The sequence below is a fragment of the Ostrinia furnacalis genome, unplaced genomic scaffold, assembly GCF_004193835.3.
Source record: "Ostrinia furnacalis isolate ACB-3 unplaced genomic scaffold, ASM419383v2 OfSCF0433, whole genome shotgun sequence".
NCBI lineage: Eukaryota > Metazoa > Arthropoda > Insecta > Lepidoptera > Crambidae > Ostrinia > Ostrinia furnacalis.
The window spans coordinates 1-65198 of record NW_021130672.1 but is presented as its reverse complement, the minus strand read 5'-3'; the positions used below and the strand labels follow the sequence as shown (position 1 = coordinate 65198).

Sequence of the window (65198 nt, the reverse complement as noted above, 5' to 3'; positions counted from 1 at the left end):
TATCCAGTGTCCGTGTTAAGTTCCCAGCATGCGAATGGTCTTAAAATAATCCGTGTAGTTAAGGTAGAATATTGGGAAGAGAACAAAAACGAAAAAAAAGAAAACTCGCAGCTTTTTGAATTTCTCAGACTGACATGTATATTTAATACTAGTTTTCGCCCTGCGGCTTCGCCTGCGTGGAATTTTTTCTGTCACAGAAAAACCATATCGCGCGCGTCCCTGTTTCAAAAACTGGAATAAAAACTATTCTATGTCCTTTCCCGGGACTCAAACTATCTATGCCAAATTTCATCAAAATCGCTTCAGTCGTTTAGGCGTGAAAGCGTGTCAGACAGACAGACAGATAGAGTTACTTTCGCATTTTTTATATTATTATTAGTATAGATAAATGCAAGTTTATAATAATATGCTATATAAAAATGGCTATGTAGAGTCCTACTATTTACCTACCATACATACCTACTTGTAGCGGTATTGTTTTAGAAGACCATGAACGAATTATTTTTAATCAATGGATTAAACCGAAAGAAATATGCTTCAGTTAAGTATGGCAAGCCAGACTTCATGGCTCGTAGCTTTGTATAATAAAATGTGAAGTGAACTTCTTACCTTAATTGTATTTTAATGAATTGCCAAGTAGTTAATGCGAAGTTTCTCGCTACATCATTGGTGTGTTGACTCATTAAATAGGTGGCGTGATGTGCTTCGAACTGTTATTATGAGTAATTCCTATCAATGGAATAAGTACTTCTATAGTTATTCCAACAATAAACGTAAGTAGGTAAGTACCTATCTCTTTGACAAATAATTATACCTAAGTGTAGTTATAATTGCGTAGCTAATTTTACACAGTAGATTAAAAGGGTTACTTATTAGTTAATGCAAAAACATCTACCTACATGTTCATTTCGTTTGATAAAGGAGTACTTAGGAATAAATATTGCGCATTATGTAATTCATTGTATGTAGATAGTCAGATTTCGGGAGCGGGGTGGAAGCTTTTTAAAAAGGATTATATTTAATTAAACTAAGTGATCACGTCCTCGCCGAGTTGGAGGCGATTTAATAATGATTTAATATTGTGGCCGATCGCAGTCGTCCAGTACGGTGTTTACAATTTAGTTCTGCTGACACATCTCTTATGTGAATAACAATTCTACGAATGCTTACACTGTAGAGTGGAAAGTGATGACTTATCTTGTTTAGTCTAGAGCAGAGGGAGCTGACGGATGCATAACTCCTCCCTCCCTAAGTGAGAAATTATCGGAAGTTTCATTTTTATGAGTATTCCGATAATTTCGTTTACATAAAATTTTTACATGTTTGCGGAAGGCAATTAACACAATTAACATAAAAAGAATCAAAACTAATACAAATGTAAAGTATGTAAAATAAGAAGTGTCTGTTTCATTTTCACTAGCACTGATTGCTGCACTGTGTTTCAGGGCGTACGACATGTATTTGATTTCATCCAAATTGATTCCATGCATATTGAGTGCGCGTGCACCGGATAGCGTTGCGTTTACAGGTAGCTCGGGTAGGTGAATCACCGGTAAGTCAGATTTCGGAAGCGGGGTGGAAGCTTTTTAAAAAGGATTATATTTAATTAAACTAAGTGATCACGTCCTCGCCGAGTTGGAGGCGATTTAATAATGATTTAATATTGTGGCCGATCGCAGTCGTCCAGTACGGTGTTTACAATTTAGTTCTGCTGACACATCTCTTATGTGAATAACAATTCTACGAATGCTTACACTGTAGAGCGGAAAGTGATGACTTATCTTGTTTAGTCTAGAGCAGAGGGAGCTGACGGATGCATAACTAGATAGTATGACAATCTGATTGGGTATATAATCTTAAATAATAAATAAAGCAAGTAGTGAATTGCTAATATTGTAGAATAATAAACAAAACAAGTAGTGAATTGCTAATATGGAATAATAAACAAAGCAGGTAGTGAATTGCTAATATGGAATAATAAACAAACTTCATTTTAACACCAATTTCACATAGGTACGTGTGAGGGCGCGTGTTCGATTCCCGCCCACACTGAAATTAAGTATTTAGTGATAAATAATGAACTCGGAGATTATTAATAACACCAAGTAATAATATTGGTAAAATGTGAGTACCATAAATTATATTTTGTAATAATTGTAACACCTATGTCAACCACATTTTAAGCAAATAAATTTTATTATTATTATTATTATGTTTGTACGCTTTGGAGCTCACGGGTCAAAAGTGGCCCGGTCCTTTATAAGGCTTGCGTGGGGATACAGATCCAACACGTAGAGGCCGTTTTAAGCGCAAAATAATCGACAAAAGTGAAAGTGGTGCACATGCTGGATCTAGTCTCTGACTATATCATGGGATGTAGCCAGAGACCATCCCCAGCCTGTGCACAGGAGCTATTGCAGTTATTGGAGAATGGACTAGGGTTATGGATGAAGGATGGATGGACTGGTTACTGGGCTATGGATGGAGACTACGGGTCACCTGCCTGGTTCATAGTCTCGGACTGAAAAAATGGCAGGCGGTGACTAGCCAGCGACTAAATGGGCCCCCCCTGGCGTCATGAGTCGTATAGACCGGACTGAGGGGCAACATTGGCGTCTACCAGCTCAGGGGTGTAGAGAGGTGTGCTGCGCTTTCTCCGATTTACTTTATTTCAATTTATTTACTTTATTTCAATTTATTTTCTTTACTTTGTTTCAATATTTAATTCACTTAAATCTAAACGAAAAGTGTTAACGATAAAGTTTTATGACGAAAACACAAAATGCGATACCCTGGGAGAAGTTCTATCCCGGAGTAGCAATATTTCCCTACGATTTAAAAAGCATGAAAAATACACAGAGGATAAGGAGTGGAAGGATTGGCGAAAAGTTCTACTCACCAACCGACCGTTCTCTGCATACTCGTTCCACCCGTACTTCGATGACAAATTTATTTGGTTCGGCGGATTTATTAGTTTCCCGTAGTATCACGAATTTAAACGGCGGATTTTGACACCAATCGCGTAAACTTTAGGAAAACTTGCAGCAATAAATCCGAACGGCTGCGCCAGTCAGATTTCGGGAGCGGGGTGGAAGCTTTTTAAAAAGGATTATATTTAATTAAACTAAGTGATCACGTCCTCGCCGAGTTGGAGGCGATTTAATAATGATTTAATATTGTGGCCGATCGCAGTCGTCCAGTACGGTGTTTACAATTTAGTTCTGCTGACACATCTCTTATGTGAATAACAATTCTACGAATGCTTACACTGTAGAGCGGAAAGTGATGACTTATCTTGTTTAGTCTAGAGCAGAGGGAGCTGACGGATGCATAACTAGATTTTGCAACGGCTGCCGAAGATAAACTGCATTGGTCCACCGCTATATCGGGAACATGGACATCGAGACACAAAGCCAGTTCAAATGTTTGTTTGCAGGACAGAGGAGCGCGGAGCGATGCGGCCCAGACGAAGCGGCGCGGAGCCGGCCGACTGCGCCTGCGCCGCCAGACCGTTCGGCGCCTGCGCTCACAAAGGATTCATTGTTTGGTCGCGGTCCAATTCTATGGGCCCCTTAGCTTCAACGGTTTTTTTATCTCAAAATTCTTTCTACCAGGTTGACATTCAAACAATGGGTTTCCGTCCCTTTATTGGCACCTTATTTTTTGTAGCGCCTTTGAATGGACCTACCTTCGTTTTGAACAGAATCACAACCTGTTCCGATCGGCAAAGTTTCGGCAAAGAGTGTGTCCGACGAATTATTTAGTATTTGTGTAAAGCGTACCATTCACAATTTGTGAGACATGAAAAAAAATTTTTAGGCACTAATAACGACTTGTAAATGTTCAGTGTCGTGTAGGTAGGTCGGATGTTACTTAGATAATTGCAGTAGGTACCTGCCTACCTAAGTGTGATTTCGCAAATTCTGATCTGACGACTGCGTGAGTTTCTTTTTTTGCGAAGTACCTAATCCGATAAACTGACGGCATTAATCTATTTTAACGCTATCTTGGTAAAATAGGAAAGACTCGTGCGCGCCGCGAGACGCAAACAAGAGTGCGCATACGCATGAGCTGCGCCGCAATAAATTCAGATTGATCAGAGATCATAACAATCACAAAATTAAAAAGTAATCAAACTGGAATATGATGTAAAATGTGTTTACCTAAAGATAGGGGTTTGTTTGTATCAACTCTACATTTAACCATCTAGTGGAAGATCGAAATAACTAACATTTTATGTGAATATGATGATAGATATTTTGGGACAAACGTAATAATATGTAGATGTAATATGTATGGCCAGCGCGTAGGCAGTCCCGCGCAAAGTGTGGCAGACGCCTACGACAAGCGGCGCTGTACCAAACTGGTTTCCTCTCACCGGCCACCAGCCCACACCGACCACTTACACCATCGCCATGGGTGCGTGTGAAACGCCTTGCTAACCGGCTATCGGCGACCATGCTATCCTGTGGTAATAATAAAGTATTCACTCTTAAAACTGTCGTAGGTACCTTGAGTAGTTAGTTTATCGTTATCATTCGTTTATTAGTTGCGTTGCAACTTACTTGGTCTGCAAAAGTTAAAATCCTCAATAATCGCAGATTTTAGAAAAAAAGTTGTATTAGGTAGAGTCACAAACATGATACCAACCATTGGTCCAGTAATCGATGTACCTATAGGTACTGCAACAGTTCAGTAGAAAAATGGAAATGAACAAGAAGAAAGATGGAAAAGTCTATGAGCAAATTAGAAGATACTCGTAGGTAAAGCCTTTATTTGTCTACGACTTGTTTTCTTTATATCCATTGCCTGTGCGAACAAATTAATGATCCTATGATTTTGTTTTAACTAACCATATTAGTTTAGTTCCTAACATTAGCCACTTAGGTATTTATTAGTGAATCATTGGTGAGTGAGGAATTTTCCCACGTTATGTATTTATCGTGACGTTGCTGTAAGCAGTTAGCGTCGTCGGTATCCGCTGCAAGTTTATTCGTGCGATGTGAACGAAGCGAAATGTTATCTACATCCGCATGTGGGGTCCTCTACTCCTGATTGAGTGACGCAAGCGCTGGTACTGCGAGCGAGCGTACGTGCTTTCTTGCACCCGCACAGTTTGCATTGTGGAATTCTTCGAGGTTTTCTGATAAGATTAGATTAATACTATTGACGTGAAGGACGTTCGATGTACGCCCGACAATGATGAAATCGTTATTCAACGTATCAATACTATTTTAGTATTTAAATCAAATAAAAGGTGTAAAGGAGTGAAGGTAATTAGGTGGTCCGGTAGACCACCTTATTTTTTACTGTCACTTAATATTTCATTAACATTTGGTCAGGAGATGAGAAAGAGGCACATTTTAAAGGTCAAATTCGATCTTAAAACAGATTTTACAGGAAAAAAGATACCACCACAACATTTATTTTCTATACTACGTAAGTACTAAGTATTTATACTTACTCGTACGTAGTACGCATTCATAAAATTAATAAGTTAGAATTAGATACATAATGGCATAGAAAAATTAGCAAAAGAATATCAGAATGATGTAAAAAATAATAGCAGCAAAAGAATACCTAACTTTAAAGCAAAACTTTTTCAATCTGTACTAATATTATAAAGAGGTAAAGTTTGTGTGTTTGTATATGTATTTGTTAAATTGTAAGGGGTAATCTCGGGATCTACTGAACCGATTTTAAAATTCTTTCACCAATAGAAAGACCAATAGAAAGCCACATTATTGCTGAGTGTATTTCGGTTTTTTATATGCATAGCATAGGTTATATAAAAAAAATCCGAAAAATTCCACGCGGGCGATGCCGCGGGCGGAATGCTAGTATTCAATAAAGAGAAAATCTGTTAACCTACAACTTGTAACTAATTGCATTACAAGTTTCTAAGAACATTCGAGGTAGCAAAGACGAAGACGTAGACGGCCAGATTTAGATATTGCAGTGGACTGCACTTGTGCGGCCGTGGAGCCGGGCTGGCTAGGCGCCACGCGCGCTATCTCTTGCACAACGCTGCGTGGGCACATCAATGTGGCGCTAACCTATCAGCAGCCGCACTGTTTCTATTTCGATCGCTTTGTGTATGTTCAACCAACAATCGATCTACCATCACTAAATATAGTGCTCAGCCGATTCAGCGAATTCGAATAAATGGTAACATTTTAAAAGGGACAATATTATTTGATCCTCTAAAAACTAATTGATCTTTTTTGTATGTGCACTTTTAAAAATAAATGATGTATTTTATTATATTTTATCTTTATATTAATTATTGGGTCTATATTAGTTGATCTACGGATAAATTATGAATGATCTTCATTTAAGGTAACTTAATATTTATGATTAACATACTCTTTTAATATTTGGTAATCAAAAATAATATTTGATCCTCTTTTTTAGTTATTGATCTTTAATTTTGTTAATTTGATGATTTTTATATCAAGTTTGCCTTTTAATATTGATCATCTAATAAATACATTTCGATCTATGTATAACTTAACTTTAAAATATATTTGATCTAACTAAAAATATTATTGGTTTATATTTTTAATTAAAAAATATCTTTTAATTTACTCGATACTTTGTGGTTGAGTGACAATCGTCCGTTATTGGTCGTTTACTGAGTTGGCCAAGGGCTTAGCGGCCAATAAGCAAGTAGAATGGTACATTGCCATGTTTGTTTAAATTACAAGCTTTGCTTAGTTTGGGACTAGAGGCGCTATGTAAAATAATTTTATACTTCTGGCATCCCTGAACCTGACATCATAATTTTTACCTCATTTTTTTTCAAATCGCAAGGTTGATTTTCTCTTAGTATACCGATCTCGACCGTGATCAGTGACCATAGAGTCATCTGTCAACGGGTCGAATCGATACCCGATAAAAGCACTAAACGATATTTTTTTACTTTTAGTGCGACATCGGGTAGTAAGGACCTGATAAGTTTTTTTTCCAAATATTTACTGTGTTTGACGAAACAATTGCAAAACAATATTTATCTTTCGTACTACTGAAAAGACCGAATATATCTGTCGCAGTCGGATTGTATAATCCGCCGTTTTACATTACCACTAGGCATTTTACATTACAGCTCTGTTTTGTAATACGGCGGTTCAACGTTTAGGCGGATTGTCATTGCGATACGTTCTTCAATACGGCGGCCCACGTTTAGCCGCATCGTACTACCAGGCCTGGCTCACTCCGCGCGGTACATCCGATAATTACCTACAGCGGAGCGCCCCGCCGGCGGGTATTATATCAGTCGAGTGTCACGCGCACGCCCGCGCGCCCGTCGGGACTTGATGTTTTGCCTTTAATAAATAATTTCTTTTGAATACAATTTATGATGTTTTAAGAATTTTATCGTTAAAATATTAACTATTACCTTTCCGTGTAGGTAAATGAAACGGAAGAGTAACATCGATACACCAAATTACGACAAGCTAGTTCTTTTACGATAATGCATAGGTACCCCAACAATATTCAGTAAAAAATAAATTGTTGCCAAAGTACTACAGCGAGTAACATTAGATTAAGTTTGTGCAAACTGCAAAGCCAAATACAAATATGATTTTCGGAGAACGAGAGGCATCACGCCTCTCGTTCTATGATGTAGCCGTTTCGTGTTTGCGTAGTAAGTAGGTAGGTATGATGTCATTCTTTCTTCTGTGATAGTAGGTATGTTTAATTTATTTGTCTTATGTTAAAATAGGTATGAATGAAGACATTGTATTAAAATAAGTACTTTTTTATCCTAAGTAGGTATATTTAAAATGTTATTTTTACAAAGGTAAAATAACACTAATACTTACCTACATACGTACCTCATTACAAATACCTAAGTAGATTAATTCTATTTTTTCACTAGACAGCATAGCAACCCTAGCAGCGTAAGAAGAGTTCAGAGGCACGCGATAGAAAGAGACAAAACTTGTAGGTGAATAAAATTCCTTACTGGGCTCATAAAAACCTTCCCTGTTTAGTTTTAAGTTACCGTAAATTTATATCTTTTCAAGCTCCGACTCACAGAACTCCAAAATTTCCCATATTTTCTGCTAGTTTTGAGTCTTTAGTTCTTTCTCCTGAAATAATATATGATTTAGATATCCCTAAAAATTCTCTTGACGCTAAATATAAATTTAACTTAATTATTGAAGATAATTGGGCCGATTGGCATCATATATATAGCGATGCATCCAAACACTCCAACGATGGTGTGGTCGGAGTAGGGCTTTTCCATCATCAGTATGGTATTCATGAAAAGGTCAGATTACCTCCTGAAACATCAGTTTTTACCGGGGAGTGCTGTGGAATTTATAAAGCCATAGAATATGTCCAAATTATGAAACTGAAAAAAACAGTAATTTTTGTAGATTCTAAAAGCGCTTTACAAGCCTTAGGAAAATTTCCCTTTAAATGCAATAGTCAATACCCAATTGTAATCCAATGCAGAGAGTTGCTTCATAGATGTTCTATTTTGGGGTACAAAATAATCTTCGCCTGGATTCCGAGTCATAGCCACATTTTCGGTAATGAAAAGGCTGATAAATTTGCCAATGAAGCTGTTGTGAATGGTGATATGATTAGTTATAAAAATTACTGCCATGACCTTTTGTCCCTCCCTAAGTCCTACTTGCGTGAATCATGGGAATTGGATTGGGCGCACAGCAGTGCAACCAAAGGAAAATGGTACAAGCTCATTCAACCTACCATTCCTATAAAACCATGGTTTTTTAAAATGAAACTGGGAAAGATTTCTACCTCTAATATTATCCGTATGAGAATTGGCCATGCTTGTATACCTACGCATCTTTTTAGACTTAAAATTGTGAATTCTGATTTGTGTGAGTGTGGTACTGGCACAGGTGACTTAAATCATCTGTTTTTCACTTGTCCATTATATGACCGATCCTCTTTCATCGAATCCCTTAAATCTTTAAAAGTACCATTTCCTACTTCCATAGCCTGCCTCCTAAANCAAAACAATAAAGTTTTAGTCATTTTTTCTGGTTTATTTTTCTTTAAGATAAAATTATCTTCACCGGCCACAGCCATGATTTCATATTTTTACACTATTAATATTGTGTAGGATTCCGCCGAACACCAGAATCCATAGCCACTTTGTCCGGCAGCGCCACGGTATTGAAAATAGGAACTAAAAACTGTCAAAGCGGCGGGTAATGACACGCTGTTTTACATTACGGCTAGCCGTATTGAAGAACGTTTGGCGCCGAATACATTCCGGCGGATTTTCATTCAGCCGTATTCAATCCGGCTAAACGTTAATCCGCCGTATTACAAAACAGAGCTGTAATGCAAAATGCCTAGCTGTAATGTAAAACGGCGGATTATACAATCTGACTGCGACATATCCATCCCGCACCAACGCATGCAGCTAAGGTCAATTCGACCCGATAACGCAGTATGAACGTGTTTTAAGTATGCTTTTTAATAAAAAATAAATCTTTAAACATTAAGTGCCTTTAAATAGTTTCCATACTTTGACGACAATTTAATAAAAATAAGTACCATAACATAATTATTTTGAAGATTATTTGATATAGACAAAAAATAATTTATACAAATCAAATTATTTAAAAAAGTATCACGATATTGAATATTTGGTGCTCATTTCTCTTATTTTTGAGGACCAAAAAGTAACGATCAGATATAATTTTTACATCTCAAAATGTTTTTGCGTAGTTCAAAAGAGGTTAAAATATCGATCGATTTCATTTATTTTATGTCTCAAAGGAAGAGGATCAATCATTAAAATAGATGACCATTTAGATTTTTTTATATGCCGTTTTAGCTAATTTAAAAAGATCATTTAAATACATGCCATTTTAAAATAGAGTCTAGGTTTGCGAGCGCTACGAGCTACGAGCATGTTTGCTACGACCTACGACCCTACGAATTATGAAAATGTATTAAATTAATATTTTGTGCTTTCATCGTAGCTGTCCACGCCTCAAAGTGAAATCACATAAAAATCCAGTAGCATAAAACGAATGACTCCTTTTCTTTTTCACGATTTCAGGTACCTACCTGCTACATATATGTATACCTAAGTAATATGAGTAATTCGCCCGTGAATGACACGCGCGTTATCACCTTGCCGTTGTTTTTTACAAACTTGTTTTCAAATGGATGGGCAAGTTAATAATAATAACAAACTTTATATTATTTTGTTATTGGACACATAGATAGATATGTGACACATACATAGATATATTATTATACAGATTAGTAGGTACCCTCGTCGATATTTAACATCCTTTGATGCAAAGTTCAAGGTAGAAAATTGCGCCATTAAAGAGAATTTGAATTTGTCAATTGATAGGTATTAAAGTTCCATCGTTTGTTTTGTTGCAATGTAGAGTCCGGCGCGGCGCGGCGCCACCAGGCGAGCATCGCGTGCTTCGTGCGGTCGATGACGCGCCCGCTCTTCGCATCGTTCCACAACCACGCAATCTTCAACGGGCCATTTATACCATGAAAACATATCTCACTTTTTATGTTGAGCTATACACACCATCTCTATCATACAGAGAACAAAGCAAAAACTAGAAGAACGAACAAGGCGTTTTATAAGCCATGTAACGCTCACTGGTGCATGCGATGCGATTCCAGTCCTGCATGGCTAGAGCGCGTGATGATAAACTCGATTAACATCTGTAGTTTTTCTATACCATTTGTTAACATCACCGCATAGCTATTTTCCCATTTTAGGATCTGCTGTAATTGGCATGACGCGCCAACTAAGCACGGAATACATTTATCTGTAATTTACTCCTATTCCTATCACATTTCCGCAATACTTCAAATTGCACATTATTTTACCTTTCCATGCATTTTAATAAAGCAAAGTATATTATATGTATGTATGTGTGTGTATACGTCGGTGTATAGTATAGTTCCAAAATAATGGACTGTCCTGTCGATGACATTGACAGTGGGGCGCCACCGTCAATACCGGATCGCTGGTTCAGATTTTTGCCATGTTGGAAACCATATAGTTGAACGATGGTAGCGCCCCCCTGTCATTGAGTTTGGTGGGACAGTTCAGCGTGGGTCATCTATATAATATAGTTCGATGAGTAAGTTATTGATACCTATTTGACTATTATAAACTAGTTAAGTAGGTATTTGACAATAATGCAATTTATAATAATTTGTCGAGTTCAGAAACGCGCGTTGGCGCACGTAGGCGCCGCCAGGTAGGTATGTACCCACTTACCACCTACTCGCACATGGCAACACGAAGAGATACGGAATAAATAATATGCTACTAAGAGACGAGGATAAATAAATTATTGACGTATGTATATACGTATTTGTCTGAGGATAATTAGCTGTACGTTTGAGATAATTTCTGATCATTATTTTATAAAAGTTAAAATTAAATTAATTTCAAGTAGATAGGTATGTGTGATGATCGTACACTTTTCACTAATATCACTCACTATACCTTATTATACGATAGTATCATAGAGTAAGTATCTCTCTGGCCCAGAAATCGTGTTCCACCCACCTAGGGGTATGAAAAGTATTTTACATCCTAGGCTATTCTCAGACCCATTGGCGTATCTAGGGTAATTTTCCAGGGGGGGCCTGGCCCCTGTCTTGCCATGGCCGATGAAACCAGGTGGGATGCGATCAGATGTTACTTAGTTATTTTTGTGTGAAGTTATCTTTGAAGCCTACCATCCTGGGGAGGGCACTAGCCCATTCTGGGGTGGGCACAATATACAGACTTTACAGACAAAGTTTCAAAGGTTGAAATCTAATTTTACATTAACCGCAAATACAAAAGTTTTACACATACATAACCCATAGCGCCCCTGGTAGCGCCATCTACGAAAAGTTTTGCATGTGGAACCCCATTAGAAGTAAGAAAAACATCATAATACCTACAGAAACTATTGTAGAGTTGTTACTTGTTGACTGTATGTTTCAGTAGAGTAGCAAATAGATAGGTAATCATAGTGTAGTACATAATTCAATTCCGTTTGACGACAATGATAGATGCGCGACTCGAGTAATGAGTGCGATCGCTGATTATTATTGTGTACACTCGCGCTATATTTGGCAATGATGTAATCGCCCGCTCCAACGTTTGTCGGTGAATGACTGCGAAATGATACGCAAACATTATTGTCATTTATAGGTATCAATGATGAAGTGGCTACACTACAACATCTATCACCACTCCTTTGCAGCACGAAAATGTACCTATTTTATAATTTACTACGTAATATTTGTTCCTAATTACACAATATTCATCATTAATATCCATACTACAGTGAATACTTTACCTCATATATCATCAATAAGGTAAAATTCAAATAAATATTTCTTCGATGATGTCTTTGAATAACAAACATAATTAAAGGTTTTGGTGTTATGTGACGGGCTGGCTTAGGTGTGTCTGTTCGGCGTCGAATTTATGTAATGTTTTTCCTCTTTCGTCGTAGAAAGCTAATGTGGTCGTGAATGAGGCGAGCGGGCGAGAGATAAATATCGCCGGCGCGCGCGGGCGCAGCGGGCGCGGATGACCAGTTCACCAGAAACCGGTTGCCAGCGACCGGACGTCTCACCACCTCGTACGTTTGCCTCCGTTTCAACTTTGCTTTATATTATTAACTATAATTTGAAGTATAATTTTATGCGCCAATAAACTTGAACAGCGCAGTAGAAAACAAGTAATCTAAAATACATAGAAGTTTTATCGGAACCTGTTCTATTCTTGTGTCAGATGGACTGGATGATAATATACCTACTTTATTGTTTTTCTGATGGCAAAATTAAGAACCAATCTATGTTTAATCTACTTCAATTTACCCAAAAGCCAATGCTCATACGTAATCGACAAGATTTGGTAATCACCTAATCTAATCTTATATTAAATATATTATAGATAGATTATAGATTATCAAATCTGCTAGTCCTACCTACCTATTATTGAATTGAATTGAATTGAAAAAATTTATTGTCAGACCGGGGTCCATAATAGTGTTAGTAAGTAGTAATTATAGCTATAAGTATTTTTTTAAAGTAATGAATTTACTCGATTGCACAGTAAGTTATTGTAGAGCTGTTAAAACATTTAAAATCCTGCTAGTGATTCATGGCAAGTCACAAACTTAACTGCGCAATAGATTAAACTAGTAAGTTTGTGGTGAAATGGTGTTTTAAAATAGGTACCTACATCTTGTTGGTATAGGTGTGGTATAGGTACCTACTTACTTAGATAAAAATCATACAGTCAATAAAATTGTCATGAATCTATTAATGTTATACGTATCCTGACTAGACGTACATTTAGTAGACGTGGACGGGACGAGGATACAAGAAATAACTATAATATTTTACTAAGAGTCCTTGGGTTTTGAGAGGCCCCGAGAATTATAGCCCTTAACAAAGCAACTAAACACATTAAGATCAGTTAGAAGCCATATTATTGATACAGTTATCAAAGCTACGATCTCTAGAGATATGTTCCGAGTTCGAACTGGTCCTCATTTGGGTGACGCTTGGTACGCACGTGTGCCGAGCTCTTCAACCTCCATCCTGTGTCCACGCGGCTTTACTATTTAATTTTGACCTTATTCTGATGGCAATATAAATCAAACTTATCTGTTAGATAGGGTGACATAAGTCGTTGTGATTGTGCGATGTTTCGGCCACTGAAGTGTTTTATAGCTGGTAGAGGATTTCTTTAGTAGATAGAGACTTATATCTTGCGTTATAAGGTATATAGTACGAAAGAACGACATCAGTCGTAAGTCGTTCTGCTTTAGAATGTATCATTGGTATGGCAAACAGCCCNAAAAAAAAAAAAAAAGCAAGTTCGCTTGCTATCTGGGAGGCATCGGCGTCGATGTGTCTGTAGGTCCTATTAACTCGCTTTATAAGCGGCCGCTCGTCTGTTATACTCTACACAAAGGTATTATTACTTCGCTGGACCTAAAGGCCAACAGCAACACGTGACACGGACTTTGATGAACCATTCGCTTGTAAAATATGAGTATACTGTCTGTACCATCTAACCTTACAAAATTGTATGTTTCGACGTATTTTAAAGATACCTAGTAAAGATCGGCTCTTTAGGAAAAGATAAAGAGACAGTACCTAGTACCACATACATATAACGTAGTCTACCTATCACACGAACGAATTAGGTACCTAATTCGACATTTCACAGTAAGTACCTACAATAAATGATAGCGAGAATTAAAAACATTCCAATTACTCGGACAGTCAGTTTACCTTGAAACGAGTGATCATGTTGCACTGATAAAAACATGACAGAAAAACTGTAGTGAACAGCAAAATATGAGTCGCAAACAGCCCGCGATGTAACTAACGCGGGCCGCTGCAAAAACTGGCCACCACCACTGATGGAATATTTTGTGAACGCCATGATGTCATGGTGGATTAAATTACTGGGTACTATGACCTTGCTTGTCAGTTACTACAGGAATACAGTTGCAATTAGCTCGTAACGACGAAATATAATACAATTTTAAAGTAGCTATTGGACTGATCGATACTTAAATTACACTTCTATGGCAAAATATTATTCATTACACATTCACAGACAAAACTTTACCAACAACACGAAAGCTTAGCTATGCTTAAATTCTGTCACGTTTATTTGATTGTAAATACACGCAAGACAGAAACAAAACAAACCAAATCATTTTTTAATCACTTAACTATCATGCCAAACGTGTAAACCTCATAAAATCCTAGTAAAAATACACAGGTTTTAAGTGTGTTCAAACAACATTTAGGTTCAAAAAATAATCCTGTTAATTTATACGTGTTAAAAAATCATAAATCGTATCCCTCCGGCTACAGAATTACTACACTAGTACTACGCCCCTGCTCCGACGCTGACCTTCGTAGCACCTGCGTTACGTAACCTATCGCTTAATTGCAAAAAAAAGACATCAACGAATTAGGGTCCTTTGAAAATAATACCCCTAACTTCTATTACATGTAAATCATGTAAATACGTGTTTTGTGATTTATATTGACATTACTACTAAGTATTTAGAATAGCACTATTATGTAACAAGATAATTACAGCATTTAGTAATAAATATCTAGGCGTTAATGTCATGTCCTGTACGGAAAAATCTAATAAGTTTTCCTGTATGAGCGAGCTTATACGATACTTGAAGAAGGTATTTTATTTATTTGCCTGTTTAATAGGAAGGAACTCTGTCATAATAGACGTGTTTATATTGAATTTATACATAATTTGTTTTGGAAATCATTGTGTGTAACTAGTGTTGCCGTCTCTAAAATTTAGCAACTAGGACAAGACGCATGAAAACCTCGGATTTTGAAGCCCAGAACCCGGATATGTCAACAGGTGTTTATAAAACTTAGTCACGTCGCCCGGCATTGGCCTAAAACTTAATTTTTTTATACCCGGACAACGAATAAAAGCTCCTCGGACTCCCTCTAAACTAGGACAAATCCGGGGACACCTTATATGTGACTCTACAATTTGATTGTTTGAGACTGATCGAATAACTGCAAGTTTTATAAAAAAAAGTTATTACATTTTATTAGTGGAGTATTTCCGAGTTAGTTTTTAGAGAAAACAAACAACAGTTTCGGCAATCAAATGTAATTCACTGTTAATTAACTTAACGGTGCATGTATACTAATGTATAGGTATACTAACCGTGCAAAATACTCAATCAAATACCGAAAAATGAATTAGCACTGTGACCACACACTAGTTACGAATAAATTAAAAAATAATGATGAAAACCGAAAATTATTATAGGTATATTAATTAAGATTATTAATAGATGAATCCTAACTGGCTAGTGGATAGTTAGTGGTAGTGTGGTATGAGCAATTAATTTTATACTCGCCCACTGAAGTGAAAAATTTACAGTTTTTTTTAATTATCGCTAAGTACTTTTACAAAACTAAACTTGGAATTCTCTCAAATATACATTTAGATGTTTCTTTCAGTCTAGTCAACTATTGTAGGTGGGTAACTCGTACCTAAGGTAATTCTACGTACGGGACGCAGGTTTTGTATCCAAATAACTAATAAGTAGGTACCTAAGTATTCCTTTAAAAAACATGAAATAATAAGTTAACAAAGTAAACTGTTCTCCCCAAGGACAATAATCCTGTTAACCTGTTTAGGGCAGCTAATTATTTAAAAACTTTTCAATATTTTAATATTGGCTAAATCAAGATAATATGTTTTGTTGTTCCTCGACTCTGCTTTCTTTCAAAATATTTAAACACAGACTGAAATCTATTTCAATTAATTTTATGAAAATTATTTCATAGGGTGCGTTGGATTGGATTGCTGTTTTCACGGTCGCCGGACGCGAGGTAGGCGCGGCAGGCGGCCGCGCGCTCTACAAAAAAACAACTTTCCTCGAAACGGCGATGGCGCTAAGTCGACTGCTCAGAGCAAGAACGCAGTAACTGCACAGAGTTACCGTGCCACTTGCGATCTTTTCGTCGCACGCTGTGCTGAGCCGAAATAACTTGTTGATGTTCGATGCGGGCAGCGCGGGTGTGAGCGGGTGCCGAAGGGGGCTAGCGCCGCCGAGCGACGGCCTGTCTACGGCGGCGAGCCGGCGACACCCTGTCTGCCACGGTCGGCCACGTTGTCGCTCTGTGCACATTCTTGTCCGCCCGCGCCCCCCTCCAAACTCATGAACCACCCGCGCGCACTGAACGGCAACGTCGCATGCAAACTTGTTTCGTAAACGGATGTGGCAGCGACCTAGGCAGTAATAATGCTGTCTCGCTTCAACATTTAACTTTATAAGAGTATGAGCAAGATAGCAATGGTGGCGCTACAAGCTATCGGCTCCCACTTGCGGCATTTTTTCACGCCGAGAATGAGGCGAGATTACTGAAATAGGATGTGTTCACCATTGACTTAAATTTTTTCTTTGCTCAATTTTTTTATTACATTTTATGTAGTAATTATTCGCAGAATCACAATTATATTGACTTGTGTCCAAGCTCAAGATAAAAAAATGAATGTTTAATGTTAGTGATATAATAATAAACTTGCAATGCTAGAATAAAAAGTACTATAAGAATGAAGAATTGGGGAAAAAGAAAATGAAAGGAAATAATTACAAATTACTATTAAAAAAAATTAAAAGAACAACAATAGTGTAACAAGCTAAAATCAGCGTAAGTTACACACTTAAAATAAATAGATAAAAAAGCTGATAAAAGATATATAATTAATTTAAGAAATAAAAAACAGTGGAAGTCAATTAAAAAAAAATTAATGAATTTGACCATTTAAATTTCCTAAAATTTTGCATGTAAGGGTGTAGAACTGTAGAGCCATTTATAATATCACTAAATAGTTATATCTATAAATGGCTTTACACAGTAAAGATTAGATATAGAGGCGACTGACACCACACCACTAATACTAAAAAAAACAGTTTCCTGACGAAATTGGCAAGCATTGTGAACACCGGCTTACTGGTATACGAGTCTCGCGTCGCACACTCATGTCGGGTGGGCAGCGGTGCGCCGCCAACATCCTCGCCGCCCGAGCGAGTAGTCAGTTCGGCGCCGACAGCCGCCACGCGCACACGTTCCCCTAGTAAAATGGCCGCTGCTCACACTCACTCGGCCCCCGCGCCCTCCGACCGCCGTCCTGAGGGTCGCGCTGGTTCCCGTCGTATCTTCCCACCACAATTCAAGCTACAAGTTCTAGAAGCGTACAGGCGCGACGCTCAATGTCGCGGCAATCAACGAGCTACTGCCAGAAAGTTTGGCATACACCGTCGACAGATCCAAAAGTGGCTTCAAGCTGAACCTACATTGCGAGCGGCGCTTTTAAGGCGAGCTCCTCAACCGGCGCCCTCACCACCGCCGTACGCGGCTGGATCTCCAGAAAGTGCAAGACTGCCATCGCCGCCGCCTGCCGTGGTCCCGACGCCGATACAGGTGCCCACTCCGCTGCCGGCGTCCTTGCCGCCTGCGATGCCCGTGCCGATACCCACCGCCGCCGAGCCTATAGACTTGTCCGTGCGTCGACCATCACCGCCGCCCACGCTGCATGCCAGCATCACACAAACTGTGCCTTCCGCTCCAGAGCCGCCGCGGAAACCCTACACGCTGTTCAGGCCTTACCTGCTGGACGACGAGAAGAGGCCCGCGGTGGCGGCGCTGCCGGTGTCCAGCGGCGCGCACGTGTCGGCGTTCGTGCCCGTGCAGAGCGCGGCCGGATGCGCGCTGGCCGCGTGCCCCGCGCCGCGCTGGTGCGCCGCCATGCCCTCGTTCCCGGCGCCGCTCAGATGAGAGGACGCCGCCGGGGCTGAGCCCCACAACTTCTGTGATCTAGTCGCTGACGCCCGCCTGGCGCCGCCCGGGGCGTAGCCCTCTATCAACGTGCCTTAACGTACACGCCGCCATAGTGCATTATGCCGTCATCTCGAGGTGACCGCTTATTTTTGTGTATAAGATTATAAAAAAATGTATTTTTATATGTGGGCTTTATGAAGCGTACCCACATTTATGAAGATTGATTATTATAATGATTATTATTATATTGAAATAAATAAAGAGAGTTGTTTACTAAATAGTTATTTTTATTATAAGATACGTTCTCTCCCCTCGAAACAGGTAGCGCCGGCGCCATCCCATTCCCGACCGTTTTCTACCTGTTTTAATCCTAAATGTAATCCTCATTTCCTTGAATTTTTAAATTCATTCAAACACTTTTTGCTCCTACCTACATTAGTTACTTATCTTTACAAACACATTAAGAAAACATTAAGTTTTATAGTAGTTAGGTAGATAAGTACTCTACATTTTTACTTTTAGTCAGTTTTTTCATTGCAATTACTGCTATTCTTTGAAATTAAATTTATATATTATTTATTATATATTATATGGTTAAAAATATATTTTGAAATACCAAAGCCCAAAAATTATACATTTACCGCATTCCCCAATTGAAGAGAGAACTAAGTAGGTAAATAGTTAATATATTTCCGCAGATAAAGTGTTAAAATCATAATAAAATATGCATGATGTTAAAAAAATTAATGTACTTTCATTATTCTTAAAAATGGTTATGTATGGTAAGATAAAGTATTTGATTTCACCAAAGATGCTGTTGTAGTCTTATTGGAAATGCAAAAAATACGAAACCCTTTTATAGAAAATGGCATGAATGCAGGATCTATTTACGAGGACAGATTGATAAGTTTCCGAAACGATAAAAAAAAACTATAAAATAAATGTACTTATTTCTCGACACATTTAGTCCAGCGCTTCTTCAAAAAAATGTTTTCCGAAACCCCTTAAAATACTCGTCTACGGCAACAGTGTGACTTCACTATTTGATGGAAAACCCTGACCATCTAACCATTTCTTCAGGTTTCGGAATAAGTGGAAGTCGCAAGAGGCCAGATCTGGAGAATAGGGTAGATGCAGTAGGAATTCGAACCGCAATTCATAGAGTTTGGCTGTTTGATCTGGATATTGTTTTTGGTAACAGCGAGCAAACGCGGCACCCATCGCGCGAAAATTTCATATCCAAATGTTGGTGTAAAATATTATAAACGCGTTCAAACTCGCAGCTCTGTCTTCAACGATAAAAATCAGTTATGCAGATATATATTATATGTACTTAATGCAAGAGCAGCACTATCTCTAACATTGTCTAGCTTAGTTTTAATCTGGGTTGCTGGTAGTTCTTTCAAAACTTTAACTTTATCACGGCATCAATTGTTAAGAAAATTCATGACAAAAAAAGTTCTAGGTCCTCTCATGGTACTAATTCCATCAGTGTGCTTACCATGAGTTTACGTTAGGTGTGCTTGCTAGCGACTGCGTAAAAAAATGACATTAATTGTATGACATATTGTGCAGCGCCCCTAGCGGCTACTTTCAAGAAACAAAATCTTCATAGAGATTTTTGACGTATTCGCTAGCGAGCACACCTAACGTAAACTCATGGTAGGTACACAGTTCTAAATTCGGCGTTCTGTTTTCGAAAAGATGTCAGAATTTAATGTAGGTAATTTTTTTGCGTATATTTTTTTATGTTTTTCGTGTTTCGGAAACTTATTAATCAGCCTAGGCTTATGTAAATATGTACTAACTACTACATAATAAGTACTACAAACTGGAGTTAGTACCTACCTACGTAAGTAGGTGATAATTATGATGTAATCAATGTTGTTTACTTCAGAGTGTCAATAAGTTTGCTAACAAATTCATTAATGCCAAAAATAACTTTTAACGATTTCAAACATTAGTATTTGCGTAGTGCACCTCCTAATTAAGGCATTATTACTCGTCAACAAATTGGATTTAACGGAGACATAGTACAAATTTCCACGAAATAATGCTATTTATATAAGTCAATAGCTTTTTAATGTTATTATCTTGTTGTAGTTAATTACCAACCAGACCAGACCGAAAAATTCTGAATTTTAAGAAATTAAGACCTTATGTTTTAAGATTATTTTTATCCATCGACCTATCAAAGATTGAAAGTATCTCTCTTTAGGTACATACTCGTATTAAGTTTATTAGATACCAATACCAGAGGAAGTTATCTGGTTAAATATCTTTCTCTAATTTTTGGAAATCTAGTTCTACAAACTTACTATATTTATTTCCGGTGTGAGATCAAAATGGTGGTGAGCTCACTCGTGACACAAGCATATTTAGCTTAGTACGAGGGGCTAACGGGAGTATTAGTAATTTGTGTAATAACAAATTACTAATAATCTTTAAAAAAAAAAATCATTACTTATTAAGTGACTTACCGAATAATAAACTAGAAACTGGTGTAGATTTGAGGATTGAACTAGTCTCTACAATCGATAAAAATAACCCAAAAAAATTGTATCGTCAATTAGTTTGCACATTTCTTGATCGGTTTTTTAATTTTATTATGTAAGTTAATTATATTTTCTTAATAATGTTTCGTGTTTGTGTAAGATATAAAATATCTGATTCTACAGTTACTTATTGGCATCTTTTATTCCTCGTCATAAAATACTAGATTTATTTCCTAATTAGGTAGTTGTCTGAATTGGAAATCTTTTTTGCACCAATTAAAATGATTCTAATCTGTAATTTTATACCGATTCACTGTAATAATATTTTTCTACCATGCAGGTTAAGAATATTTTGTCGTTCATTAGCTGCAATGCTGGACGGATCTAAAGGGGATATTGGTGTTAAGGAATTGTTAGCACGTTAATAAATAAAGATTCGCAAAGCTTTTTAAGATTCAGTAAATACATCGAAAGTTAACTCGTTATTATTTCAATATTTAATGTGTTTTACGGGGTTCGACCGCTTAAAGTCATAATTAAGAGTAATGATAATGATAAAAATCGATGCCTTAATTTCTAATAAAAATAGGTAGGTAGATATTTCCAAGTATATTTTTGGAACAATTAAAGCATTTCATTTCATGAAAATGCATCTGTTCTAACAGATACGTACGTAGGTATTCATAATTATGTCTTATCTTATATTATATTGGCTTATATTGGTGATCCTGCATCATACGAGTATATTGTTCACCACACTCTCCGAGAAAGTAATGTAGGTAATAATAAACAACTAAGTTGGATAATATACGAGACAAAAGCAATGGAGGCAGTAGAGCAGCGACGGCGTCAAGCAGTCTGCAACGCGCTGCAAGCTGGCGACGCCGAGTCTGCCGCATTTGGGTGCGATGTAGCGTAGTCAAGGCGTCACGCGTTCACTACCAGCCGTCAATCATATCATTTTTAATGGCGAAATGTTATATTTTACATTACTATAACAATCTAAATTAATAGATTAAACACGGCAGAAGAGTATTCCGGTGCAAAACTTGGCTAAGTGAATCTTGAAACTTTTTAGGACTCTACATTTTATTTAAGTATCGTGTTAGGTTGAACAGCAGATCAATACTTATAATGGTTAATGTTTCTTTGTACAAATCCCGGCTAATTTATTAGTTTGAGTACATACCTACTTTGAGTGTTCGTCCGTTGAATAATATTGAGAGTCCTATAATTTTTAGCTCAGTCGATGGAAATAAGGCATACGCAGGTTGCGTAATTTGTATGAGTAGGTGGTAGTTTTCCACTAGTTTGCAGAACAGAAATACTTGTATTTTAGGGCCTGTACGTATTTCGGTGTTGCCCGGCCGGGACAAGTCTGACGTGCGTTTGACGTGTAGGTAGGAGGTACATATTTTTATCACAATTTTGCACGCACAGCGGTGCTCTGGCGCGAACATCGCTGTCTGCATTTGGGTGCATGTGCAGATGCCACATGATATTTACGACTACGGCATGGGTTGTCCGAGACTGAAATGCCTCATAAAGCGCAAGTAGAAGCATAACTGCTTATGATGTCAGGAGTATTTTTGGCACAAAGATTTTCATCGTTATGGTTAAGTAAACTCAACCCTTCTTACTTTTCGTTACTTCAGCGCAGCTGACTGTGAAAATGTAAGAAATATGATTTTGCAACACATTTTATGCCTTCAATTAGAGATGAAACGGATAGTGGTTTGGCCGGATACCGGATACCGGATCGATCGATCGATCAATGATCGTTTGAACTAAGCCTCTCCGGGCGCGCCATTCAACGCTTCGTTAACAACGAAACTGAAAATGGCTCTAGATTTGTAATTTTGATAAAGACAAGTTAGATTTCAAATAAAAACAAAAGATTTCGAAGTAAAATATGCATTTTAGTTAAAATTAAAATTGTCTCTACCTGTAGCGGAGAATAATGTTGTGGCAGGCCTTTGTTCAAACGATCATAGCAAATGTTGTGACAGGGATAGAGACATGAGATTTTTGGTTTTACAAAGATAATACGATAGAGAATAATACAAAGTAATAAAAACCACCTGTTATAGGGGCATTTTTTGGAGAAATTTATCAAATAACAAAAAAAACACGAATTTAAAAGCACATTTTTTTCAAAACGTATCATTTTTTTTATTTGTTGGCATTTTTTGTGTATTTTATGTATTTTTTTAGTATCGCCTGCTATTTAGCATTATTACTGTTTTTATTTTATCAGGATATACCGCTTAGTTTAAAAGTTATTACGTTTTCTTTACAATAAGTAATTGGAAGAAAAAATATTCATTAAAAAATTAAAAAAAATCTCAAAAATTTTTTGACCTCTTTTTTGTCGATAAAAATAGGTCTAGTTTCATCTATTTTCATATGTACACTTTAACGTGACTCACACTGTATATTTTTAGGCGAATAAACACATTTTGTCTGACGGCTATTAATAAGTACTTTTCATTTATCAATGTTTATGATTCTCTTAAACACGACAATCAAATAACGAGTCTATAGTTAGGTATAATTACTTATCTGTATCGTATTTTTCATAAGTAGGTAGGTATTGTAGTGTAGAAAGTTCGCTTATCAAAAAACAAAGAGATGCTGTTGAAGAAAAGCAACTCCGGTATAAATGACTGTCATAAAATCAACACTGCTTGCTTGAAAGCTGCATTATTTACTTACCTGTTGGGACAAAAGGATATTAAGGTGGATGGGGGTCCACTAAACGAGTTTGTTTCCTCGGCGCAAACACAAAATAATTAACCGCGGTACCTTTGTTTGCCTCTTCCAGCAATTCCTTTAACTCAAGGCGTTTGTAGTCCCACCGCTCGCGTTCGGGAATCGTTTGCTTTGATGTCAGTGCCTAAAGATCGCGGCATGAAAACAGGCACCTTCCGGTACCTTTCAAAGATTTGGTTGATAACAAACTTATGGAGACAAACATAGATGTTCACACAAATCCAATTTAGCGTGGCTAGTGCAACGTTGACGCTAGGCAATTATCTTGGTTCGTCACTTCAGGAAGCCATACCCAACGGTTCATGCGCCGCACCTGCATACTGCATATTGAATACGGTTACGGTTGCGATCAGTAGGTATACCTTTATTCTAATGTTTGCAATTATGCGTAGTTATATTGCAGTACATGCATAGTTGCACAGTGCACATACTTACGCATATTGATAGAATATGACTAAAAGAACCATTAAAGGAATCAGTAATACCTAATGATGATTTTGTATTCGTAGTAGCTGCTGCTGCTGCTGTGTCGAGTGTATTATTGTTAGCGAATAGCGACGTATTTGTCAGAAAATAATTTAGATTTAGATAGCATGCATGAGTGAATGTTTAAAATGGGTAATTGGTCTGGTAGAGGAGTTGTACATTTAACAAAGATTTTTTCTTGATGTAGAGTAGGACGTGGTATGGTGGTTTAGTACAAAAACGTTTAACGGTCTGATGAAATTTTGTTGGCCTAAATAAAATATTATAAATTTTCCTGAAAGCAATGCAGCCAGTGTTTGTTACCGTTTGCAATAATAGAGCAACCTTTAGGACTCGAGTGGCAAACTCCTAAATAAATCAGCTCGGCGTCACTGCAGCCCACATAAATAGCCGGAGTCACAAGACAGACGAGGCGGCGCGCGGCCGGCCGCCTGCGCCTGTGTGCGTGATGCTCGGCCGATGCGCGCGCGCACCGCTTGGCGCCAACGTCGTTCGCGTGTTATTTCCGACGCCATTACTCACATCAGCTTCGACTAATTATAATATGCTGCAAGCTCACATTGCTCACTGTTCTCTGCCTACATCTACATGCCTACAAACATCAGTACAGTTTTCAGGACCGAATATGAAACCCTTAAAATAATCTTGTTTGAAAATTTAGATATCCATTATGTATGGTGTCATTGGTGTCTGGTAGTTAGTCCATTGATATCAGTGGTAGACCATTGGTCAGAAACTGATTAGTCAGACGCTGCACTAAAGATGAATAATAAGAAGGAAAGATGTTTCAATCTCAATTACCTAATCTCAAATGATTCTTAATTAGCGAGGTAATGTTCAATTCTTAGAAGAGCTATCGGGTCTGTTAATTGATAGCGCTACTTCGGCGAGATCACAGAGGTGTCGGTGCGGTTGAAACGGCCCGTATGTAAACACAAACGCAGCGAACTAGGTAACGCAATCGCGCGCCCCCTGACACCGGCCCGGCCAGCACTGATATCACGGTATCCACAATAGCATACAGCGATAGCATTGCCAACTTCGTGAAATAAAGCAGAAATATTATGTTAATCTTTGCATAGTCGTTAATTTAAACTTTTCGAATTGCCAGTTCATCGAGATTTCTTAAAATTTACCTCTATGGCCGTCATAGGCTAGTAAGAGTTTAACGGCGATCTAAAATAAGAAAAACTTAATTGTTAACTTGCTCTTTAGCAAGGATACTCGAGGATAAAAGTAAAATTACAAAATTAACACAGTCTACAGGCATGTTGCCGTTTCCGGTTGACTCTACCTACCTAAATGCGTCACTCCATTTTGTAATTCTAGTAAAATTATGACGATCAAATGTCTCGCTTTCAGAATTCTTTATCGCGGTCTTAGTTAATGCACAGGAAATAACCCTGAGCATGATTTCGTGGATTGTGAGCGTTTTAAGTTTGGCGACGTTCCACCATCGCGACAGGGGTCAACGATGTGACAGACGCTTTTTAAATCTTTTCAAGAACAACGACCGACCATGACGCAAGTAAGACTTCGAGCTGTGGTAGCAACACTTTCTTTTCTAGTAAATGCAATAAAAATATAAAGCAAAGATTTCAACCAAAATGTAGAATATGGCTTGGCATATTACAAATTAATTGTAAAGATAGGCTCTACAATAATTTCATTTTATCTTGCTGTATTGCTTTCGAATAACTTAAATTACATAATAGTTATGTAACTTTTCACTTGATTAAGACATTTCTCGTGTTTCACCATGTTTTTCACGATAAGGGCGGCCTATTATCCGATCCCACCAGGTTATCTAGCTAATGAAATCACTCTCTACCATATTTTTGTCGCAACTTGTTCGTTGAATAATGATTCTCGGTACTAAACGTAGTGGTGCCAAGATAAAAATATCTGTAACAATGTACCTATGTGACGACGCCTAATTATAATTTCTATACAGCGCTAAGCGTTAGAAAAATCCGATGGTCGTCTGATTTTCGAAGATAATTTTATACATTTTATGTATGTGCGATAGAGACCACCCGGTGTAAGCGCGGGTATTCTAAATCCTAATCAATGTCATAAATATTATGGGAGCAAGGGGATCTCATCGCATCATCGAAAATCTTGGTTAAGCTACGATAAGCCAAAAGATTTTCTTGATGCTTTTCGTGACATTAAAGTGTTTACCTATTGTAATCTATGGGATAGAGCTTAGCTTGGAATGTGTTTTAGGTTACACGCAAGAGAGAGATAAAAATTTATAAAATTGCCTTTTTTCTTAACGCATAACGGATCTCAGAATGTTATAGTTAAGCAACATAATCATGGTAAAGGTATTTCTTATCAATACTTGCAAGTCCATATGGAGTAGATGACCCCGTTTTTGAAACAAAGAATGAGTCAGTATTTTGTCATTGTAGAAATATGCACAACTACGTCCACAATTGGTAGATAAATGCTGGATATTGCAGCGCAATTGAACTGGTTCATGCATTTGAGTCAGTTGTGTTTATCGCTGTAGTAGTTAAGTAGCTATTATACATGCTAAAATATGTATAAAAGCCGTTATTTGAATCGATATTAAGATTATTAACTCTTTTCCACTTGTATCTTGTAAGAAATTAATTTGGGAAGATGAAGTTTTAAATATACGGTTCCTCTGGAGAGTCCTAGAATGTCCTTCAACTATTCTTTGTTCTGTCTGTTGAGTGATGAATCTAATAAACTACACTTTAATACCTATACGCACTACGCTTTTTCATCATGTTGTGCAAATTCCCCACATAATTTACCTACTTAACATACCTATCAATCTACCAACTGTCTGAATGTTCTGGGGAAAATCTGATCTCATTAGTTTTCTAATATTTTGTAGTTGTTTAGCTAGGTAATAATAGTTTGAATAAGTCTGATTGGAATTTACTGCCTATTTCGTATCGTTGAGAAAAACATTAAGAATTATAAGCATAGAGAATTAGAAGCGCCACCGAGCAATTTATTGCGCAGTGGTGTGAGGGGGTCCGGCAAACAAACGCAAGCTATGAGCCGGAGTCGGAGCTCAGCGACAAGTTGTCTGGCAGGGCAGGCGCCGCGCGCGCCGGCCCCCACCCCGGCGGCCGGATTATTACGGACTTGACGCCGGTTCTCCCTCCCCCTCGCGCGCCTCACCGCGCTCCGTGCTGCGCCCGCGCCGCCGTTTCTGAGAAAACGATACCGCCGATATTCAACGCACACACTCACGCGACAACAACACATGCAAGACGCAAAAATAATGATGCCACTATCTTCGACATAAGAATTTAATTTATGATCTTCCAACACAACTGTACAGATAACAAGAAACTTGAAACTGATGAGATGTTTAAATGAGTAGAGCACCTACCTACTCAATTCCACACCACCAGTGAGGGAAAACTCTTACGTAGTCTGTAAAAATAAATAATTTAGGTACCTACTTCTTACTTAAGTTATCTGTTGTTTAATGAACAACAGTAAAACAATATTTTAATGAGCATACCTAATATAAAAAAGTCTTGGACTAAAGATAATAATTATGTAGCCATTTCATGAGAATCTAGACGTCTAATAATATTCATGTCACAACAACAAACTTCAGAGCAACAAGTTTATGTCATTGATCAACATAAACGGTGCAGAGCAGAGCGTGCAGCTCACCAGCAAATGCAAATAGAGCTCGTACGACTTGCATAAAAAACCGGTAGGTACCCCTCCTTTGCTAACTTGGTGAATTTTATTATTAATCGAAACATTAATATTGCCATCTTGGATAAATGGGAATTCAAGACGTGTTAAAAATGGAATGTAGAGTCAGTAGATTTTTCGAAACTATTACAAATTTATAGCGGAATGATAGTTTTTCTACAAAGATGACAGCGTGAATCTTCGAATGCTGAAGTAGGTAATAGGCAATAGCTACTTGCATAACGATTTATAATATTCAGTTTTTTAAGTAGGTAGATCTTTTGGTCGAATCTAAAATAAAAAAGCAACAACTCGGGCAAGGTAGAGCAGAGCGCGGTTTGGAAGGACAGGTTGTTCGGAGAGGTCCGTGTCGAGATACATGTGGCATCCTCGCGTCCGTGATTGAATCGGACTGATACCTTTGCATGGGTGGGTAATCATCAACACAAGGGAAATGAGCGCCGTTGGCTTGGCATCGCCTGTGGACACATCATACGTGCTTCTGAGTGCGTGCCCGCACACATTCTCGCTTTTACATGTCGATAACGTAGGTAGGTACAAGTTTTTGTCGGTGTGCGTAGATAATTTATCGGCGAGCGCCGCTTGGCCGTTGTGACTCGGCTGGTGAGGTGGGTCGCACTTTATATGGAGAGTTGTCTAATCCACTGAATAAATTACCACTGGACCTAGGTTTCTCCTGAATGACTAATAGACGTATAAAGAATTAGCTCAATGTCCGCAATGCCTAGGTGGTAGAGACGCTTTCTAGAATAGTGTGCAGGTAATGCAGTAGCCGCTTGAATGTGAAATCTACGGTACTTACTCATATTAAATAGTAAGAAAAGAAAACAAATACTTGCCTAAATAAGTATAGTAGCTCTATCTTATCTCAGAAACATTAACAACTTGTATTATACGAACGAATCAGTTTCAAAGACCTAGCGCATGTAATCGCTGCTGATATTTGGGTATGCCAGATTTAGATCTACAGTCCACCAGTAATTAAATATTATAACGATTGATATTTGTAAGAGTATCGTATCGCTAGCTCATATCTCAGAGTATTTATTAACTGGCGAAGATGACGAATCCAGTGTGGTAGTGTGGTGTAAATGTGAAGTGATAAGTGAACCAGTCGCATTTGAGTGCGTAGCGTCCGGGCCGGCTGCTCGAGGCAGCGAGCATGCGCGATCACAAAGAAAGTGGCGCCTGCACCGGCTCGTCATACTGCATAACTGCAACATGGCGCCTCATTTGCGCGTTATGTGCGCAACTGGCCATGAATTACAAACAATGGACATTTTATGAAAGCACTGAACATGTAGATGTTGGATAAAAAGTTTCCAGTATGTGCTCAGATTATAATATTTGTTTAAATAAATTGCTCATGCTCTACATTTTAAGTGTATTGAAACACTGACTACTGACCGTTTGACCCACTTGTATTGTGACGTATGATTTACGAGTCATTGCACTTATAATTTGCTTGTTAATAAAGGGCTATTAACTCAAATGAACTAAAAACTCAATTAGGTGTTATCTATCTCGAAAATGAAGAAACTAACGTAGATTTGTGTACCTACACTATGATACACTGCCTAACTAATTCTACCTTATGTTTTACCGAGTCGACTGCCTTTACGAATTAAGGGCAGCGATTACTACATAAGGGCATTCTTAAAGGCCTATTAAGTTCAGAGACACGCAGCCAGCGGACCGTTGAAGGTTGGAGAGCTCAAGTTACTCCGCCACACGTCAATAAAGACAATACAAACGGGGTTATGGATGATATTTACTAACATTATTTAAATAGATTGTAGATTATTATCAATTTTATGATATAAACCAGCCTTTGTCTGTAGCTCGGACACCCGCTTGAGGATGTAGTTTTGTTGCATCAACTTCAAACAGTATGTAGAGTCACGCATTTTTGTCGAATGAAATAAATCATTCAGTTTTTTTCGCTGTGTTTAGTTTTTGTTTGAGGTTTTTTAAAGTCGTTTTTTAAGAGTTTCATAAGCCTTCAGTTTGAAAACCTCGCCGATGGTTGACAAAAAGCTAAACAATACAAGTTTTTGCAATTACATAAAATAAACTTTCAAAGTTGGCACCATCTGCGAAAAGCCAAATAGGTTCCCAATGTTCTCATCTCAGCATTAGTCAAGACGTTATCAAGAAGGAGTTACATTATGTTGAAAATTATTTTCAGGAAAACCGAGGATTAATTAATAGCACGGAAGTAATGAATGGTGATATAAAATCAAACGGCATCACATCACATTTCAGAAATTAATGCTTCATACAATACATATGAAAATAACCTGAAATTAAATATTATGTGATGGAATGATGATGGTTGATAGTGGTTTACCGGTAGCCGTTAAAAATATTTGTGTATGTATTCTGTTATGGAAGTGGATTTTGAAGTATTACTTAATGTTTTAGCTAAAAAGGCGGTTGATACATTGCATCACTGCGCAGTTATGCGCACTATGCACGGTTGTAGGGATAAGGGCTCCCGCGCTCGCGCTGGGTGAGCGTCAAGGTGAGCGGGCACGGCAGCGCCGGCGAGTCTGCTGGGTCGCCCCTCTGCCCGCGCCCCACCACATACCTCCGTGTGCTTTACGCTTGAATCACTCGCACTTCTTCATTAAAAATATAAAATCATAACTAACTAATAAGAAATGTAGAACATCCGAAACATTCCGATGCTGCTCAAGCAGCAGAAGAAAGCGATCTGTTAACACGAATGATGCGTAACGACGTCTGCTTTATTAAAACTTCGAGGTGCATGTAGCAGAAAATCAATTGTATAGAACCGCTAGCGCAAAGTAAAAATTAACATAAGTAAGTAGTTTAGAATGCATTGCAATGGCATGAGGAAGTTTGCTCGTGTAAAGTAATTAAAAACAGTTATTTAACAATTGTTTTAGCAGGCTCTACATTTTAAACATCCAATTTAATCCCCCATTTAGCTCAATTAAAACAGCTCTCTTTCTGAAAACCTAACCCTCTTTTTAAATGCGAACCTATTTAGAATTTTCAATACCACACGGCACGGGTATCACAGATTCTGAATCACTATATTTATCATTCGTTTTCGTTCCAGTGAATTCATTCGTTAGTGTATTGTATTGATTAAACTATCGCACATAAATTGCGTTTCAACAAAAGCATAAACCGTGTAACTGTGAATAAAGTCTAGAAAATTGCTTAGCTAAGTTGTCGATAAATATACGAGTGGATTTTCGAGTGGTTTGCACATAAGCCTCCTGACACTGCCCACGCAGCCAATCGTCCTACGCGCGCGGCCAAGCTTCGTTCACAATCTTGTGTATACGCATTATACATACTTAATGATTAATCGTGATCCATGCTAGAGCCTGCCTACACATATTTATTTCACCTTCATAACTCATCGCACAACAAACCCTATTCATAGAGGCTATAGCTCATATTGCAGCACTATAGCTGTCACTCATCCTAAGCAGGTGTTGTTTGAATGATCTATCATATTCACAGATGCTTTCCTACTGAATAACATCACATAAATATGCATGACAATGATTGCTAAATACGTACATGGTTGCTATTTAAGTTAAATAAACAGAAGTGAACTTTTCAGATGCCTATTTAGTCGCCAAAAGTATCGCTATTTACATCGAAGGACATAGGTAAATGTAGAGTACTACTTACATGGTACTACAGAAGAGGTTGCGATTAATATAAATGTGAAAGTTGGAATTTGTTAAGTATTATTAACTAACCAACTCCGTTGGAATGCCTTATTTGGCACCACGTGCAGTGCCCTGTGAACCGTACGAATATTACGACTACATAAGTTTCTGACTTGTTTGCCGTTTACTTTTTTTTTCTACATTAATTTATGCACATTTCAAGTGGTTTTATAAGGTTTTTATTATATGAACGAATGTAGTTTTTAAAAGGCATGTAGTTTGTGGGAGGTATCTAAAAACTCTATTTCGGAAAAAGGCAATGGTAATAGAGTTGTAAGCAGCGCAGTATTCAAAATTGTATAGAACAGCGGTGGCCAACCGGTCGATCGCGACTATTAGTCCAGTCGATCGTGGCAAGGCAAAAAATACTACATGATTGTGTACTAAACTATGCTGTTTCATTTAAGATTTCAAGAAGTGTGTAAGTGGTAGATCACCCAGGGTTTCGTTAGTAAACAGTAGACCTTTGTCTAATCAAGTTGGCCACCCCTGGTATAGAAACATCAAGTCTAGGCGTAACAATGACCGACTATGTGTTTTTTCCTGTAAACGCAACGTCAGTAATTATTTAAAGTCATAGATACCTACGAACGATTGCTCAACAAAACAGATTATTGCAATAATCACGCAACGTGGCCGGCTCGACCTCTAGTATCGCAAACAGCAGTCAGCAACCGAAATAGCTATTAAAGGATCCAGCGCAGGTTATCGGTACGGGACCATGCGGTCAGGGTGTGAAAACAGGGTTGAAGAAATCGGGTTTCATTTAATAAATAAAATCTTATAAGCTGATGGACAACTTTATACATACAACTTTTACTAACAGAGAAAAACTAAATCGCAGTAATAGAGATCTAGAAATAAATGACCCAGTCGCTGTGCTAGACATAACATGGTCCCTTCAATACGTTGCACGTATTGTAAGTGTGTCTGAAAAATTTATACGGACGGATAAATGTAAGCATGACTAAAATGTCTTATGATGAACCAGCTCTTACATTTATTTACATTGTTTTGTGTTGTTTGTTTCAAACGTACACATACTAAGACTGGTGTTTCAATGACTGCCTTTTACGGTGTGTTTTTCTTAACAAAAGATGGTATGTTGGTAGCCCTATGAATCTCATTACGGTAATTATCTTGCACATCGCGGATGCGCGGACGCCGCCGTCCGTGAGTCACCTGCGCATCGTGATCCAACTCACGTTTGTCGCCACTCGCTTGCACTCGAACCTCGGATGTTTTATTTACCAACACATTTTTTTATTTTATTTAGTTGCTATCCAATAAACAACCTACAACCAATACGGACAGATAATTTTACCTGTAAGTATGGCAATTGCGTATTTTCAGCTATTAAGTCTGTCGCCGTTAGATCCCAAAATATGGAAACAGAGGTAACAAACGGTGGAGAATACTACTACTCTACTCTATAATTGCTGATCTGTTTCTTTGCAATACTATTTACGGATTGCTGACTGGACTGGCCAACCATTTGATCACGCAAAGCATCAAATTAAAAAAGTTAGTAACAAGTAGTAAGCTACACCACTTTATGTTGCTTATTTAATCAAACGATAAGGAAGTCAGTGATGTGCGTAATTCATTTTGACTAAAACATGCAAGTCTGGATACTGGCAACATGTATTGCTTTCAATATTATCATCAGTGAGTAACAAAAACACATGATTGTTTTTTAAAGTTACCCATGTTATTTCATGTGAATAATTAATGAAGATCCGATCATTTGAATGTTAATAGATTTTTCTTTGCAATTTAATAATCCAAACTACTGGTTGCTAACCGACAGGTCCGTCAATTGCTTTAGATTATACTGAAGGTTCAAGACTTGTTTACAAAAGAAATCCAGCTCCTGATGGACACAGGTAAGGAATATAGGTATAATAGAGAAAATATAATTTTGTTTTAGTAATTTGTAAATACAAACAATACAAGCTACATAGTATGCTTGTGTTACGAGTGGGTTCACCACAATAGTCCAGTGGTGCAGCGCGGATCGAACCTGCGTTCCTTGGATCCGACCCGACACATTACCATTGGGCTATTGTCGCTTAATTTCGCACTGGTGGTTCAAAGTATACTTAACTTAAACAAAGTTTGTTGCTATCGATTACAGATGTGGTGTATGTCCAACGTATTTCCAGAAAATCTGCGCTTTCAATTATAGAACCAACGCAACGTTTATTTTTGATAACCACTGCGTTATGGACCTATACAACTGTATCCAAGGAACGGGTATGTTTCACATGTGGATTCTTGCAGCATTTATTTATCTTCCAGTTTTTAGCGGTAATTTTAATTACAAATGGCCATACAGGAAAGAGGAATAACACTGGTCAACAAAAAATCAAAATTAAAATGGTGCCGAGATTCTGTTGATAGTTTATTATTAGGTGTGTATTAGTAATAATAAAAATAATTTTATTTTTTTTTTCCTACGTGTAGTTTTTGATCTACCCTCAGTTTTAAATTTTAGCTTTAATCGGTACTTTGGTTGCACAGTTTGTAATGTTATCGGTATATTTTTATAACGAAATTTATTTTAATATCATGTCTGCATTGCCAAGAAGTTGCCTCAACGATCCAAATGTAATTTATTACATTTGTGATGTGTACACAGTTAAGAATTTCAAAAATTTAGGCAAAATTTTAATAAAAAGTGCTTATTTTTCTTACTTTAAGTCGGAAATTGTGGTTGTATTCAAGCCGTGGATACCCGAAATTGTTTGTATAATCTGCTGTGAACACTGAGGCAATGTTTCAATGGTCAAAGAAGCCATAACATGAAGTTCAGAGTGGAAAAAGTGAGGAAAAAACAAAAAAAAACCTGGTTTGAGCATAAAAAAAGGTTAAAGCAGAAAATTTTTGATGGCCCACAAATAAGAATATTAATAAAAGATACTGATTTCTTAAGTTTGATGGACGTTTGGAACGATTTACGTGGACTTATTTCGTTGAAGTTACTAAAATTTTTTTCGGATATCACAGGACTAATAACTACTATGAAATTGTGAGACATGCCCTAAAAACTCAGGATGTAATAATTTTCATCAAAGGGCACTACCTCCACAGTCATCTTGACCAATTCCCAGAGAATCTTGGGTCACTATAGCATGCTATAGCTAAGAACAGGGAGAGCGATGCTATCAAGACCTAAAAACCATTGGAAGAGAGGTGCCAAGGCAGATGGGATAGCTATATGATGGCTGATTACTGCTGGAGGATGTAACGTGATAGTTCCATTACACCTCATTCACAAAAGTCGTGGAAAAGAAAGTTTTTAAGCACTTCAAAATATTATAAACGCTGATTTTGGTGAAATTTTGTATTTTTCTATACACGTCAAAATCTAGAAAACCACACGTAGGAAATCAACAAATTTGCTACTAAAGCAACCAGTATAAGGTCCTTAATCAAAAAATATATACAGTTCCTTGGCACCAAAACCACTGTTGACCAGTGTAATCAATCCCATTCACTACAATATGCGAAGGGATTAAATAAAATAGTTTCTAGAGTAAGTACTAAGGTTGATGACTGCAAAAAAAAAAGATTCGACCAGTTCTCATGCTGAAATAATTATTTCGAAATAATTATTTCAGCATGAGCCTTTGTTTCTTCATTTCGTGATACATATTTTTCCGTTTTAATGGATTTTAGATCTTAAAATTCGGAGATAATTGTAATACCTACTGCGTAACTGGAACAAATAGTAATTGATTTTTACCTAATATTTTAGAATTCGTTCCGCTAAAGTATGAACATTGCTTATACTTCGGAAACTTCGCATACGTCCACGGGTATAAATATGAAGACATAGATTATGGAGAAGATCACATAATAGTGAAAAATACGCAGAAGAATCAAGATTTTGTCAGATAACTGTTATATGCACAATATAATAAAAAAGTATTAATTTAAAGATTTCTGTTAAAATAATAAAATTCTTTGTACCTAAGTCTTACCTTACCTACGATATCAAGAAAAAAAGACCTTATCCAAGTAACAACTACTATTCTAATTATAACTGTTTTTAAATAAACTGAATAAAATTTTATTATTTGATAAAAACTAAAGGAGATTGAACTTGTTAATAAGTTAGTGTAAAATCATTTTGCAATGTTCAGTGGGCCGTATTTTTAACACGTTTTGCAGTTAATTGATATACATAATACCGTGTTTTTATTTCACTGGTTACGCTAAAAACAATTCATCCATGAAGTAGTTAGGTATGTCGATCGATACCAAGGTCGATACTCTCCGAGGCATCAGCAAGATACGTAAGGTAACACTCTTCTAAAATTAATCCACGGCAAGTAATAATAACTCTCAAATCATTATAAAGTATTTATTATTTATTCTACCACAGTCATTATCAATAGGCAGTTTTCATGCAAGCATGTAACGGTTTTTAATACTAGTTTTTTACATTTACATGAGCTTATTATTTGAGGAGAATAGGGTATTATTTATTTTTACATTTTATTTCTTACAGAGTTAGTTATTGGCAGCGGTAAACATAATATACTGCCTTGAGTCTATTTAATAATTAACTAATTATTATCAAGTTATAAATGCTTTCAAGTTATTAATTAAACAATGGTTTATTTGATATGTATGTTACGGTCAAAGTGATAAATGTGAAAATTATGAATAATCGCCGGTTATTATGAATAATTACCGCATGATTTGGTAAATGTGCTTAATATGAGGACATTTATGTGTGTATAAAACTAAATAGGCGGCTTAGGGGTGGCCCAAGGCCCCCCCCCGCCGCACCTTAACCTATTTTTCACTTTAAATCAAAACATTATGTTATAGGCATCATGGAAAAGTAATATTATGCAAGAAACATTCCAAACTCANTAAATGTGCTTAATATGAGGACATTTATGTGTGTATAAAACTAAATAGGCGGCTTAGGGGTGGCCCAAGGGCCACCCCCGCCGCACCTTAACCTATTTTTCACTTTAAATCAAAACATTATGTTATAGGCATCATGGAAAAGTAATATTATGCAAGAAACATTCCAAACTCATTATGCCAAATTATATTAATATATGATATCAAAATGTTCAAAAGTTTGGCTGTACACGAACATAAACACAAGATATTGTTCTCTTTTATGAAATTTGTTAGTACTAAGGTTGAATTATTAAATAACAACTGTTAAATGTGATTCATTTATCACTTTTTACCGGGACTGTCGGGAATTATTCATAATAACCGGTTATTATTAATAATTTTCAATTTATCACATTAACCGTAACATGTATTTGTAACATTTCATATCCTTTAGACAACTTAAAATCCGATTGTAGTTAGATAAACAAAGAAAGTTCCAAAACGGAAACATGTTTCATTTTTTTTTATATTTCTTTCACTAAGAAAATGCTACTTATTCTATTCGTAAATGAATGAATATGTCAATTATCCTATTATACTAAAAAGAAACTTAATATTTAATTAGTTATCTATAACTGGCTGATCTAATTATAATCATAATTGATCAATTGAGAGCCAGTGTATTTTAAAGTGATACATAAATCAATGAAAAATTTTTTTGCAACAAATGAAAATCTGACACACAAGTACTTACTTAGTGGGTTTTTGTCAGTCTAAGATAAGTTAGTAATACAGCAACAAATTTAAAGTTTTGTAAAATAATGTTGCTGAATACTTACTTCAAATGCTAAACTTTTTTCATACTTCTAACACAATCTGTTATTTTCTAACATTTAAAGACTTATTTTAATTAAATGGCATAATTTGTCATAAACTTATTATGGTAAGTACTTAAACTTTCATTTCGGAAAGATATACACTAAGTTTATATTTTATAATAATAATGAAGGTAAATTCAGTACAATATTTCTTAGATAATAAATGACTGATAAAAAAAAGTAAGTTGCACTTACTTTAGTCATGCAGTACTAAGGTTGTCTTCATAACACACCTCTGATTGTGATGCGAAGACAGCCTAAGTAAGGAACATGGGCTATGTGACTGTCATGTGCCCGAGTCGCTTGTAATCAATCTTGTCTAGTTGCACCAGGGGACGTAGTTGGTCAGCAAACGCACGCATGTCTTCACCGATTGCATCTTGCCCTTGAGGAGCCAGGACCTGAAAATGTGCAAGTTGCAGTGTGTTACAAACAATCCTACCCTTTCAACCTTAACAAATTTAAGAATGGTATTGGGAAAGTAGCAAAATTATAATTATTATTTTACTCAATGTTAGCTATGTAGGTAGTTTAAACACATTTGAAGACATTTCAAGAAAACAATGCAACGTTTGAATACTTACAGATAATTCTACCAGGTAGCTTTGTGAAATGGGTTCAGGAGGCATTGAGCTCTGAGATGTTTTGAAAACCTTAGCAACAGTAATTTTCATACGCCCCTTTCGGAACATATATCCTGTAAACAGATAAGAAGCACAATTAAATAACATTGTTTAAAAATAGTATCAACTGAATTAAAAGCTATATTATTTTTATAACACAAAAAATGTTCTTAGATAAACTTGCTAAATGTGAAGTTTAGTTTAAGTTACGTTTAATGTGTATTATCATACATTTTTGCAATTTAATACCTTTGACACTGTATTCAAATTCCACTCTACAACCCAGTTCATTCAGAAATTCAATCAGCATGCCACTGCAAGCAATGTCCAGGCTTGAACGTACAACTGTTGGTCTGTTCTTGTCACCAAGATCAGGTTGTCCGATATATCGAAGTTGATAGGGCATGTCACGAGCATCAAGAGCCTTGCGGACACGCAACATTAGAGGTGCAGCCTGCAAAGAAAAATTTATTTAATTAATAACTTTAAAAAAAATATTATATGAGCCTCCTTAAAAACGCGGACGCCCGCACGCTGTTCTGTATCGAAAAAGCGCACGCGGGTGCCGCGGTCAGCACCCGCCTGCCAGGGGCGCGCGCAAGCCTCGGGCGTGCATTTCCATCCAAAAGGGAATCGTGCGAGTTTATACAGAGACACTGATGACATCCATGTACAGATACAACAACTTTGGTTATTAATACAGATTATCTAATTTACCTGTCCATTAGGATCCCGCAGGCTAAAGCAAATTTCTTGATCATCGAAAGTCTCTGGACCAGCATCTACATTGTCACAGAGTCCTCGAAGACGATGAAGTAATACTTCTACTGCTGAATCTAGCACGGAACCCTGAAATAAATTGTAGTATTAAATTTCAACAACAGCACGGAATTAGGTAAAAAAAATTGAAGCCTACCTTACCTGTAGTAAATATTCTTGGTTGGGTATGATGTTGGCCTTCAATGCCTGTGACAGGCTGTCCGTAGCAGTAATGGGTGCAGCATTTGCAGCTGCCATTGTAAGTCAGAATATCAGAGGACTATTACAACCAAAAACCTTAGACGAAAATAGAAACAACAACAAACATAGAAAGAAAACGAGAAACACTTGCAGCAAACACAGTCATAGACTAAAGCAAAGACTAAAGAGTAATATAACCCCCTTATTAGTAAAACTTACACGCTCGTTGATCAGTGTTTTAAAGTGACGTTTAGTATGGAAATCACAGATTAGAGAGTATGTTGGAAATGTCATTTTAAAACAGTGATCAACAACTGTGTAACTTTTTATTAGTAAGGGGGTAAGTCTTTGGAGTAATAGACTAGAAAGACAGCCACAGACTAGAGAGTCGTGTCAAAATGAAAATGCCAAAGATTATGTAATTCTAGGATAGGTCGCGCAGCGAAAGTTGTGGCCAACAAGTAGTACTTATGTATAGCCTGACCAGTGGGTCTAGACAAAGTGCACATTTTAATCGCAAACCAGTCGAAAAGTGGTCGAAAAGCCCCTTTTTTGTATGGAGTTTTGACGGATTCGATTTTCGATTCGATCAAAAAGTGCGTTTTGTCTAGGGGGGCAGGAACATAAAAACCCTCGCCATGTTGCGGAAAATTAATGGTACTAATTTCTTTTAATGGCAACAGTATAGTTCCAAAATACTGAACTGTCCTATCGATGACATTGACAGCGGGGCGCCACCGTCAATACCGAATCGCTGGTTCCGATTTTTGCCATGTTGGAAACCATAAAGTTGAGCGATGGTAGCGCCCTCCTGTCATTGAGTTTGGCGGGACAGTTCAGCGTGGGTCATTTATAACTGTGGGTCTAGACAAAGTGCAAATTATAATCGCAAACCAGTCGATAAGTGGTCGAAAAGCCCCTTTTTTGTATGGAGTTTTGACGGATTCGATTTTCGATTCGATCAAAAAGTGCGTTTTGTCTAGGGGGGCTGAAAACTTCATTGACATGTCACCTTGCATGTCAGTCTGTCAGTCTATTGTTGTCAAAGTGTAAACAAACTTTATTTTAAATGTGCGCAATTGATTTTGTGAATTAAATTGCTAAAATCTTTTTATAGTCGTGAAAGAAAAGTGGTGCACAATGTGTTAAAGTATTTGTCGAAGAGAAATACTAAGGGTTCGGACAATATTTTCATTGAATAATGTTTCCGACAAAGGATGTCAAATTGACTGACATGTTTATCGTATAGTACAGTCAACTATGAAAATTAGCTGTGGTTTGTTTCAACTACCTATTTTAAAGTTTTTTGTCACTATGTAAGTGTTGAATTTTATGGAATTGGGAAAGAAGTACCGAGTTTGAAGCGTTCATAAGCAGACATTGTAGTTGAATATTCAAGTTCAGAATTTAATTATTGATGAATAATAATAAAATCCTAATTGCTCGATTGATGGTTTCATTTAATTTATTTAAACAAGTTTAAACAATTTATTTAAACGGTTGTGGGACGAGCCTGTCTGCAGAGTAGTGCGGGATAATTTACTTCAAACGTCTACCAACTCTGCAGACCGCGCTCGTCTCCTAGCCGTGGCTGAATGGGAATCAGGCCTTTGGCTGAAATCCCTACCCTCTCCTGCCCTTGGCACTCTGATAGACAACATTTCGTTCAGAGTGGCCATTAGTCTCCGCTTGGGGGCTCCTTGTTCTGTTCCTCATCGCTGCTCTTGTGGGAAGGATGTTGATCAACTTGCTCACCACGGTCTTTCCTGTAACAGAAGTGCTGGCCGAATCCCTCGTCACGCTGGTTTGAACGACGTCATTCGCCGGGCGCTTGTCAGCGCTCGTATTCCGGCCATCCTTGAACCGAGCGGCCTGTCTCGAAGCGATGGGAAGCGTCCGGATGGAATGACGCTTGTTCCCTGGGAGATGGGGAGGCCTTTAGTGTGGGACGCCACTTGCGTTGACACTTTAGCGCCCTCCCATCTTCCTACTACCGGCGTCAAGGTGGGTTCGGCTGCTGCTTCTGCAGAGGACCTCAAGCGGCGCAAATATGTAAATCTCAATGAGACTTACATATTTGAGCCGTTTGGAGTTGAAACTCTGGGCCCGTGGGGACCAAGCGCCCACAAACTGTTTCGTAAGATATCTCAGCGCTTAGTTGAGACATCTTACGATACAAAGGCTGGCCTTTACCTCGGCCAACGCATCAGCCTTGCCATCCAGCGTGGCAATGTGGCCAGCCTTTTGGGCACCTTCCCCCAAGGTAGCGATTTAGATGAAATTTTTTATTTATAAAGCTTGTATATACATAATTTTAATTTTTACCCTTTTTTTATTTAGTTATAGTTTAGTTTAGTAGTTATTTGTTACCATTTTGTTGTATATATGTATGTATAGATTATTGTTAGACTTAAATAAATTCAAAAAAAATCATAGTTTACCTATAATATAATATTTTTTGTTAATTTATAAAAATATTAAATTAGCCCATAATCCTGAATCCTGATACATAAAGTTAGCCTATTAATTTAATACAGGTACGACTGTACCCAGTGTTGCACTATCAAATGCAATTGACGCGCCTCTATGCCAGGTTTTTTATGTTCCTGGTCAGGCTATACACTGATGTAATATTTTAATACAAAAAACAAAGAACACAATAGTCACATTACGCATTAAGTTCAAATATCGAATTCATTTTATTAGGTTAGGTAACCTATTTTTTGTTAAATTGTCTACAAATGAGACGACAAAAAGTCGACTCCACAGTCGACTACAGCTACGCTAGCTTCAGATCTTTAAAAGTAAAAGGTGTTATTGGCCTCAACTCTCATTGAGCGCTCTTTAATTTTTTCATCGTATCAGTATCGTATCTTAGAAATCAATATACATCCTTGACCCTGAATGCATCATCGGCACAACACTAGGGCGATTTGTCTATGGTTTTTTTTATAACTGTCATCAATGTCATTTTTTTTACACTGTCAGTCCATCACTGTCAATGTCATTCTATTTCTTGAAATGTTTGTTGTTGTTGAATTATTTTTCGGTATTTGAGAGAAAAGATAAAGAAAAGTGATCAAAATGACCGGCCACGTTTCTATTAGACTAGCATCCGAACGAGTTAATCATTGTGTTGCTTCCAGTAATGAGTTGCCTAGATTTTATACACCTGGAGAGGTTATAACGGGCATGCAAGACTTTATGCGGTAAGGTATTTAGTTTGGTCGCATTTATTCAATGTTACAACTTTTTCTGCTTTTGAAATCATAAAGAGATAAGTTCATATTATAGGTATCATGTCTGATTTATTTTGATAAACAAATTTCAGTGGTCATGGAACTTATGCTGAAGATGATTCTCTGAAGGCTTCCGTAGCGGGTGTGATGCAAAAAGTTAACAAGTTGATTTGCATTCGTCCGTTGAAGAGTCGATATGTGGGTGAAATAGGAGATGTGGTGGTGGGCAGGGTTCTTGAAGTACAGCAGCGACGGTGGAAGATCGAGACTAACTCCAGACTTGACTCAGTTCTCCAGTTATCAGCTGTCAATCTACCTGGTGGTGAATTGGTGTGTGGAAGTTTTCCCATCATGAAATTACTTGTTCCCATAGTCATTGTATAATTTATTAAATGTCAGTGACAATATCTCCCTCTCTACTGACAGCCTATTGATTTATATATTTTTAAAATAACTTGAAAAAATAAAACTGCCTAAGGTGGTAATTGAACCCACGATCTTCTGCTTGCTGGGCGACTGCTCTTCCATCTGAGCTAAATAGACACTGAATAAACTTGTCGAAATATTCTAGTCTAATTTATGTTTCAGCGCCGGAGATCAGCTGAAGATGAACAGATGATGAGGAAACACTTGCAGGAAGGTGATCTCATCAGCGCAGAGGTCCAGAGTGTGTTCTCTGATGGGTCCTTGTCATTACATACCCGAAGCTTAAAGTATGGAAAGGTAGCTTTTGATTTTATTTCTTGTCTGTCGTTGAAGTTTTCCTTTTTTTAGATTAGTTTAGATTTTTTTTAAACTTTAATTTTAAAGTTTCTACTGAGGATACAACTAATAATATTATGTGGTGTTATTTGCAGCTGTCACAAGGCACATTGATAAAAGTGTTCCCATCATTGGTAAAGAGGAGGAAAAATCATTTTCACAATCTACCTTGTGGTGTATCAATTATCATTGGTAATAATGGCTTTATTTGGATAAGCCCACTAAAACATGATGTTATACCTGAAGGAAATAAAGATGAAATTGCTGATTATGAATTACAGGTAAATAATGTTTATATTATAAGTATGAATTTTCATTAGATGTTGTTTGTAAGACATTTTGACCATTGGGCATTAATATTATTTCTATGTTCTTGTAAATATGATTAATTTTTTTTTTCAGCCTGTGGATAGGTCAGATAGAGAAGCAATGGCCAGAGTGAAGAACTGCATTGCAGCTTTGGTTGCATCCAAGATGATGCTGGACGATACTAGTATAATGTTTGCTTATGAAGAAAGCCTGAAATATGATGCAGTGAAAGATCTGCTGGATCCTGAAGCAATGTTAGATATTGCCTTTTTAACACAGCATAGAATAAACAATATAATGGAAGACTAACAATTTGTTTAAGTTATCAAAGTTCCAAATGCAGCGTATTACCAGGTAAGTTAAAATTCTTTTGTATCAGCGCATTGATTTTATTATAACAAAAGTACTTATAAATTGCCAAACATGAAAATGCATTTTTATTAAAAGCACAAATATCGGTATATTATCAAAATACACTTTCATATAAAAACAATTATTTACATAAAATTGTGAAATCACAAAGGTATATTGCTCAAAACTCTAATATTATTGTATACTTATTACATAATTAATTTCTATAATTCTATTTTTGGCATAGAGTGTGTTAAAAGTAGAATCTATAAACTATCATATAAATTGAGTTATCATAAAATACTGTATAAGAATCTAAAATTATGTTCATGTACTTCAATCTCAGAGGTACTTTTTGAACGGTTCACAAATAACCAAAAAAGAATAAGTTATTTGCATGTATTTCTTAGTACATACTAGACTTCTGATTTGTTGATTTAATTTACTTTTTACAATATTAAATAAAACTTAATATTTGTGTGATAAAATATTGTGGCACTCAAAACTTTTTTCTGAAGTATTTGGCACTTGTTCTATTCTATTTTGTTCCTCTTTCCAAGTATTCGCATCAGGTTTTTGGACATGAAGTATGGTTTCTCTGGAGATCCATCATTTCTTTCACAGTCTTCCACTGTAAAAAAAAAACATATTTTAGTTGTAATACATAGAGAGTATGCTCTACATAAATTTTAAAATAAAAAAAGCAATAATGCTTTATTTGTTAATGCAATATTGCATCATGATTGTGATCTAAAGCATTTTATTTAAATACAAAAATTCTAGTTGTCATAATCAAGAAAACTAAGTACCTATGTACATCATTTCCATTCCACACAAGAGCATGATGTCAACTATGATTTGACTAGGAATAAATAAATAAATAGCCTTGGACATTTTACACTACGCTTCTAGTCCCAAACTAAGAAAAACTTGTACTATGGGTACTAGACAAACAAACAAATAAGAATTAAACTTCCGCCAAATACGGTAATTTATCTTGTCACTATGAATCTGATAAAGTAAATAATTTTTCTTACGGAAACAGAGGAACAATGTGTCTACTGCCATAGAGTATACACTGAAGAATATAGTACTGATGAGGTATGTGGCTATGCTCAATATGATGGCTGGAATGTAGTTGTAGTGGAGCCGCTCGCCCTGCGTCACCTCGTACACGTAGTTCCACTGCAGGAGGTAGTACACGGCGAAGCCGACGCCGATTGAGATCACCAGTTTTGACAAAAAGAATATGAAGTCTGTGACCTAAAAGGAAAACATGTGTAATAAATTATTCATATTATGCAAATAGAGGATATCGTGTCAGTGTAACGCATTTACCTTGTCTAAGACCACAACTCTTATGATATTCCTCATTAGCAACGAAAATGCATCTCGCGCACTCTTACAGAAGTTTTTCCCGTGTACAGCGCACATAATATACGCATTCTTATTAATAAACTTGAGGAAATTTTCCAAGCACCAGAAGAAACATTTGCAGCAGCATAGGACGCAACGAGTGAAAGGATTGTCGAATTTCTTCAGTTTGTGGTCGATGTACTCTAGTATGACACGGATGATTCGTACTATTGCTATGATCAGCGCACCCAATGCCACTGTACCCAAGTGGTAGCTGGAAAACAAAATTCATATGTTATTATTACTATGTGGCACTGTACATGGCAATTGGCGTAAAAATTCGTAAACGGTTGGCAGTAAAACGCCAGATTTTCGAATATCAGAACAAAAATTACCGCAATGTCCTACAGATCCCAGCTGTGAGCGTGAAGAATGGAAGGTCTTTCTTATGGAACGTCCAGTACCATGTGGAGAAAGTGCTCGCGAGCATCATGTCCGACACGCCGCTGATGAAGAACATCGTCCAAAAGAATCCCAACAAATTGGCAACTGTAAAAAAAGAATAATACTATAAGTAACTTAATTAAGCCGACAAAATATTGAGGAAAATCATGATAGAATAGTTTTTGCAAGGAATAAAAATGAGCAAAGCAAAGGCGGAGCTCTATGTTGAACCCAGAAATCTAATTAAAGCTTCCAATATTACACATGTATATTATAACAGAACTTACGATGCAAATATACGACGCTCGTAGGACCGTCCAGGCCGGTGAAATGGCAGGTGGCGAGACTGCAAGCGTGGCCACTGGCGTCGCTGCAGCTTATGCTGAATTGCAGTGGATTGCATGAGACGTAATCCTAGAAATAAGCCTCATCAATAAAAGATAATCATGGACGAAATAATCAGCTATAGATATTTAAAGATACAAACTTCCGTGTATACTCCTTTGCAGTTGCAATTGGTATCATTTTTGAGGTTCACAATACGGAAAGCAGATTCTCCCATTGACATGATATACATGAGCACGATTACTCCGTATGCAATGACGGCGCACTGCAGAATGCAAGGCAGTATTGGGAAGAATACCGTAGTTTTGATAGATATTATGGCCCTGAAAGTTAAGAAGAAATATTGAAATAACAAATTGAAATGTTTAACCAACACAGTTACTTTACTATTCAATAAATCGACTACTTACTTGCTTCCTTCACGTATAAGGGCTATAGCTATTGTGATTCGCTTCCTCAAAAATATGACCAATAGTAACAGTATGACGAGTACAACTGCAATGATTACAAGAAGGACCATCCACGTCTCCTGTTTTGTCAACAAGGATTCCGCGTAGCCCTTGATGTTGGTGGTCTGGTGGAGGCTAACAGGGTTTGCGCGATAATATGCGTAGTTCTGGTAACACAGATATAATGCTGCAAAGACAACAACAACAATTTAGCTCTGTTATTTGACGAGAGGTTTTATAACAGAAGAGTCTAAAAAAGGCAATAATTTGAATACTTACAAAAACCAAGTGCCCCATGAAGGGCAGCTATGGATGCCCAGACCACGGGGGTGACCACCCAGCGTAACAGCAGAATGTAGACGAAGCAGATGACGACCACGGCCACCAGCGCGCCTGCCATGTACCAGCGGGACTGCACCAAGTCCTGTACTATCTGCGACGACAGCTGCACACGCAAAATACACCTTTATGTGTATACTTTCACCATTTACTAATAAATTCAATTTCCAATGCATAAGGTTAAGTGCATTAGTTATTATAAGTTTAATAACTGTACAAAGTTTACAGGTTAGCTTAGTAGGTACTTGTGTTGTGTTAGTACTGTTAGTGCATATCAGAATACAAGTTGTGGGGATCAGCTCGGAGTGCAAGTAAGTCGTGTAGGTGTCTCAACCTATATCAGTAGACGGCCTTTTAGTTAATTTCACACTACGTTATCCGAGGGAGTTCAATATAATTTAATCTCTTTGGAAATGAAGGTCAGCCATGGGCTGATGTGGTATAAATATTATATTCAACTGCTACTCTACTACAAAGAATATTTTATCTAAATCTAAATAGAGTTCTAATGACACGAGTCATTATTGAAAACGACAGTACTTCCTACTGTTACTGATAGAGAAAGAAACTATAAGATGACTGTTGCAACTGCATGCATTACTTGCATCGACCACTATGGAATATCAGGATACAATGATCCTCATGCATTAATAAATCTGTCCTTATTAACTCTACTGATTGAGAATTACTATTCAAGTTATTTTTACGGAAATAGTAGGCGCGAATGGTTCGCGCAATCGACTAAGTAATTTAATTACGCAAATTACTCTACCTGATCGAAATTTACTAGACCGCTGATCTGATTTGCCACCTCTTGTGTGCTGAGTCCAAGAGCTTCGGTTGCCTCTCGGATTGTGTCCACCACCTCGATGGCTTCGGTGACGTTCATGATCAAACACCTTCCCACGACTGCTCCGCGCACCAGACATGCATATCCATGGCAGCATTAGTATTGTGTACATATTTATAACGGTATTGCACATTTAAATATTAAAGTTTAGATTAGCAAGTAGGTATATTATTTCCGGTCTGGTGATAACTTCTGTTAGCTATAACTAATTTGTGAACTTTAAAAAGTCCATAACATTCTGTATGAAGGCTTACTAATCCAAACTTTGGTTATTGCTTTGATGGTTTATACACAGGACATAATCTACATAAATGATTACATAGGTGCTTCAGGCATTACACCAACACACGATGCATAGAGTCGTACTTTTCCAATGTTATTATAAGTCATTGGACGTAGACATGCTAGAAGGGGGTTAATAAAGCACGGAAATGCACTAAGCGGTTACGCGTGCGAAGTAAACGTGCGACGTACGACATGGGTGTCACGTTCGTTCCTGGTGAAGAAGGTCACCCAGCTCGCCGCGATCCAGCCCACGTACGAGTCAAGGGCGGTGGCGCTGTTAAGTAGCGTCTCCTGCGCCACCTTCGGGTTCCTCACGCACGTCTCGCCCGCCCGACTCGAGGCCCACGGACTGGCCGTGGTGCTCGCGGTCCTCTTACATTGAGGCATAGTCGAAAGGTCGCCGATGCAGCGGGACAAAACTGAAGTTACACACTGACGTCTAATTGGGTACACTCAACACAATCGGGCGTTATACTCAAATCTTGACATGCCACACAAAAACATCCTTCAGCATCGCTATTAGTGGTTTAAAACGTCTTTCCAATTAACTACCATCATCGTCCTTATAATTTCAATTTTCAATCAACACTGATAAGTAGTTTTTCAATATCTTACCTGGTGTGCTTCGCAGAACATAACTGGCGCATTTTTCGTCCCTCATATAGTCTCTAGCTTGGCTGTAGGTCATGTCGTTTATGTTTACTTCATCGGTGCAGACCATGTACTGTTTCAAAGAAGGGAACGTCGCCTCTGTCATCTCGGTCTCGAAGATTACTGTTTTAGACGGGCATTCCTTTACACACACCTGTAACAATTGATAAAATCTTAGAAGAATTTCGCAAAAGAAAAATAGAAGGCTTTATGTGGAGACGTCCAATAACATAATGTAGAGTCTGGCTTACAAACCATCCAGTTTTCTCACTGTGGAAAGATACCATCGTTAACTACGGTGATGTAATTATAATAATTAATGTTGATTTACTTGCCTGTTGAGTAGGACAACCAGTGATGGGCGTCCCGGGTTGCAGGCATCTCGCTATGTTAAAAAATACCAAGTTTTTCTTATCCACCAGACCCGAGTCCAGTCCACAGCGACGGCCCTTGGTGTCGATTGGGGCTAGTAACTTCTGGACGTCGCCGTTTTTTATACCTGTTTGTAGACAAAAATGTACAATTCAATTACAGTACTAAGTGGCAGTTACAAGGCCGAATTTCTATTAATAACATTTTTACGATCATCGTTTAATGTTTAATATCCGGTTAAACGCACAGCACCGTAAAGTATATCTAATACTACTGTACTACTAAAATTAGTATCGACTAGAACTAGAAACCACGTTTAGTTTACTCACCGTAGTAGCCGACGAAACCCCATACTCCGAGAAAGAGTAAGAAAAGTATGAGCCAGAATATATCTGTGCAGGACCTATTGTGGATAGGCCCTTTGAAGTCTGGATCGTATTTTATCGGCTCCCCTGTAACAAAGAAAAATATTATAAATCGAGTATAAAGAAGAACGGTCACGCCTCATACAAAAAAAACCCAGACCCGACAGAAACGAGACATACCTCAATTTTTTTGTCATGTCTTAATTAGTTAAATTATATATTTTTTAAATTCGAAATCTATGTAATAACAACAAAATATTACCCTTTGTTTTTGTTCAGGCGTTATACAAAAACTAATACAAAATACCTATTTATCACCAAAATTGGTAAATGTATGTACCTAAATGTCTATTACAGCTGCTATGGAATGTATTTAGGTGACCTGGAGATACAGCCGGATTATACAGGGTAGAAACGAGAAGTTACAAAATCCAAAAATTCAATGTTACCAGCTTCCATAATCTGTAACCTATTAATGGTACTATTTGAAAAAGCTCGTGAAGCACTTTCAGAAACAGTAACTAGTTTTTCGATATCTTGTATAGTTTAGAAATAATCGAGTAGATCACTTATCGTTTCCACCCTGTATAATCCGGCTATATCTCCAGGTCACCTAGATACATTCCATAGCAGCTGTAATAGACATTTAGGTAGATACATACATTTACCAATTTTGGTGATAAATAGGCATTTTGTATTAGTTTTTGTATAACGCCTGAACAAAAACCAAGGGTAATATTTTGGTGTTATACATAGATTTCGAATATATATAATATACAGGGTGTCCCAAAAACAATGGATAACCCTGTAACCATCTATAGGTCTCGCCATGGTCTCCCTAACGTCCAATTTTGACCCCAGTAAAAATATCACCGTTTTCAAGATTTTTAAGTTTTTGTGCATTTTTAGAAAATTGCCACCTGCGATTACTTTTTCTCACGCCATTTCTACAAATGAGGATACTTTTCAATCTAGTTTTTTTCCTTATCACAAGGGATAGTTGGGCTATCAAAAGAAAATATTAAAGTTCAACAAACTAGTTTAAAAGTATGAAAATTTTAAGAAATTGCAGAAAAAAAGGAAAAATTGATTCATTGTCTTGCACTTTTGATCAGCCATCGTGTAAAAAAAATGTAGGAAGACCATCGTGCCCATTACCTTAAAAACTTCCTTGGTTAATTGAGATTCTAAAAAGGTATCACAAGCCTATGTATTCTGTATTATTTTTATCTTATGGCTATTTGAATAGCAACTAGTATGAAAACTGCAAAAATGAGTTTTTTTCGTAATAGTTAAACTAGGACTGCATAGTGGCATTAAATACAAATGGATAATTTTTAGCGTAGGAATTTTAATAAAGCAACATTTTATCATCATTATCATCATCATTTCAGCCATAGGACGTCCACTGCTGAACATAGGCCTGTACCCCAATGATTTTCATAATGACCGCTTGGTAGCGGCCGGAATCCAGCACCTTCCTGCTTACCTTTTCATAAAGGACGACCTCATGGTCGTCGGTCCACTTTGTAGGTGGACGTCCTACGATGCGCTTTCCGGTACGTAGCCTAGCCTCCACTTGAACCCTGTTGCCCCATTGGCCGTCCGTTCTGCGTTTTTGTGATTACTTAATTTTTGTTTTACACTTTATAAATGTGCCTATAGACAGATACTCGTGATGATACACGGCTCGGAAACGTGGATTTTTTGCACAGCGTGTTATGGAAGGGGCTATGCTCGGGTTTCTTTACGAAACCGTATCAGAAATTAGGAGACCTGTAAACGAACTAAAGTCGCTGACATAGCCCGACGGATCAGCAAGCTGAAGTGGCAAAGGGCAAGGCACAGTAGTTTGCCGAACTGAGGCAGCAGGGTTCAAGTGGAGGCTACGTATCGGAGAGCGCATCGTAGGACGTCCACCTACAAAGTGGACCGACGACCTCATAAAGATAAGCAGGAAGGTGCTGTATGCAGGCCGCTACCAAGCGGTCATTATGAAAATCATTAGGGTGCAGGCCTATGTTCAGCAATGGACGTCCTATGGCTGAAATGATGATGATGATAAAATGTTGCTTTATTTAAATTGCAACGCTAAAAATTATCCATTTGTATTTAATGCCACTATCCAGTCATAGTTTAACTATTACGAGAAAAATTCATTTTTGTAGTTTTCATACTAGTTGCTATTCAAGTAGCCATAAGATAAAAATAATACAGAATACATAGGCTTGTGATACCTTTTTAGAATCTCAATTAACCAAGGAAGTTTTTAAGGTAATGGGCACAATGGTCTTCCTACATTTTTTTTACACGATGGCTGATCAAAAGTGCAAGACAATGAATTAATTTTTCCTTCTTCTCTGCAATTTCTTAAAATTGTCATACTTTTAAACTAGTTTGTTGAACTTTAATGTTTTCTTTTGATAGCCCAACTATCCCTTGTGATAAGGAAAAAAACTAGATTGAAAAGTATCCTCATTTGTAGAAATGGCATGAGAAAAAGTAATCGCAGGTGGCAATTTTCTAAAAATGCACAAAAACTTAAAAATCTTGAAAACGGTGATATTTTTACTGGGGTCAAAAATGGACGTTAGGGAGATCATGGCGAGGCCTATAGATGGTTACAGGGTTATCCATTGTTTTTGGGACACCCTGTATAATTTAACTAATTAGGACATGACAAAAAAACTGAGGTATGTCTCGTTTCTGTCGGGCCTGGGTCACAGATGACCGTTCTTCTTTGTAATTAATACTACGATAATAATAACAATTAAGTTACACTAGTCTAGGTATTATGTGCCCATATCGGGTGTACATATGTAGGAAAAATATTATTTTCCATTATTCTTTTGATATTTTATTTTATTAATGACCTGCACGGCAACTGTAGGTATATGATATCACTCTTATGGATATGTAATAATTTATAGTTATTTAAACTTTTCTAGATATGCCTCTGCATTCATACCGGTAAGAAAGAAGAAATGTTTATTCAGTATCATCGACAATACACATAAACCAAAAGTAGGTGAGGTTAGCCGACTTAAAAAAATAAACTCACTAGATTCTTTCGGCGGAACACAGCAATCCCCACAACACCCCATAATGTATCTCCTTGAAGTTCACAATTTCACATAATTTGTACGTTTTACTTATTTCTGAAGATATATTTTGCCATTGAATACACACAATAACCAATCAATTTACAACATCTACGTTCTGTATCAGATACTAGAATTTGCTTGGTTGTTATCAGCTTGATATTTTTGATAACAGAGTTTACATACGAAAATGAATAACCATTGCATTGGTTTCCTAAAATGCGTTGCCTACTTGAAACCATAATAGATAGGTAATATTATTTATTTGTCATTATTAGAATCGGTCTATTTTGATATTTGTCTCTAATATTTTTTATTCAGACAACAAATAATTTACGACGCTACTGCAAGTTTTCAATGCTTTTTCATTTCATCACTAGTATCTACTACCTACAGCATAGAGTGAGAAGAAGAAGAAAAATAAAGCTTCAGGAGAGTCAGTTGCTTTCTAATTTTTCTATCTAAAAGCTCCATCAGTAAGTGCTAGGGTTTCTGATTTCTCGACCTATTTTTTTTCTCGAGTTTCGAGAATTCTCGAGGCCAAAGTCTCGAGTTTTCTCGGGTCTCGAGTCTTTTAATGAAAACTGCTGAAATCGGTTGAAATTTAATAAAAACACAGGTTTTTTTGATCTAATATACCTACTTTTATGCACAACAATCAATATTAGAATTTAGTACCACTTATTTTGGTAAGGAAATATGTATACAAAAAATAAAATCTTCCTTCATAATTAATATTTACTAATAATAATAACAAAAGTCATAAAGTCGCGTGCACTTTAAGGATAAATAACAATAGGAGCTACAATTGAATCACTTGTTTTCTTAAGAACACAAGTCCAAATAGCAAAATTACGATAAATAGTTTTTTTTATGAACAAAATATTTTTTAAAGTTTCTTACAGATAACGACTTGAATTAACTTTACGAGGAGGCACGAGTACCTAACCTAACGTCTGTTAGGTAAGGTAAATGTCTAGTTAACAATTTTTTCAGTCTTTAAATCAGTTAGATTAAATAGGTACATAATAAATATAGCATACTCGTTGGTGAACATCCTACTTAGAGATAATTACTTGCAAATCAAATCAGTTAAAAAAGGAAAGACTAGGCCAGTCTAAAAGCAACGTTGACCTATTAAATAATTAAAAACTTAACTTTTGTCTAAGAAAATAGGCTTTCAAGAATATTAAAGCTTCAAAATCGAAACTCGAGAATTCTCGAGCTTCGGTAATTTTTTTCTCGTCTCGAATGAAGCCAAATTTCTCGAGTTTTCTCGAGTTCGAGAAAGCTCGAGCAGAAACCCTAGTGCTACTTCAGACGTAGCTTTGTATGAAGAGTTGTATTGTTGTTAATATTAATGCACTGAAAACTCGGCTGCACTGGACAGTGTAGACATATTACTACCAAGCTATATCTTATCGCGTTTTAAAAGATTGCTGGTCTAATTTAATCCGAGCGCATGAGCAATTAATTTTACCTAGTTTTAGCTTTAATGCAAGTCCTCCTTTCAGTTAATATTATATACTAGCGGCCGCCCGCGACTTCGTACGCTTGGATCCCGTTTTACCCCCTTCATCTATCTTACGCGGTTTAGAATTTTTCATACAAATGTTTTTTCCCGCAAACTCCCGTTCCCGTGGGAATTTCGGGAATTCCTTGTTGTAACTAAGATTTAAGTTTACTAAGGTACCTACCTACATGCCAAATTTAAAGCGTCGTAACTTAAGCGGTTTAGATTTTTTATACAAAAGGATTTTCCCGCTAATTCCTGTTCCCGTGGGAATTCCTAAGTATACTATAACCTGCCCAGGAGTATGAAGAATATTTGTACCAAGTTTCGTTAAAATCCGTCGAGTAGTTTTTGTTTCTATAAGGAACATACAGACGGACAGACAGACAGACAGACAAAAATTTTACTGATTGCATTTTTGGCATCAGTATCGATCACTAATCCCCCTGATAGTTATTTTGAAAATATATTTCATGTACAGAATTGACTTCTCTACAGATTTATTATAAGTATACATAGATAAGTTAGGTACCTACTCGTACATATTGGCTATTTGTCAATCAAGAGCGCTCTCTATGTAAATTATTATGAGTTCTTAATAGCTGTATTCATCAACATCAATGTATCAAGGTTAACAAGCAACATTTTCCTTTTATGATAAAATTCACAGCATATTGATAGTAAACTTAAGAATTTGTAAAGAAACTAATAATAACATTGATACATTTTGATTTTACCACTCACAAACTTGTGGATTGTTGCCTGAATAAGGTAATAATTATTCCCACATTCAATTAAATACAATTCACTATGATATTCAATGTCAAACACTTGCGATTAAGTAATCTTCTATGGGTATCTACTCATGTGAGGTACCTACATGCGATGTAGTTTTTTACCTCAGTATCTATTAGCTATTCAGATAATTTTAAGGCTTAAGTAAACTTTAAAGTTTAAGCCCATCTGACGCAAGTTAACTATCGCTGAACCCCTGTATCTTCTGCCCGGTTTGTTCAGAGATATGGTAGTTTGTACAAGACAACGTGCACTGTTCGCGGACCGGAGATTATGAAACTGTGATCGCTCAGTGCGGCGCGGGCCGTTCGTTGCGCGCTCTGGCGTCACCCGTACTGTCTTTACCTCGCGAAACGCATTGTGGCACGGTCACCATGCGAGATACTTGTAAAGGATGAGTCACATATCACTTGTTGTTGTTTTTGCCGCCAACACAAATTACTTTCTGTGTTTTCCAAATTACGAATTAGTTCTACAAATAGATACTTAAGTTTTAATGTGCTATATTGATTAAGCACAAGTGAAGTTTAATTTTATATTTTTTATAACTGTATTAAATTCTGTTCATTAGATTTCCATCAACATTGTGTTAATTAGATCGTAGTCAGTGGCATGTCCTTGAACTATATTTAAATTGTAATTTGCATACAAACTCGCACAAATCTTAATGTAATGCTTCAAGAAGCATTTTAAGATGTATAGTTTGACCATTTCTTTGCATGTATTCAGTATCAACCGTGAACACTTAGGTTCTTATATGGCTCTACACTGAAAAATAATTTTCCTGCGTCAAAAAATGAAGTAAGAAAATGTCCGCAATTTCAAAGTATTTTAGCCCACTTTTAGCTTGGTCCACGGGCCAAGTAGCTGGTTTGAATTTTTAAATATTTTTTTCTTCCAGCAACTGGACCGTGCGTTAAGTGTTTCATCCGCACTTTTTAATTAATAATCTAGATATGGACGATCAATTTTATTTTGTATCTTAAACATATCTATTGATCTGAAGATATAAAATGTTTTATTATGTTAATTGGTACAATTCAAATAGGCACTGCTGATAATATTATGTATTGCTTTAGTAATCCTTTATTGCTCATAAATTGCTCGGGTTTTTCTAATTCCAAAGCCGATAATCGTAAATATCTATTGGCGGTGAACATGCCTTTATGTCAATAGTGAGAATGGAGGTGATGACGGTAGCATTATTTGCGTCCGCGCGGATGTACTGCGGTGGACGCGTCCGCGAATAAACATGTGCCGATCTTACAGCCCACATCTACTTTATTACCGAACAGATAGACCTAGTTTTGCAATCAATAAATCTACAGATGCCAGCTAGTTAGCCACATATCGTCGAATTGCAAAAGTGCAGTACCTACTTGTTATGTTTGTTTGCCGTTCATATTTTATGCAAATCGATAGTTTACAGCAATGGTAGATATGATATCAAGGATAATAAAATACATGTAAACAACATTATGATACTTATGTACCTTTGTTGTTGGTCGTTGTTTGTCAATGCAGGGCAATGCGCTAACAACCCACGTGCATTTTCAAACTTGTTTATTTATCGCATGTGTTTTTAACAAAAGCAAAGCTGACTGAATAAGTGAACTCATACGTGTCCGTCAATGTCAGAACTCAAAATAGTGTGACCGGGTGATGTAACATTTGAGTTAAACGCAAACACTGACCCGAGCTAGATTAAATTAAACGATAGACTTCAATAACTAAGAAACGTTTAAAATGTAAATAAGTAAATCATTAGAAACCTTGCCGTTATGTAAAGTATGTTATAGGTGCGAACCAATTAACGAATGAATCAATATTTATAAGTTCGCGCTAATAATTTTCGCAATCTTGGAACTGCAATACATGTTATACTCGTACTTAAACAGAAACACTGTCTCAGTGTCTTTCACTTTGGAACCAATGATAGTTTTATTCGCATCACTAGCCACAGATAGAATTCCGACTGAGAGTAATTTAACATTGTTTCAATTATTGTTTTAATGCCAATTTATATTAGCTAAAGAGCTAGTCGGAATCTATTAATTAAATTTTCATTTAATCTGGGATATAATATTACGAACATCATGTTGTTGTTTTGAGAGATTTACCTAATCTAACTTATGTATGTTACTCGTACTTAGTAACGCAGCTTGGTGTAAATTGATTAACGTCATATTCATAATCATCATACAACTTCCTGAGCCATTTGAAGTGGAAGTTTCGAGTCAGATAATTTTGGATAAATTGAAAATAAAATAAATGTATGATTTAAAAGCGTGACCACCACTAAAAATGTAATCGCGCATCCAGTGGGAATTGGAGGATGTTCCGGAATTTAAATAAGTATAACTTGCCAAATACAAATTCAGGTCATGGACGAGCGATAGGTAAGCGAAGTTTATAAAAAGTAGCCTTAGAGTAGAGGAAATGAGTTGAGCCACGTTGAGCTACCATAATTTTGTTTATGGTTAAAAAAAAGCCAATGTCTGTTCCCAGTGATGACCTATGCCTATGAAACTTGACCTCTCATTAAAGGCTTTATGAGGAAACACGCTACAGTGTACTATGGAGATGGCTATGTGGTGTTTCTTTACGAGATCGAATAAAAATGACGAGATCCGTAAACGAACTAAAACTAAAGTTGCTGACATAGCCTAATCGGCAATGGGCAGGACCCAGGACTGACAGAAGCCGATAGGCAGCAAGGTTCTGGAATAGAGGATACTGGCAAGTGCAGCGTGATAACCTTATAAAGGCTGCGGGAAAGCGCTGGAACTGGTTGATAGCGATTTCGAATCGGCCTATCTGGAAATCATTGGAGGACGCATGTTGCAATGTCTGTGGCTGAAATGATGATAAGATCATGAAGCGTTTGAATACCAAATGCGAAATTGTATAAAAAATCCTATAGTGTAAATTCGTAGAATTCTCAAAAATACGCCTCATAACCAAATTGGATTAGTCACATGTGGCTAGAATGTGATCTAACGACTGGATTATCCTCTTTATATGTAGGGTCGAAGTCGATATGAAAGGAAATGTACCTACTCTACAATCGACGAAGAAAAGGGATTAAGGCCTTACACCAGTAACCTTTAACGCATTGGTAATTTGGTAGATACAATTACATAAACTTTTTTATCATTTCATAAAAAAAATCTGGGAGGTTCTTAGCATGCATCGCTCTTGATTATGATTAAATTGAAGGTGGAAATACAGAGGAACTGGCTATCTAATGATAAACTAATCACAAATATCTGGCTTACCCTGCCGAAACTACAATACTGTAAACATTGGTGCAATGGCTACAGAATTTGGTACAATAATGGTTGTAGCTAGCCAGGCGGACTTAAAAAATATATTGCCCTACCTACGAGACTATTAACCAAAGTGAGCAGAAAATATTGAAACCGGGACTTTGAGATTCTGTGATGTGATACTACTCTATGGACACACATTCGGTTACTTAAAACTACTTATGGTTATTAATACTAAAAGATATAAAAAAACACCAAAATGTTTATTAATTTTATCAAACCATACCATGACTGACTGAAAACCTATCAGGGTAGGTACTAAACCACAATAACAGGATAAGGTCGCGTAAAATGGAAAAATTATTTAGCATTTCTGCAAAAACTAATTTATCACTAAGTTAATTAGTAAAGTAGGTATACCTATACAATACTATTATTATTATTCAATTTGAGTCACATCGACATGTTTTTGTTGAGTGATAAATAAATTAATGTTTAAAACGGATATACAGGCTGTCCTAAAACAATGGATAACCCTCCGGCCATCGATAGGCCTCGCCATGGTCTCCCTAACATCACATTTTAACCCTAATAAAAATATCACCGTTTTCAAGATTTTTAAGTTTTTGTGCATTTTTAGAAAATTGCCACCTGCGATTACTTTTTCTCATGCCATTTCTACAAATGAGGATATTTTTCAATCTAGTTATTTTTCTTATCTTCACTTTAATATTTTCCATCTAAAGAAAATATTAAAGTGCAACAAATTACATAGTTTAAAAGTATGAAAAATAAAAGAAATTGCAGAAAAGAAGGAAAAAAAAATTCATCGTCTTGCACTTTTGATTAGCCATCGTGTAAAAACTCATCAAGATAATAATTATTATTAGTAATTTAATTATTATCTTGATGAGTTGACGAGTCCGACTCAAGTTGGCGCCAGTCTATTTTACAGAAGTAGTAGGACGTGATGCAGTGGGGAAAACCTTGTATAACAGACACGCACATTAAGGTTCAGTGAGAATTGCCATGTGTAGGTATGTTCCTTCGTATAGGTTAAAACATGGCTATTTTAGGTGTCATATTTATGAGTTGGTATAACATTCAGTTGGCAAATCGTTATACTTATTAGGGTACATAATATGCTTGCTTATACATACGATAACAAATAGTATTTTGCTCTGCGTAACGTGTTGACAAATAATTAATTTGTAGGTACTTAATTTTATTACTTATTTGTACAGACTTATATGCTTATCACTTTGTGATATCTCTTAAGACGTCTCCCAGATAATTAAAATGTTTGCGGCTGTTCATTACGATTTCATTTTCATCTCGTTTCTATGATAGTAAATTAATTTAGCAACAATGACTGATTTTATTCTGGGTCTTCTTACCCAATGGGGAGGAGGATTTTTATTGCAGTAGTTCTATCCAGTTACTAGAGTAACTTAACTCCTAAGATTTGGCAGATACACGTAACCAAAACAACTTTAATAAATTTTTTTCTCCTATAACAAGGTAGTAAATACGAAAGAAACTGCAGATTTTTGAGTAGGTATATTAATTGGCTTTGTTTCCTAAAGAAAAGTTTTCTCTTCGGATGGTGCAATTTTGTGAGTGAAGGTCGTTTCCCCGAACGGGAAGCAGATTGTTGCCTAGAGCGTTCTGTACAAGGTCTCAGGTTTTTACGAAAACTCGTTCCACGACAAATTAGTTACATATTATTCCTACCTACATTTAATAATTGCACATTTCATGTCAAATACAAGAAATAACACTATAGGAAAATGTCATTTATTTATTTATTATTCATTATTGAGCAATTACATATTTGATCCAAATAGCGTCCTAAATCCTTTTTAGGTTTGTCTAGACACTATTGTTCTCTATTCATTCATTGCTACTCAATTAGGAAGAAATTTAAATTAAATAAAAAATAGGTAAAAAGGCTCCTTCTGGCGCCGTCGGGTAATATGAAAATAAAGACGAATCTGATTTCTGGTGCTTCCATCTATTACGAGCTACCTTACAACAGAAACGATTAAATCTTCTAATTTTCTGAAAAAAAGCAACTGTCACTTACTTCACATTAATTTTCCCTCCCTACTTCGGGTCTAATTTGTTGAAACTTCATGTAATTGCTGTAAAGAAACTATTACACAAATAATAATGCTAAAACTTACCATGATCTTTTCCCATTATTGTTTATTTTCATAAACCAAAATTACCACGGAGCTAGAGCAAGTAGAGCAGGTAGGTGCCCCAGTACTTCTTAAAGGGACCGGTTTCGAACACTGAATAGGCCCTCTGGGCAACCCGTAAGACGTTCACCAGATGAATGTTTTAAATCGTAGCGTAACTATTATAACCAAGGCGCATCGTGTACAAAAAACGACACAAAAACTTTTACCACTTTTGTTTCACAACTGAAGTTACACATTACCAACACTGCCACGTGTGTAGCGTAGGAAATAGAAATATTCGTTTAGATATCTCGAGTTATTTTAGTTTTGTTTATTTATATTTAGTCGAAAGTGAAAGTTTGTCGTGTAGTGCGACCGCGTCGCATAGCCGACTGAGTGACGAACTCGCGTGTCGCCTGGCGCGCTCCGAGCCACGGACTAGCGGGACCGAGTTCGCCGTCAAGCCAAACTGACTCATTCACTTCTCCGACTCCGACAATAACATAGCATTAATTTGCTTTGTTCCATCCATCCTTGTAGATCGCTTATTTAGAACAATAAGCTCAATTAAAGCCGGTTGGACTGTAACATTCAAGAATACGGATGAAAATGTGTCTCGGCGTTCTAATTTTAACACTCAAAATAGTCGTTTATGCCTATCGGCACGGAAATGTTTTTCCGGAAAATTGGGTAGTAAAAATCTTAATAATTTGAAGCTCAGGCTCAGACTGAAAGACACAATATTTCAAATCGTAAGTGATCTTCCTAACATTAGGATAATGTTTTAACATTGGTGAGGAAACCGAAAATATTTTAATGTTATGTTACTAAATCCCAACTAATATTATAAATGCGAAAGTAACTCTGTCTGTCGGTCTGTCTGTTACGCTTTCCCGCTTAAACCTCGCAACCGATTTTGATGAAATTTGGCATAGAGATAGTTTGAGTCCCGGGAAAGAACATAGGATAGTTTTTATCCCGGTTTTTGAAACAGGGACGCGCGCGATAAAGTTTTTCTGTGACAGACAAAATTCCACGCGGGCGAAGCCGCGGGCGGAAAGCTAGTTTCAATTAATAAATGTACTAACATTACATTTATTAATGATGTCATCATAATGATAATGAGTTGTACGAGTACCTACATTTTTAGGTTTTGATAACGATAGGCGTTTAAGCAAGATAGGCAACCATTTTTTATTTGTTGGACTTTTTGGGTGGGATTCCCTGCTAGGGCGTGGTGCACGCTGTGTGCAGTGTCCAGTGAATCCATTGTTGTCTTAATTATGATGATTCCATTACACGACACGACTCCACAGTTGAATTCTCAGTAGCACTGTACGAGGGGTAATATTACTTACTCAGCTATGTACGGTGGATTTAATAACACGCGCAAATCATCCTCAGGAAATGATTATTGAAGTAAATGGAAGTGAAAACAGCATCAGTCTCTCAATGAGTTAGTTCATTTAACCTTGTTTTAATAATTATTATATAAATACAAGGTAAATGAAAAATCCTGATATCTTAGCGCGAGGCCAACTGCTGTTTTATTTTTATGTTGAGATGTCCCATGAGATACGTATCCGGAAGAGAGGACCATTCGTATTCAATGAAAAGTACTGGACCACTTATTTATTTAATGAATCAGATCACTTTTCAAAGAAATGAGTAATATATATTTACGTCAGCATTTTATTGATAGCGATATCTATGAGTGTAGGACTGTAGGCCATACAGGTACAATAAGTGGGCAATTAGTTATAACAGTACTTACCCACCGATAAATTGCTTTGGTTATCGGTGGCAGCTTATTAGAACTTGCCCCACATTAGCATGGTAATTAGAAATCGTCACAACAATAAATACTAGTTACGTTACAAATTTTAAACCAAAGATTGATTCATTAGCTGTAAACCTAAAAGCTCCATGAGTTAGGTCCTTACAATAATTCTCGTACGCTTGTATCTTGGAATAGTACTTTTTTCCTGGTTTTGAATGTTGACTCACCTTTTACACTAAACTTACCTAATTCATAATAAATTATTAAGTTTACGTGGGTGGGATAAAACCATGTTACGTATGGTTATATCAAGCACTTAAGCTACGTCCGGTGCGACGCCAACTAACTAGATGGGTGACCGCTCGATCGACAATGGACATTTATTTATCAACAGCATGTCTTTTGTGTGTGAGTAAAGTTGTTCCTGAAACGTTATTTTAGAAGACATTTCAAATAGCATACCAAATCGCACAATTTATACAAGCCTGTCTATCTTTACGATTAGTTCAGATTGGAAAACCTATGTGGTTAAACATGCGCGTATACATATAGCTCACGGCCCACCCAAGAAAATGTTAGAAATAGCAAGTCTACATACCTACTTTATGACCTTAAGTCTTAGGGTCTTAGAGCCTAAGACCCTGTGGCGAGGATCTCGCCTCCCCCCCCCGCCAGGATGTTGGGCTACCGATTTGAAGATGACAGTTAACAGTGCTAACTCATATGCCTTAATGTTAATACCACTAATCGCACCCAGCCCCCCTCTGAAAAAGAACCCTAGATACGCCAATGCTTGGTGGTTTGAAGTAACGTCAACCCGCATGCAAAGCACGAATACAATGTTTTCGTGATTTATAAACGAATTGTAAGATTTCTTAAGAAATTTTAAAACTTGGTCGCTATAACATGGGCTGATCTACGAAGTTATGTAAGTTAGGTAGACAGCACTACAATACAATACGTCTCGTTAACAGGTTTCAAATACCTATGTAACTGCAGGTATGTTATGCACATACGCAAAGTATTATGTAATCTTATACACTGCAATCAGATTCACAACAATACGTATTTTACGTTTGTCATTTTTAATATTTCACCATCTTGCTTATGACAAGAACTTGTAGTGGGTTGTGGAAAACTGGAAAGTGCATAGCAAATGTTCTGGGGTAAACGTCCAGCCGTGCCGCCTGGAGGACAAAGCACCCGGCTCCTGTCTGGCTATTGACCCTTAATGTAAGTAATCAATTGTTGCTACCTTCCGAATAATCCCTGAAAATCTATTTTAAGTTGAGTGCTTTTCGAGAATCTATGAGTTTAGTTATAAGCATGAAATGTTAAGTATAATAAAAAGGGACACGTGTGAAAATTCTATGACGCTCGCTATACGTACAACGACGTCTTTTGTAGTACAAAATTTGTACTAATGGATCTTGTGCTAATGGTGTGTNCCTACTATGGATGAATTTTTATCATTTTTAGAAAAAAGAGCAATAGGTCTTGAAGACAGTTTACCTATAAAAAATACTTCATATGAAGGAAAAACTAAATCTAACTTTAATCAATATAAAGTTTCCAATGTTGCCACAAATTCAAATAACAAAACTGTGAAAAATTGTTTCTTTTGTAGTAATGTTCATCCCATTTATGCATGTCCTAAATTTAAAATGGCACCAGTAGCTGACCGTAAAAAATTTGTATCTGATAACAACTTGTGCACAATATGTCTTGGAGTTCATTCAGAAAAATGCAAATACAACTTTAAATGTAGGGTTTGTAAAAATAGCCACAATACTCTTTTGCATGAAGGGAAACCAAAGGGAGATGTAATTACTTTGCATTCCAACTTATCTTTGAATGAAAAACAAATACTCTTGCCTACATTAAAAGTGAAAGTTGTTGACAATCTCGGGCAGGAAACCTTTGCAAAGGCACTTCTAGATTGTGGCAGTCAAGTATCTATTATAAAGCGCTCACTAGCAAAGCAATTGAACTTGACCCCTATGGCTCAAGATTTTAATATCACTGGTTTGGGCAATACACCAAACAAAGTTCATGAGTATACTAACCTACTTATCAAATCTTCAATACAAGATGTAAAATTATCAATTAAATGTCATATTGTGGATGCAATAACTGCTAATTTGCCACAAAATTATTTCAAAAAATGTCAAATTCCTCCTCATATACAATTAGCAGATGATGAGTTCAATAAACCATCTGAGATATGTCTGTTATTAGGAGTAGATGTTTATTCTAAAATTATCCTCGATGGCATAATTAAATTAGAAAATGGTCTTGTTCTGCAAAACACTATATTTGGTCATGTGGTCTCTGGTACAGTTGAGAGCACCAAATTACATACAGCCAATGTCAACCTAGTGTCAAACTTTATTATTCAGGATGACAACTGCAATGATAGGTTAGAAAATATAATGAAAAACTTTTGGCTTTCAGAAAAGGTACCAGAGGAAAATAATAGTCAAAATTGTGAATTTATGCAGGCGGAGGCATGCTTTAAAAACTCTGTAAAATTAGAAAATAACCATTTCTATGTTGACATTCCATTAAAATTTCCTTTGGAAGAATTAGATATAGGAGATTCCTTTTCACTTGCCTTGCAAAGATTTCATGCCCTAGAGAAAAAATTTGCTACAAATCATGAATATTTTGTAAAATATAAACAGTTCATTGACGAATTTGTGAAGCTAGGTCATGCCAGGGAAGTTGACATTAGTCAATACAATGTCTATGATGATCCCGTTTACTTTCTTGCTCATCATGCAGTTCACAACGAAGATAGCAAAACAACAAAGTTGAGAGTTGTGTTTGGAGGTAATGTTAAAACTAAAAATGGTGTCTCAGTGAATGACTTGATGTTGAATGGCCCAATNTGCTGGAAGCGCGCAGGGACAAACTCATCACCACCTACAAGGAGTATGAGGGTGTATGCATAGATATATCATGTTTAGACGAAAGTGATGAAGAAGACCAGGAATTGGTCGAAGACAAATACTTTAATATTCTTAGTAAAATCAATGCTGCCATAGTTAAACTTAAATCAGAGTTAGTTTCAGAAAGTCAGTCAAATAGTAAATTGCCTAATATTGAGTTGTCAACATTTGATGGTAGAGATTTTACTCAATTTAAACCCTTTATGGATTTATTCAAAGCAGTTATTGACAATAATCAATCATTATCCAATGTTCAAAAAATGTTTTATCTAAGGAAATACTTGCAAGGTGATGCGTTGGCAGTTGTTATAAACTTGCCTCTCGTTAACGAATCATATCCCGAAGCGGTTAAATTGTTACAACAAAGATATGATAATAAAGTTAGAATTATTGCAAACCATGTCAATCTTCTTTTGGATATGCCCCAAATGCAAAAGGGGACAGCGGCAAGTATTAGGTCTTTTATCTCAGATGTGCGTCAACAACTTCATGCTTTAAAAAATTGTGGCCAACCTGTTGAGGAATGGGATATGTTATTAATATCTTTGCTTTCACGTAAGCTTGATAGCTATACCAACCGAGCTTACCACCTTGACAGGCCATGTCCTGATAACTTACCTACTAT

The 65198-nt window shown here is 36.8% G+C and overlaps 5 protein-coding genes across 6 annotated transcripts; 3 read left to right on the top strand and 2 right to left on the bottom strand.

The window, feature by feature from the left end:
- Positions 1 to 17448: 17448 nt before the first annotated feature.
- On the top strand, positions 17449 to 18623 carry brk (transcriptional repressor brinker; the record flags this gene model as incomplete). Its single annotated transcript, XM_028320950.1, has 1 exon — positions 17449 to 18623. A coding segment is annotated over one exon (894 nt), but the record flags the coding sequence as incomplete, so codon positions are not given.
- A 14121-nt stretch (positions 18624 to 32744) lies between these two features.
- LOC114364649 (uncharacterized) lies at positions 32745 to 35485 on the top strand. The gene is made up of 4 exons (XM_028320875.1): positions 32745 to 32860; positions 33345 to 33420; positions 33672 to 33790; positions 35295 to 35485. Exons 1-4 carry the CDS (start codon positions 32773 to 32775, stop codon positions 35435 to 35437), a joined length of 426 nt encoding a protein of 141 aa, XP_028176676.1. The 5' UTR covers positions 32745 to 32772; the 3' UTR covers positions 35438 to 35485.
- A 1340-nt stretch (positions 35486 to 36825) lies between these two features.
- On the bottom strand, positions 36826 to 39045 carry MED18 (mediator complex subunit 18). The gene is made up of 5 exons (XM_028320886.1): positions 38823 to 39045; positions 38619 to 38750; positions 38151 to 38355; positions 37863 to 37975; positions 36826 to 37679 (listed from the first exon to the last, which is right to left on the bottom strand). The coding sequence occupies exons 1-5, from the start codon at positions 38916 to 38918 to the stop codon at positions 37554 to 37556; spliced, it is 672 nt and encodes a 223-aa protein (XP_028176687.1). The 5' UTR covers positions 38919 to 39045; the 3' UTR covers positions 36826 to 37553.
- Positions 39046 to 41858: 2813 nt separating this feature from the next.
- On the top strand, positions 41859 to 43681 carry Rrp4 (exosome complex component Rrp4). Its single transcript, XM_028320824.1, has 5 exons — positions 41859 to 42070; positions 42193 to 42430; positions 42689 to 42823; positions 42958 to 43143; positions 43265 to 43681. Exons 1-5 carry the CDS (start codon positions 41946 to 41948, stop codon positions 43478 to 43480), a joined length of 900 nt encoding a protein of 299 aa, XP_028176625.1. The 5' UTR covers positions 41859 to 41945; the 3' UTR covers positions 43481 to 43681.
- A 374-nt stretch (positions 43682 to 44055) lies between these two features.
- Positions 44056 to 60505, bottom strand: Ctl2 (Choline transporter-like 2). Of its 2 annotated transcripts, none has more exons than XM_028320806.1 (13): positions 59843 to 60505; positions 48943 to 49065; positions 48577 to 48740; positions 48206 to 48395; positions 47780 to 48009; positions 46396 to 46561; positions 46078 to 46303; positions 45810 to 45990; positions 45610 to 45736; positions 45274 to 45427; positions 44861 to 45152; positions 44560 to 44785; positions 44056 to 44153 (listed from the first exon to the last, which is right to left on the bottom strand). In XM_028320806.1, exons 1-13 carry the CDS (start codon positions 59856 to 59858, stop codon positions 44056 to 44058), a joined length of 2193 nt encoding a protein of 730 aa, XP_028176607.1. In that variant the 5' UTR covers positions 59859 to 60505. The 2 variants fall into 2 exon arrangements, with proteins under 2 accessions (XP_028176607.1, XP_028176614.1); XM_028320813.1 differs by lacking the exons at positions 47780 to 48009; positions 59843 to 60505 and adding exons at positions 47228 to 47364; positions 52040 to 52272.
- Positions 60506 to 65198: the final 4693 nt, after the last annotated feature.

Bases quoted from the DNA above. Each gene is read 5' to 3' on its own strand.
- LOC114364649 (XM_028320875.1), top strand. From the start codon at position 32,773: ATGTTTTATTTACCAACACATTTTTTTATTTTATTTAGTTGCTATCCA. The intron at 33,421-33,671 runs GTAAGGAATATA...TATCGATTACAG, and splicing joins CCAGCTCCTGATGGACACAG to ATGTGGTGTATGTCCAACGT. The intron at 33,791-35,294 runs GTATGTTTCACA...CTAATATTTTAG, and splicing joins CAACTGTATCCAAGGAACGG to AATTCGTTCCGCTAAAGTAT.
- MED18 (XM_028320886.1), bottom strand. From the start codon at position 38,918: ATGGCAGCTGCAAATGCTGCACCCATTACTGCTACGGACAGCCTGTCA. The intron at 37,976-38,150 runs GTATTAAATTGC...ATCTGTTTACAG, and splicing joins ATTTGAATACAGTGTCAAAG to GATATATGTTCCGAAAGGGG. The intron at 37,680-37,862 runs GTAAGTATTCAA...GCACATTTTCAG, and splicing joins GCTACCTGGTAGAATTATCT to GTCCTGGCTCCTCAAGGGCA.
- Rrp4 (XM_028320824.1), top strand. From the start codon at position 41,946: ATGACCGGCCACGTTTCTATTAGACTAGCATCCGAACGAGTTAATCAT. The intron at 42,431-42,688 runs GTGTGTGGAAGT...TTTATGTTTCAG, and splicing joins ATCTACCTGGTGGTGAATTG to CGCCGGAGATCAGCTGAAGA. The intron at 43,144-43,264 runs GTAAATAATGTT...TTTTTTTTTCAG, and splicing joins TTGCTGATTATGAATTACAG to CCTGTGGATAGGTCAGATAG.
- Ctl2 (XM_028320806.1), bottom strand. The intron at 46,304-46,395 runs GTAAGTATTCAA...TTGTCTTTGCAG, and splicing joins TCATGGGGCACTTGGTTTTT to CATTATATCTGTGTTACCAG. The intron at 45,428-45,609 runs GTAAGTTCTGTT...CTTTTTTTACAG, and splicing joins GAGCGTCGTATATTTGCATC to TTGCCAATTTGTTGGGATTC.